General features: G+C 32.8%; 8 protein-coding genes across 8 annotated transcripts; 2 read left to right on the top strand and 6 right to left on the bottom strand.

Moving 5' to 3' along the window:
- Positions 1-17081: 17081 nt before the first annotated feature.
- Positions 17082-18791, bottom strand: LOC131615181 (protein RESTRICTED TEV MOVEMENT 3-like). The gene is made up of 3 exons (XM_058886668.1): positions 18673-18791; positions 18418-18578; positions 17082-17731 (listed from the first exon to the last, which is right to left on the bottom strand). Exons 1-3 carry the CDS (start codon positions 18789-18791, stop codon positions 17082-17084), a joined length of 930 nt encoding a protein of 309 aa, XP_058742651.1.
- Positions 18792-26588: 7797 nt separating this feature from the next.
- LOC131613016 (MATH domain and coiled-coil domain-containing protein At3g58250-like) lies at positions 26589-28012 on the bottom strand. The gene is made up of 3 exons (XM_058884747.1): positions 27812-28012; positions 27562-27722; positions 26589-27373 (listed from the first exon to the last, which is right to left on the bottom strand). The coding sequence occupies exons 1-3, from the start codon at positions 27931-27933 to the stop codon at positions 26667-26669; spliced, it is 990 nt and encodes a 329-aa protein (XP_058740730.1). The 5' UTR covers positions 27934-28012; the 3' UTR covers positions 26589-26666.
- Positions 28013-33856: 5844 nt separating this feature from the next.
- On the top strand, positions 33857-35308 carry LOC131615180 (glycerol-3-phosphate dehydrogenase [NAD(+)] 2, chloroplastic-like). The gene is made up of 4 exons (XM_058886667.1): positions 33857-34088; positions 34199-34286; positions 34432-34502; positions 35055-35308. Exons 1-4 carry the CDS (start codon positions 33857-33859, stop codon positions 35144-35146), a joined length of 483 nt encoding a protein of 160 aa, XP_058742650.1. The 3' UTR covers positions 35147-35308.
- Positions 35309-44927: 9619 nt separating this feature from the next.
- Positions 44928-46356, bottom strand: LOC131613015 (MATH domain and coiled-coil domain-containing protein At3g58360-like). The gene is made up of 3 exons (XM_058884746.1): positions 46235-46356; positions 45957-46120; positions 44928-45644 (listed from the first exon to the last, which is right to left on the bottom strand). Exons 1-3 carry the CDS (start codon positions 46354-46356, stop codon positions 44986-44988), a joined length of 945 nt encoding a protein of 314 aa, XP_058740729.1. The 3' UTR covers positions 44928-44985.
- An 8680-nt stretch (positions 46357-55036) lies between these two features.
- Positions 55037-56037, bottom strand: LOC131613014 (MATH domain and coiled-coil domain-containing protein At3g58250-like). Its single transcript, XM_058884745.1, has 2 exons — positions 55938-56037; positions 55037-55715 (listed from the first exon to the last, which is right to left on the bottom strand). Exons 1-2 carry the CDS (start codon positions 56032-56034, stop codon positions 55045-55047), a joined length of 768 nt encoding a protein of 255 aa, XP_058740728.1. The 5' UTR covers positions 56035-56037; the 3' UTR covers positions 55037-55044.
- Positions 56038-60941: 4904 nt separating this feature from the next.
- Positions 60942-62665, bottom strand: LOC131615178 (MATH domain and coiled-coil domain-containing protein At3g58360-like). The gene is made up of 4 exons (XM_058886666.1): positions 62603-62665; positions 62316-62401; positions 62031-62191; positions 60942-61648 (listed from the first exon to the last, which is right to left on the bottom strand). Exons 1-4 carry the CDS (start codon positions 62663-62665, stop codon positions 61026-61028), a joined length of 933 nt encoding a protein of 310 aa, XP_058742649.1. The 3' UTR covers positions 60942-61025.
- A 5378-nt stretch (positions 62666-68043) lies between these two features.
- On the bottom strand, positions 68044-69096 carry LOC131615177 (uncharacterized). Its single transcript, XM_058886665.1, has 2 exons — positions 69024-69096; positions 68044-68720 (listed from the first exon to the last, which is right to left on the bottom strand). Exons 1-2 carry the CDS (start codon positions 69094-69096, stop codon positions 68092-68094), a joined length of 702 nt encoding a protein of 233 aa, XP_058742648.1. The 3' UTR covers positions 68044-68091.
- A 572-nt stretch (positions 69097-69668) lies between these two features.
- Positions 69669-70994, top strand: LOC131615176 (MATH domain and coiled-coil domain-containing protein At3g58340-like). The gene is made up of 3 exons (XM_058886664.1): positions 69669-69790; positions 69912-70075; positions 70219-70994. The coding sequence occupies exons 1-3, from the start codon at positions 69669-69671 to the stop codon at positions 70992-70994; spliced, it is 1062 nt and encodes a 353-aa protein (XP_058742647.1).
- The last annotated feature ends 536 nt before the right edge of the window (positions 70995-71530 follow it).

Raw genomic sequence — 71530 nt, 5'->3', positions numbered from 1 at the left:
TGGAGGAAAATACATCTCCAATCGACACAATATTATTGCAGCCTCTTCTTATAATTCATCTAAATTTTTGAAATCAAGAATTTTATTACATATAGCATTGAAGAATAAGCACAATTTGGTTATAGTTAATCTTAAATTAATGTGTTCTTGTCGTTGATAAAATTCATCGCCAGTTAAAGCTTTAGGAGCACGTTCGTACTCTTCCTCTCCATTAAAATCCTTCCTCAATCTACGATAAGGATGATTTGGTTTTAGAAATTTATGACGCCCAAGGTAAATGGTATTTTTTTCAAACACAAGTTGGCAAAAATAAGTATTAGATTCACATATAGGACACACTTTATGTCGTTTAACACTATATCCAGCCAAATTTCCATATGTAGGAAAGTCGTTGATTGTGCAAAATAATAATGCACACATCTTAAAATTTTCATTGAAATATGCATCATTTACGTCAACATCTCTATCCCACAAAGGTTTTAAATCATCTTTTAATGGACTTAGATAAACATATATGCCATTTCCAGATTGTCATGGTCTAAAAATCATCATACTTAATATCATATAGTTGCGCTTCATGCTCAACCAAAGAGATGTAAATTGTGAGAAGAATAGGCCACGAAGAATGGTTAGTACTCATTACCAAAGGGATTAATTCCATTCGTGGCAAGCCCAAGCCTAAGGCTTCTTTGCTAAAGGACAAAATCCATAAACAATGAATCAATTTTCTTCCATTGCAAAGAATCAGCTACATGGCGAATGTTTCCATCATATTTTCTTTTGCATGCATGCCATCTTATATTCTTTGCGTTAGTTGCATTAGCAAAAAATCTCTTGCACCTTGAAATTATTGGCAAGTACCATAACACTTTAGCAGAAGGACGCTTCTTACTGACATTGTTAGTGTCATAACCATTGTTATTCATCATCTTGTAGCGCGACTCACCATATTCGGGATATTGATTAAAATTTTCATACTCTTTCGTATATAATATACAATCATTAGGGCATGCATGTATTTTGACATACTCCAAACCCATTGGACACAATATCTTCTTGGCGTCATAACAACGATCCAACAAATTATTATCTTCTAGTAGCATTTGTTTCAACAAATCAAGCAATTTTGTGAAACTTTTATCCGACCACCCAATTTTTGCCTTCAGATTAAACAATTTTAACAACGCAGATAATCGTGTAGAACTGGTGCACCCCTTATATAAAGGCGCATATTCTGTGATGCATAAATTATCATAAATATGGGCTTTCAGATAAGACGATTCTCCCATATCACATATCATATATTCTAGTAGATCATCCACTTCTCCATGCCACGTCCATGTCGTATAATTGATATATTCCATCACAACATAGATAGGCGATTGGATATTTCTTTTTTCGACTGTTTCTAAATATTCCTGCAAATAACACAAAGACAATAAAAGATACCATTATTGTCGGGAACATTTTTTCGTCGAATTCAAGGAATTCAAGAACTCATTTCTCATACACCGAACTTAATCTATTAGCTTTTATCCAACTATAATCCATAAAAAATTTTGAAATTTATATAAAAGGACTATTGTGAACGACACACTAATGATACACACACAAAACCTAAAGCATGTGCAGTAAATTTGAATAAAACATGGAACACACTAATCTAAAGCATATTCAGTAAATAGAAACCATTGATTCATGAAAGAAACAAATAACCATTAATCCACCAAAAACATTAAGAAGCGTCAGAGAATGGTAAAGTATACCAGATATTCGAAGAGGATGGTGAAGATTTCGCTTCCAGATATAATTCTTCGAAGATGATGGTGAATGCTTCGCTGCTAGAAATGATTCTTTGAAGATGATTGTGAATATTTTGCTATCGCTGTTGTCTCGTTCACTAGAGTATGTCGTGTGTTATGAAAGGTATAAAGTACCTGTTATGTTTTAATTTTGAGGGAAACAATTTCACATCGGTTGCAAGATTCAACCGTATAGTGATATATTGAACATATAACAACGATTTATTGTAACAAGAGTAGTTGTTATAATTTCAATTTTTAAAGAAAAATAAATTTTAAGGAACACATGTTTTTTTCTACTGAAAAATGGAAAATGTTAACCTTGGGATTTGAAGTTTGTCACCTAAATTATTTGACAACATTTATTTAAAGGAACCGTGATGAAATGTTTCTGGTTAATATAATAAAAAAGAAAAATACTTGTAGACATAACAAGTGGCTATACAAACAACCAATCACAATTTTTTATTAATTAAAAAATAAAAATATATTTGTTTCTCTCTCCTACTCAATCACAACCACCACATGAATCCAATTAAAAAAGAAATTAAATTTTAAATAAATTTAAAATTTTCTCTTTTCTTATTGGTTATTCCTAACACTCATGATTTATATTCGTATCCATGCAATTTTTTCTCAAAAAAACAAGGCACGTAAAAATAAGATATGCCTTCAGTGAATAAATGACCGTGATAATACTGTGTTACTAAAGGTGTTTTTCTTAGTAGTGAATAATGGTGGGCGGCGAGGGCAATAGTTCGGTGAGAATGATTTCTACTTTTTACTACTTTTTATGTTTGGATTATGGTACTACCTAATGTTTTGCTAAAAGGAAAGAATGTTAAAAAAGATGGAGAATGATTAGATTATCCAATTAAAAAAAATAGATTTTTGTAAAAATAATAAAAGTATAAATGGAAGAAAAGATATCCATTGAATAGCTAAAAACTAAAGTCAAAAGAGAATCTAAACTTTCTAACAAAAAGCTATAAGCTCATTACAAAATTCGTTAACAAACTTGACTAATAAGAACTATCAGCCATCCACTATAAATTGAAAGAGTATGCTAGTCAAAATAGAGAACACCAATACTGCAATAACAAAATCAATAAACTCTCGACTTCTCTTCATCGTGCGTCCAATGAGTGACGGACAATGAGATTGAGAACATATCTCCTTTACTTGTCCTGCACCTGCGCCATTTGGTGTAGTAACATGTATATGAGTTTCAAGATCTGGGCCTTGGTTTCCTTTCTTTGGTCTGACAACGTTGATATCTGTTTTCCCATTAAGGTATCCAACTGTCAAGCTACGATGTTGATTTACTCTTTTCTCATTTTCTGTCTTGCAGTATAGAAGTTCTACACCTACAATACAAGTATCTTTCACAATAAAACCCTTTTCTGGATCATTAAGCTCAACCAAAGGCATGAAATGAGTTGAACCCCATTCAGTGTCACGTTTACTGAACTTCCTCACGGATTCTGACAATTTCATGAATCAAAAGTCAATTTAGATTTGTCAGAAGAAGAACGACGTATATAAGTAGTAATTTACATGAAGGAGGGAAAATATACCTTTTGTGATTGTCATGTTGCTGTTGATTTGATTTAATACAAACAAGTTAAATTTCACATATCTACTCCATCTCTTGGACATTCTTCTAGTTTTAATAGCCTCCAAATAAATTGATAAGTGGTTGTCTTTTTTTGGATAAAGATAAATCCTCCTAAACCAAAACCAAATCACATCAAATATAAATATAAATAGTATCAGATAGTGTATAAGATTTCAGTAATTTTAAATACCATGGATAGCCTCCAAGAACAACAATTTCAGACTGATGTTCCCAGTAACCACCACGCAAGCGAGAGAAATTCTCAATCTTCCATGTGAATGTCTCAAATACCTCATGCTCACATTCGAAAAACTCTACGTTAAAGTCATTATGTAACAGAAGTTGATCATTACCTATGATGAAAAATGGCAAGGGTTTTAAAGTTAATAGAAAACAATTGAAATGATAACGAAAAATGAAAAATTAAAATTAACAATAAAAATCAACAAAAGTATTATACACATTCAAGTGCTGTGAATTGAGAACACAAGTAAAAACGTACCCATCTATAGCCAGATATACGTAGTGGAATCATTGCGCAACTACTTGGTGTATATATATAGTGTTGAGTATCGTAGACATCAGGAGATAAAGATGACGATTTATGTTACCGGTAGGAACGAGCGACCTAGCTCCCGAGGAAGGCACAACTTACAAAATAAAAGAGTGAAGAGTCTGAGGGGGGACTTTAATGATTTTTTAAGACATTGTAATTTTTTATTTTTTTTGACCGAATGGACATTGTAATTTAACTAACGCGCTTTGTTTTTATGTCTTTCTAACTTAAAGTTCTTTTTTACTTATATAAAAATTTGTATAAATTAAAATCTGATTTTTATTTAAAATAGAAAAAAGTATATTTATTCTATCAATCAATCAAGGATGGATATTTAACTAAGTCATACTTTAAATTTTAAAATATTAATATGATATGAATGAAATTAATTTATACTAACTGTGTATTACCTTTAATCTCGATTTAAAATACTTTTAATATATATATTTGGTCATATGTGATAAGAAAATATTATATTAATATTACATATTTTATGGGTTTGATAATACCATATTTTAAGTTGGTAGTTTCTAGGCATGACAACGGGACATGTCGGAGATGGTTATTACCTCTTTCAAACTTAAATTCGAATTCTCAAACATTTTTCGCTCCCTACGTCAAATATAGACGGGGATAAAGAATTAAAACTCAAATCTAATCCAAACGGATTCGGATTGAATTCGGATACCTATGTCATACCACCATCCATTTAGTGAATTAATTTTTTTTAAAAGAAATAGTTACTTTTTCCAAAATTAAATTACATTATAAATAATCAAATAAAACAATTTCAAAAAATTTCATATATACATTTTAAGTATTTTAAATAATAAATACAAATCAAAATATCAAAACATTGACACATATTTAATATTCTAAATTATTAAAAATAAATAATAATATACAATATTAAATAAATGTGACGGATTCAGGAGTGGATTCGATGTGGGTACTAGTGTTAATTACTAGACTCGTCCCTATATTTTGTAATTAAAAAAATATAAATTTAAACTCAAACTCGGTCAAATCGGATTTTACCCGTCAATTTTGGGATGGGTTCGAATGAGTATACTCAACCCATTTGTAATTTTTACGAATTTAACAAAGCCCCTTTGTTATTTATTTCGTAATGCTAATTGATTTGTAATTTCCCTTTTTGTTGGCAGTGTTACCCCGTGTTATGTGTAAACAGGTTTTGAGAACCCTTAGTTCTCTCCTTAATAGTATCTTGCTTACACAAAAAAAAAACAAAGGCTGACCTTCATTATGTAGCACTCACAATCAATCAAAGTAACTCAAAAACGGTTCGAGACTTGGTTTGATAATTAACTTGTTACCATTTATTAGTGAATTTAATGAAAAAACTTTGAGCTTAAAATTAAAATTTTAAAATAAATAAATTGAAACGAATTATATATTTTTAATTTAGAGGATAGGATTTTTCTACTGACAAATTTGCTACCTGTCTTATCCTCTTTAAAATCCTGATCAGTTGTGTTAAGACTAAAACAATAATCTTTAAAGGAGGATTTTTCATTGATTTCGCCAAAACAAACTCGATCTTCTCATCCCTTACTTCGAATGTGAGCGTTCATTGTTTTACATTTCTAATGACGTGAGTTGTGGCTAGGAAATGTATACTAATAAGATAGGGATTTGATAATTCTTCTACACTTCCATGATTACAAAATTAGTCGGTATAAACAACTGCTCAATCCTTATAAGCTCATCTTACAGTATCCCAACTAGGTACTTGACTGACTTATCTGCCAGTTGCATAGAATTATTGGTGGACTTAATCTCACCAAGGTTAAGATTTTTACACACAGATAGGAGAATCGGGCTAACGATGACTGTAACACCCCAAACCTACCCGAATATTTGTTTTGAAAATCAGAGTATAAATTTTCATACAATAAAATAGGATGTCACATTCGTCATTTTAATTCACATACGACAAACATGCTTTCACATAGATACATAGCACATAAACGAGAGTGAGCAATTTATAACATCTAATTTAATCCTCAAAAGCACTTCATCAATTAAAATAACTTTGCAGCAGAATTCATAAAACTTCACCAAACTTTAATATCATCATCATAGCATCTTTCTCAATTTAACATTAATGTATAAGCCAAACCAAAACATAATGAAAATTCAGCAATCAAACAATTAAAGAAAACATTCGCTTGTCCCCCCGAGTGTTACGTATCAGAGCTATAACCGACTCGACTCATGGCGGCTAACCTTCACTCACTGCCATCACCTGCACTTTACCAATATAAAGGTAACGGCGAAAACAAGTAAAGGGTGAGATATCAAACCATATAAATGAAGTCATGATAAAAGTTATATTACGGTTCAAGTTATAATATATCTCAATTCACAATTTCCAGCAAAAACGATTTAAAAATCAAATCACAATATCTCACACGATCTCACAACAAATCAAATGAATGAGACACGACATATACAATATGCATGTGGTACCCAGGGCTTCAGCCCCCATCGCTAATTGCCAATAAATAGAGGCATTCCAACAAGCATAAGCCTACGTCACAGTTGGCAAATCAAGGCTGTTGCTAAAACATGCAATTCATGAGACACTGATGAAATGCAACAAATCACAGACATCACCGAATAACGTCGCAAAGGCATTCGCCTACATCGCCAAAATATATCAATAATTATTGATAAATAATCATCACTTTAATTTCCTGCAAAATCATAAAACTCGCAATATTTCATAATATACGTTACGTCACACATCGCCAAAAACGTCACAAAATTACAGATACCGAATCATTTCCGGTCTCGCCTAAATTATACTACTCAGTTAAATTAATTCCGGTCTGTCATTATTTAACTCCCTGTTACTGATATGCTCAAATTGCTACTCTGCTACAAAAATTATTCTGTTAAATATTATGGTTTTAGCATTTCTGGAAATCTACTGCTACTATTTTATTTGCTACTAAATTTTCTTAATCAAACTGATGCTAATTATTCTAAGGATGCAATTAATCTAAGTTGTTAATTTAATCCTACATTGCCCCTAAGTATTAATAATGCTAACCCATAATTAAAATAAATGTGCTAAACTAGTACCGGTTTCCAAAAATGAAAATGTTCCCAAAAATTCATATGGGACATCCGTCCCAAGGACAACCGTCCCATAAGGGACTTCCCCTCCCCACTCACCAAAGGGCGCCCGCCCTAGCCCCAAGGGCCGCCCGCCCCACCTTCTTTATGTGGGGTCTTCCCCACTTTCTCTTAAGGGACGTCCTTCTCTTCACCTTGTGGCCCCGTCCCTAACAAATTTTCCTTCTTCTTCTCATATTTAATTCTTCTCATTCTGGTCTCAATTTTCCACGAAACAAATATCACCAACATCACATAAATTATTTCCAGCACAAAATCATCATCGATCATAATTTCGATTCAATAAAACAATCATAAAAAGACAAACCAACAATAGTGACAAAGCAACATATTTTATAAACCGAATTCCAACACAGTAACACACAATTATTCATACATAGCAAAAAATTTCAATCGAAACACAGTGATAATAAAATTCCCCAAACCCACATACAATCCATCATGTCCCTGTTTATAGAGCAAGAACCTCACCCTTACCTTTGGAATGAAGGTTGCTCTAATTCGTCCCGATCGAAATTCTCTCAATTGCTCTACGTGCCTTTCTCTTTCTCTATTATTTTCTCCAAAACCCTTTTCTTCAGCTACAACTATGCTTATTCCCAATTGATTCTCAGAATACGTTTTCAGAGTTTCTAACCTAAGTGGTTTAACTGCATAACTATTTTCAACTTGGGCCTAATCAGTTCTCACACGCACAGCTCACTCAGCCCAATTAATTTAATTAATGCATACCCCCTCTAGCTCTTAAATCTCAATTTCCGGTCTAATCTTTATTACTCGGAATATTCCCAAAACGGTAAATATTAACTTATTAATATTTCTAATACTAAAAATATTAAACTTATCAACTAACTATCGCTCCGCTATCCCGAACTAATACCGACTAAATCGTCCCAAAACGCGACAATTTTAATAAATATCACAAATGACTAAATTAAGCAAATAATCATTTTTCCGAGCGTTACAATGACTCTTAATCACACAGTGTTCTTTTGAAGCTCATCGTTCCGATAACACAAGATATTGGAAAACTCCCTGGATCCTTAAGCTAGGGTGGCACGTTGTTTTGAATTATGGGGCTATAATATATAGGCAACGGTAGAGTCTCATTATCTATTAGTTTCCGCTTGTTACATAGGATCTCTTTCAAAGTTTTTGCATAGATAGGCATTTGGGATAGAGCCTCAGTAACACGCACATTGATGTAGAACTTTTTCAACCAGTCCATATATTCTTAGTTGTTACAATATTTATATGTTCTTTGGAATTTTGTTCAAACTGTCACTAAAAGGATACGGGAGGGATAAGTGCAGCTTCTGAGATTTGAGTTTACAACAATTTGTTAAATATGGGTGATAATGGATTATACCATAGTGGTTAACTTCGTAAGAATTTATTAGTATGGAGATTTTGGTTCCAAAATTTTTCATTTTGGCGAGTTTAAGTCGCTACAAAATTATCCATCATTCGTTCTAGATTGGATTTCTTAACGACACTAGTGAGAAAAGTTAGGGTCATCTCTCCACCTTGAGTTGTAAGTGTTTGAGTACGAATTATCGTGCTGATTATTTTAAAGATAATTGATACTTTCTTACACAATTCCTCTGGTGACACTAAAACGTTTAGCGACCTATTTAGCGACCATTACTTTTTGGTTGATCCATAAAATTCAGGCCAAGTTTGTAGACTCGACAAATTACTTTATGGACTAAAATAGGCTAGCAGACAATGGTTTGACAAGCTAACTTGCTTCCACATGGAATATGGTTTCATCCAGGCACACACAAACCATACTCTCTTCATTAAGTACACAACCGATTCTTTCTTGGCCATACTGGTATATGTTGATGATATAATACTAACTGGACCAAACATGACGAAATTTGATTCAATTAAGAAGACATTGAATTCAAAGTTTTGCATTAAAAATCTGGGAGAGTTTAAATTCTTCCTGGGTTGTAAGTGGCACACTCTAAAATAGGTATTTTCATTTGTCAGAGGAAATACTGCCTTGAATAAGCAACTATAAACCCTCTAGCACCCCTCTTGATCCAACCATCAAGTTGAGCAGTGATGATAGCTCTCCATTTGAAGATGTTGGATCATATAGAAGACTTGTAGGTCAACTCATCTACTTGACTAATACCAGGCCTGATATTGCCCATGCTACACAGCAGTTAAATCAGTACATGTCTGCATCTAATGTCAATCATTACAAAGCAACCTTGAGAGTTTTGAGGTATCTGATAAAATGCACCTGGTTGTGGACTCCTCTTTCCTTGAAATTCAGCACTTCAAGTGCACGGATGCAATGATGCTGATTTGGGAGGCTGCTTGGATACTGCTTCTTCCTTGGACATTCACTCATTTCATGGAAGTCTAAAAAACAAAACATTGGCTCATGCTCTTTTGTTGAGGCTGAATACAAGGCCCTTGCTAAAGCAACCAGAGAATTAAAATGGATCATCTTCCTTCTACGTGATCTTTGTCAACAATGCACTAGACAAGTTGTGCTTCATTATGACAGTCAAAGCGCGATGCACATATCTGCCAATCATGTGTTCCATGAGAGAACGAAACATATGGGTATCAATTGCCACAATGTGAGGTTGAAAGTTCAAGAAGGACAAATGAGATTACTTCTTGTTGCTTCTGCTTGGAAAGTTACAAATGTTTTCACCAAAGCTTCTAATCCCAAGAATATAAGTGAATGTATAAAGGCATTTTGTGCATGTTGTGCTACTTCCTTTCAAAGTCTCTTAGTTCTTTCCATGCACACGTGTTAGGGTTCAGTTATTTTCGGTTTTTCTGTTATTACTACCTAATGGTATATGATGATGTAAATATATAGCTTGTAACTCACTTTTTCAATCTAATGAGAATCGATGCATTTCATTTACTCTTTCACTTCAATTTAATTTGCTAATAAATATCATAATAATTTTTTGATATTGGAAAACGACCTATAATTTAGTATATAAATTTTCCCCAAAATGACTTATAAGTGCAAAAATGTCGTTATTTTTGTTATTGTTTTGTAGCACTTATCGATTCATCTGTATGGTATTCTTTGAATAAATCCCCCGTTTTTGTATATGTTTTGTAATAGTTTACATATTGTATATAATCGAGTTACTTGTGTAAATGATGTAACATTTGATACTTTTTATGCCTTTTGTAGGTATTCATGCATGGTTGGAACATTGAGTAATAAAGGCTAAAGGCTAAGCTTCAAGAATGCAATGTTTAGCAGTTCATCAAAGAATAAGGCTCAAAATAAGGATGATATAAATCATCAATTTGGTTGTAATATAGTCATTGTTAGTTAGAGCATTGAATAAGCTTTCCAACGCTTCGAATCGGGCACAAATAGGAGTTACGGTTCTCGAGTTATGGTGAAAATAAAATCTGATTTTTTCATGAAAGTAGAGTGCGCTAAGCGAGCTCTACTATCGCTAAGCGAGCTCTGCTATCTCTATGCGAGATTCATGGGTTTCAAATTATATAGATAGAATTCCAAACACATTTTTAGGTCATGGGTTGGGTATTTTTGAGTCCCAACACCATCACAACCATTTTTTAGTATGGAGAGCTTGAAAACAACAATGGGGCTTTCATCTTGATGATCTGGAGTCAGATTGCTCATCAATCGGAGTTGACAAACTGGGAGATTTGTGATTCTTCTTCTTTTATCACTATGTATTCTCTATTTGTTGGGTTTTTTTGTAAGCTTACTCTGAACCTATGTATATTTGTTCCTCTGTTGTTGTATAAGGTTTGCTTTACAAATCTTTGTCAGTGTTTCCTTGATCTTTTTGCTTAAATGCTTTGGATTTGTGTTGAATAGACATATAGATGATGAATCTTGATTAGGAGGATATATGTTAGCTTTAGATTCTAGAGATAGGTTGGGGGTTAACATCCACATAATATCGAAGTTTAATGCCTCTGTGTTGTTCAACCGGTTGAGACATCGTCGAAAGAGTAATATGGTTGAACTCTCCTCGGTGTTTCAGAAATAAACATTGATGTGAGAGATATGTGGTTATTCTGACGAGTATTTGATCCGCTTTTGCGCACGGATCAAAACGAGTAACTTTAAAAAGCGTAGTATAGCGACAATGGCTCGAGTCGTATCGCAAGGATTCTTGTTTTGTTATTAACTAATATAAATAAAATTGGGGGTTTATGGTTTTAGAATCAATTTGTAAAACAGAGTAAATAAGTGATTATCAAAATTAAGCTAAACGGCTAATCCTATTGATTCGGGTTCCGACTTATCATCGGTTATAATAACACCAATCCCTAAACGACTTCGATCCTATTCGATTATGAGATTAATCAGACAAGCGCTTATCAAAATCATACGAGTTATGTTCCTGTTTACCGAATTAAGCAAACGGTTAAGAATATGACGAGTTAACGAATTAAGCAAACGATAACACACAATTAAATTTAGGAACATGCATACAATCGAATTTAATCAATTCTATCCTATGAATAACAATCGAATTAAGCAAACAATTGTAATCAAATTAAGAAAATGATTTCATAGAAAAGAATTGAAGAGAAATCGAATTTAAATTAGTATTAGAATAACCTCAAAGCAATGAAACCCATAAGCAGCAGGATTTGCCTTCGGGAATTAGTTCTTCATTCTAATCATGAAAGCAAAAGTAAAATTTGTGGCAAAAAAGGATAAAAAAAAAACTACTGTAGCATGGCTGAAACCTTTATAAACAAAATAAGGGTTTCCACACCTAACTCAAACTGGGTCAGAGACATAACCCAGGCCCATAACAAATGACGCAAAACTAAATAAAACTAATGCTGCAGCTTCAAACGAAATTCTGGAAAATATGTGCTCTGAATCTGACTTCGACTCCAACACAAAAGTTGTAGCTTTTTCTCTTAGCTTTCCGACGATTATTATAATGCATCAATCTGATTCTCGGAGCTCCAGTTATGATTGTTTTAGTGCAGACTGCTAATGCTGAAAATAAAGTGCGAAAATCAAATTAAACCAAAAATAAACTAAATTAGAAAAACATTATAAAACATAAAAGTAAACAAAGAAAATCAAGGAAATTCTTAAGAACAAACATAGGAGAATGTGCATTAAAATGCACTGATCAGTATTATATGTTGAGTGCAACGAAGTGATGAGTTTAAGTTTGTGACGAGTAGTTTACATTCGTGCCGGATCAGTTTCTCCTCTCGAAAGTGCATTTATTTTCTATTTATAATTTAATTTTTCGTACTTTAATTTAAAACTCGTTTGACCCTAACTCAAGAACTAAGAATCTGTCGAACGCAAATTATTTCCAATCAGTCTCTGTGGAGACGATAATTTCCTACAATAATATTTCCAAATCTTTTGTTGCTTGCCCTCTACCGTTTCAACAACTTGGCGTCGTTGTCGTGGATTGGTTTTGGTATTGAATAACATTGCGATAATTTCTAGATTTTTAAGTTTCTGTATATACTTGTATATTTGTACATGTTTTCATACTTGTGCATTTCTATATGTATGTTTATCACACTTATAAATTTAGTGTTGGCTAAACAAATTGAAGTAGGACCAGTTTTGAATTCTCTAATCTTCACTTTTCAATTTGTTTAGCCAATTAAAGTTTTTTGAATATTTGAGTTTTATGAATATTTGTGTTTTGACACATACTTATGTATACTTTTGTTTTTTATTCGTTTGTTAAGTGTTTGTGTTAGGATGCTTTCTTTAGGTTGCATTATGGTGAGAGTATGGGAGTGTCATGGAGAAGTTACTTTCCAAGTACGAAACAATAAATAAAAGGAGTCGAGCTAATGACGTAAAACAAGAGCTTGTGGGAGGCACCCCATCATTTATACATTCTTTTATGCTTTAGTATAGGTTAATAAATAGCAAGAGATGTTAGAAGTGGGTCTGTGTTAAGCTTGTGGGAGTTTCTGTCTGTAGGAGTCTGCTTAGTGCGGTCCCCTGCATATAGAAAAATTTCTCTTCTTAATCATTATTGCCCCATTTTTTTTTGTATCTATTCCTTTATATTTATCCTTTTGTTTATTTTTTATACTATTGGTTGTTGTTTGTGTTCATTTATTGGTCCATTTTTGTTGAGGTAGCATAGTGAATTTTCAAGTTAAATGTCTCAACATGCTCTTGTACGGAAATGATAAATTGTGAGTTTTGTGCATCACCAAGGTACTCGTTTACCGCTTTCTGGAACATAACATGATTACGAAGCTTTTACTTTGTACAATTTGGATGACACTTATTCTTTTGCTTTACTTTTTATGATTGAACCACCTTAGATCCAAACCTTTTTTGTGAGGTAGATTTCCATTTTTCATATATGCTTAGGAGACCAACAATTATTGTTTTAACTTGATTTTGTTATGTTTAATCTTTTATTTGTATTGATTTTGGGAATGCATGAAAAGGATCAAGACACTTGTTTGATTTTGAGCGCAACCACTTGGCCAAATAGTCCATTTACCTTGTGACTGAGTGAAAAATTGCTTACCCCTCCCCCTTTGAGCTTTTTGTCAACATCCATGTTATTCTTGAACTTCTATGCTTACATTTAGTTCACTTATTTTTATATGGATGTTGATTCGTTTTTTCTTGAACCCTCAACTTTGTGTTGTTGTATGAATGTTTGCCTTGCCTTAGAAAGTAGGGAGTATTCACATGATGATGTAGTTGAATTCAAGTTGGGGAGAGAATGATTGTTCACTTATTGGTTGAGGTTGAGAAAAAAATAAAAGAAATATATAGAAAAAGAATGTGAAAAATAAAAAAAAATTAAAAAGCCTTGAAAAAGGAAGAAAATAATATAATAGGTTGTGTTAATAAGTATTGTTTTTTGGTGAAATAATTGGGAAAACAGATAAAAGTGAATGGAATTGTGAGTGCTTGAGATCTGAGAAGTGATCTCTCTCACTTGTTAGGCAAACTTTTTGTTTCAAATACCTTTAGAAATTGGCCCTTGTTTTTTAACCAAGCCACATTATAACCTTGAAAGGCCCTTGTGATTCTTACTTTCATGTTTCAATATGAGTTTTTTGGATGTATACATAATTTAATCTTTTGTTTGCATAATTGTTGGGTGTGAGTTGTTGCCCTAATATCTATCTTTTTCTTTCATAATTTGAAGAAGTGTGTGATAGGTGTGGTTCATGATTGATTGTGTCATATTTTAGAAATTTTTACATGTATTTGGTACTCAGCATTCGTTTCATTTTCATGCTATTGTTGTAGGATAGTGGTAAGCATTCTTTGGCTTGTGCGTTTTTCAATTTTGACCCGTATATTTGTTTTTCATTGTTTTCAAAACTTATTGATTCATGCTTCTTTGATTATTGTTTTTGTTTCTTCAATTTTGAGTGACCATTGTTTGAGGACAAACAACGTTACAAGTTGTGGAGAGTTTGAAAAGTGCAAAAATGTCGTTATTTTCGTCATTATTTCGTAGCACTTATCGATTTATTTGTATTGTATTCTTTGAATGAGTCCCCCGTTTTTGTATATATTTTGTAATAGTTTACATATTATATATAATCGAGTTATTTGTGAAAATGATGTAACTTTTGATAGTTTTTATGTCTTTTTGTAGGTATTCATGCATGGTTGGAGCATTGAGTAATAAAGGCCAAAGGCTAAGCTTCAAGAATGCAATGTTTAGCAATTCATAAAAGAATAAGGCTAAAAATAAGGATGATAAAAGTCATCAATTTGGTTGTCGTTTAGACATTGTTATTTAGAGCATTTAATAAGCTTTCCAACGCTTCGAACCAGACACAAATTGGAGTTACGGTTCTCGAGTTATGGCGAAAACAAAATCTAGTTTTTTTCATGACAGTGGTGAGCGATAAGCGAGCTCTGCTATCGTTAAGCGAGATTGGCATGTTTCAATTTTAATAGCGTTCCAAACACATTTCTAGGTCATGGGTTGGGTATTTTTGAGTCTCGACACCATCACAATCATTTTTTAGTATGTAGAGCTTTAAAATAACAATGGAGCTTTCATCTTGATGATCCGGAGTCGGATTGCTCATCAAATGGAGTTGACAAATCGGAATATTTTTTATTCTTCTTCTTTTATCTCTATGTATTCTCTATTTGTTGATTTTTTTTGTAAGTTTACTCTGAATCTCTGTATATTTGTTACTCTATTGTTGTATAAAATTTGTTTTACAAATCTTTGTCAGTGTCTCCTCGATCTTTTTGCTTAAATGCTTTGAATTAGTGTTGTTATAGACATATAGCTCATGAAACTTGATTAGGGGGATATTTGTTAGCTTTAGATTCTAGAGATAGATTTGGGGTTAACATCCACATAATATCGGTGTTTAATGCCTCTGTGTTGTTCGACCGGTTGAGACATCGTCGAAAGAGCAATATGCTTGAACTCTCGTCGGTGTTTCAGAAATGGATATTGATGTGAGGGATATGTGGTGATTCTGGCGAATATTGTAAGTTGAGTGCAACGGGATGATAGGTTTAAGTTTGTGACGAGTAGTTTACATTCGTGTCGGATTAGTTTCTCCTCTCGAAAGTGCATTTATTTTCTGTTTATAATTTACTTTTTCTCATTTTACTTTAAAATCCGGTTAACCCGAACTCAAGAATTAAAAATTCGTTGAACGACAATTCTTTTCAACTAGTCCCTATAGAGACGATAAATTTCTGGAATAATATTTCCAAATCTTTTGTGGCTTGTCCTCTACCGCTTCAATAATGACTTATAAAAAACTAAGTGAGTATTATTAGCAAAAGAGTAATTTGTATATTACGTTTGAGGAAGTAATTTGTATTGCAAACAATTAAGTATTGTAATATTTGCTAATTAAATTTTAACACAAATATTATTCTCTTTTTTTATATAATGTTTTGTTCAGTCTAAAAGGCTCAATACTACGGTCTAGAGAGCCACATGGCTCACTAGACTACGAGCACATTAGGTGGAAGTAGGCAATAACGGGTCAGGTTGATGCGCATAAAGTATATCCTTATGCATGCATAAGTCTCGTATGAGTAATATTTAAATTGTTTCGAATAACATTTTAGTTAGAAACGAATAATAATATCATAATCCATGAATAATATATGCATTATTTGTACACATTTATTAATTATGAGTAATTATTAATTGTGAGTAATGAGTACACTATACAGAGTAACATTTACATCATTCTGAGTAATATCGAATTTTAACTATTTTGAGTAATAATATATTTATTGTTCTGAGTAATATTTATACTATTTTAAGTAATCTGTATATTATTTTGAGTAATAAATATAATACTTTGAGTAATATAAACAATATTTGAGTATTTATGCACCGTGCATAAGGATATATCTTATGCACATCAACACATCCCGGCAATAACGATCCAAGATCAATCAAATCAAATGATGCTTGCATCTCACGCCGAAAGGCTAGAAAGTTATTGTAACTGCCGTACTATATAAAAGGGAGAACGTGCAATTTCTTAGATAATTTGAGACTAAATCTCATTCGCTTCTTCTTACTCTCATACTGATTTGAATGTTGAAGTGTTAACCTTGCATGTCAACCTCTCTACTATATCAGAAGCTTCTTCAAAAAATTAAAACGACTCTGAGCATGTCATATTAATTTTTATTTTTGTTTTTATTTTTTGAAATCTTGGTATCCGGCCTTGCGGCCTTATCATATTAATATTTTATTTTTCTTAAAACATAATGTATTACAAAATATAATTAATTTTATGTACATTTTTTTAATTAAAAAAAAAAACAACTTTAAGTTTGTTTCCATGGAAGTATTTGTCAATTTTCATTACCAAAAGCTTCATTTTACATATAAACCCTAAAGACATTGAAATCAAAATGTTTGTAATACTCTTAATTTAAACATTAAAGCAATTGAAATTAATTGATCTACGTAGCAGAAGAGATCTATGCCCTCAAAGATCCAAGTCCCAAATCAGAATTCAAACCTATTTCTTTGAGGCCTTTTGCTTTCAACAAGTCTCTTTCTACCTCAAGATTTACCTTAGCAGCAACCAACTTTGCCTTCAGCCTATCTGCTTCCAGCTCTAGAACTACAACATTCTCCTTCAATTTTTCTACTTCCATAGCTTTCTCTACAAACCTTTTCATTCCCAAAACAGATTGAACATGGGGCTCTAGCCATGTGAGATCAAATTTATATTTCTCAAGTTCATCCCATAAAATTTGAAGCTCCTTACATGCCTCTTCATTCATGTCTTTTACTTTTCTAGTGTTAAGAAAATAAAAAATTCTCCCAATTGCAGCAAACATTGACTCAGCATCAGGATCTTTAGTAGGCTTAATGGAAACTAAAGGAGTTTGATCTTGACATGGTACTTCCATTTTGACATGACTTCCAACTGTATGGGATGATGTTAAACTAACTGCTTGATATACTTGTTTCTCATTAGTTGACTCACAAACACAAATTTCCACTCCAAAAATACAAGCATCCTTCACTAGAAACCCCCTTTTAGTATTATGAAGCTTAGTTAACTTCATAAAAGAGCGTTGACCCCAATCGTCTTCATATGCATTGAATACGTGACGTAATTCTGGAAATTTATGGTGTCAAATGTTAAAACAATTTCTTATTAACAAAATTATTCATATTGTTAAAATTAATTTTCAAAATTTAACTAACTATTATTTACTTCCATGTACTAAAGTGCACCAACAAAACTCATAATTCTTGGTAAGACTCTACTTCCCTCGCAGCTCAAGATTACTAGAGCTCATTTCCCTTAAGAACTATAGGGTTAACACTAAAAAAAAACTCCTAGTTAGCGTTGTTCAAAAAAATTATGAACCGAACAGTACCGTCGAACCGAACTATACTTAAAATAACTGAACTGTTATGTTTGGTTAGTAAACCAAACCATATTGTACAAACAGTTCTAAAACCGAACTAAAACTATAACCGATCTGAACCGAAACTATAATCGAACCGAACCAAAACTGAAAATGGAAAATACGAAAAACAAGTTTTAAAATTTAAAAAAAATAAAAATAAAAATAGTTTAATGGTTCGGTTCTTCAATAAACAGTTCGATTTAGGAAAAATTAACTTTTAACGGTTCGGTACAATTTGGAATTTCGAAACGGTATACCAAATCAATTATTATGATTCGATTGGTTCAGTTCAGTTTGAGTCCATTTTTATTATGGTTGGTTTCGATATAATTTTCACATGAACAGCCCTACTCCTAACAGTACCATACTTTCAAGCATGAAAAATCACCTTTTGTAATTGTTTTGTCGGTATTGAGTTGATTGAAAACTAGCAACTTAAATTTGACATCTCTGGTCCACCCCTTAGACATATTAGCAGTTTGCACAGCCTCCAAAAAAATTGATAAGTATTTGGCATTATCGTTCCCCTTTGGGAACAGACTAATCCTCCTAAACCAAGATAAAAGAAGATTATTAAAGCATACAATTGAAATAATAAATAAAAACAAATGCAAGATTTCTATTCGATGAAATACAAACAAACCATGGATAGCCTTCTAGGGTGAAATGCTCGTAGTAAACCTTCTTGTTTAAGCGAGAGAAATTCTCAACCTTCCATGTGAATTTCTCAAATTTCTCAATACCAGACTCTGGTTGCTCCATTCCTGCAGACTCTACAAGAACACACATAAAACGCCAAAATGATTTTGATCTAACTTAAATTGTTGATTACCGGTGACGCTGACAAATAATATTAACAAAATTAGGTTGCAGAGTTCAATAAAAAAAACTAAAAAATAATTGAAAAATACATAAACAACAGACAATAAAGAGCTAAACACCTAAACAACAAAACATATTGCAGAGCCCCCAACCCGTCACACGTAAGAAGAAAATCAATACATAAAGTAGTCAAAAGCATCCGCTTATATATAGAAAAAATAGAGATAATTTTGGTGTGGAGTAAGTGACTGTTGCTATTTCAGTTACCGGTAAGAGCGGCTTAGCTCCCGGGATGGCGCAACTTACAAAAATTGAGTGTTTCATTATACTCCCTCCGTTTTTTATTATAAGTCGTTTTAGACTTTTCACACAGATTAAGAAAAATAATAATTGTTGTATAAAAATGAGAAATTATGAAGGTTTTTACAAAATTATCCTTCATTAATGACATGTGGAACATAAATTTATATAATTGAAAAGAGAGAGAATAATAAATATTTAAGGATATAATAGGAAAAATAGCATTAATTATTCATTGGAATTGTAAAGCGACTTATATTTAAATACAAATTTTTTTCCCAAAATGACTTATAATAAAAAACGGAGGGAGTATTTGTAATTTTCATTTAATGCATTATATTTAATTTCACAATTACTTTTTACTTATTGGAATTTTTGTATCGTAAATACTTTTAGTATTGATTTTCAATCTTTTATATATATATATATATATATATATATATATATATATATATATATATATATATATGAGAGGAAAGATATTCTTACTCCAAGAGTAAGTTATCAAAACTTACTCCTCATCATGACAATTGATTATTTTCAATTTTATGGTTAAAATTAATTAGTAATTAAATGTGGAGAGAGAAAAATAATACTCATTAATTTTAACCATTAGATTGAAAAAATAATAGTCATGATAAGGATTAAGTCTTGATAACTTACTTTTAGAGTAATAATATCCTATATATATATATATATATATATATATATATATATATATATATATATATATATATATATATATATATATATATATATAAAGAATAATAATATATTGAAAGTGAGAAAATAGTTTATAAATAAATTTAATCTTAGTCGTCAAATTTTATAAGTTGTTGTCTTTTATTTTAATGACATATAAAATATTATTTATTGTGATGCATTTGTTGTGTAAAATTGCACTAATAGTGTATAACAATTATTCTCTTTATATATATATATATATATATATATATATATATATATATATATATATATATATATATATATATATATATATATATATATATATATATATATATATATATATATATATATATATATATATATATATATATATATTTTGGACTGGACCAAGACTTGGCCCAATCCACTTTCGGCCCATTTAGCCTTAGAGGCCCAATCCGCCCTAAGCTGCTGATCAGCGACGCTTCATGCTCGACCCCTTCATGCTCGGCCTCACGCTCTCCACGAGTTGACTGATGCTCGGCATAAGGGCTTCCTACGAGCGCCCTCCCCGCCGAGGACCTTGCTCCTTGCAAGGCTCCTTCACATCCGACCCTCCGAATAATACGGAGCCAACGTGGCCCCTAAAAGACCGCGTCTCCCTTAAACTTCGGAGCGGTTAACCAGGACAGAGGGCATTCACGCACCTCCGATATTTCCGCTCAGGAAACCTGGCAGTCTCCTAGTTGGGCTTGGAAATCCAACCCAGTAGCGGAATCATGGCCCAGCGCTGGGGGCTATAAATACCCTCTTTCACTAGAGGGTCAGGTATTCAATTCTCTTCTAACCTTAGCTAGTACTTGCTCTCCTTTGCTCCTCTACTCACTTTGGCATCGGAGTACCTTGCAGGTACACCCCCCTCTCACTTCACGAAGACCCAGCATCCGAGCAGGCCTTGACGACTCTCTGATCAGGTACGATCAATATATATATATATATATATATATATATATATATATATATAAAGAATAATAATATATTGAAAGTGAGAAAATAGTTTATAAATAAATTTAATCTTAGTCGTCAAATTTTATAAGTTGTTGTCTTTTATTTTAACAAAAATGCTATTCCTACACCAATTTGTTACACTACACCGTATGTCCGTACCGTACGGACATACTATTAATGTACGGACAGTACTATTCACAGTCCGTACATGAATAGTAAAATATTAAATTAATATTTTTTTTAAAAAAAAATTACATTTTTTTTAGTTTTTTTTTAAAAAATATTTGACAATACCTGCGGATTTACCTCCGGATTTGACAATACTTGCGAATTTAGTTGCGGATTTACCTACGGATTTGACAATACCTGCGGATTTACCTGCGGATTTATCTACGGATTTGACAGTACCTGCAGATTTACTTGCGGATTTACCTACGAATTTGACAATACATGCGGATTTATTTGCGAATTTACCTACGGATTTAGGTAAATCCGCAGGTAATGTCAAATGTAGGTAAATTCGGAAGTAAATCTGCAGGTATTATCAATTTTTTTTTTAAAAACCTAAAAAAAAATCATTAAAAAAAATTTTAAAAAAAAAAAAATTTTATAAAAAATTACTATTCATGTACGGGCGGTGAATAGTGCCGTCCGTACATACGGTGTAGGTGTAGTACGGCAGTGTACAAATAGCATAGATGTTATTTTAATGACATATAAAATATTATTTATTGTGATGCATTTGTTGTGTAATATATATGGACTTGGATCCTCTCCTTCATTTTTCTCTCCTTCCCTCTCCATCCTCTCTATCTCTCTCTTAATTTCACTCTCACTCATCATTAAAAAACAAAATATAATCAAGAGAGAATGAAATTAAGAGAGAGATAGAGAGGATGGAGAGGGAATGAGAGAAAATTGAAGGAGAGGATCCAAAGTGATATATATATATATATATATATATATATATATATATATAGTTATATATATATATATATATATATATATATATATATATATATATATTATATTAGAAGGAATATACAACTCAAAATACAAATTAAACCACACCTCAAATATGAAGGCATTAGCACTCTCTAGAAACACACAACCCTAAATTTTTGAGAACCAAATTGACCAATTGTAATCTATATCTATGTTATATTTGGTTATACATTAAAGGTGGTAAAATGGGTTGTGGCCCGTCGAACTGACCGCACACCCTCCATAAAAAGGTTAGTTGGATTGGAATTTTGTGTCCGCCATTCACCAAAGTGCGTTCCGTCAAAGTGTGTCGCCCATATAAGCCCGCCCTGCCAAAACTGTCACTAGTCAAAGTCTGTCACACATATTCGTTCAGTTTGTCCCACCTTAAATCCGTCTTTTTTAACTAACAACAACCTTTATTTCTCTATAAAAACGCTCGATCATCGAGCCATTTTCAAAATCAAAAACAATATGAACTTAGGTCTTTTCTAACTTGAAAATCTTAATCAACAACTAGGGCATTTTCTAAAATAATAAGTCGATCACTTTCGTATTGACTCACTTCACAATTAAATCTCTTTCGCGTCATCGTCCAAAAAAATTCCAATATTGTTTTACACTCAAATCTTTTTCATTTTCAAAATAATCAAACACTTTCACAAATAAAAGCAATCATCAATTTGAGGTCATTTTTCGTTCAAACTTAATCAAGATGTTGCAAATAAACATTGGTCAGTACCAAGTCGATCTTCCACACAAATTCAATAAACCCTTGGTCAAAATCAAGTTTCTTTTCAAACTCTTGATCATTATTAAGCTCATTTTAAAAAGCAAATCCAGAGTAAACCATTTTTTAAAAGTAAAAAACTTTATCAATATCAAGTCCCTTTTTAAAAATCAAAATCAACCAATTAACCTAGCGTAGTTCCTAGAACAACGTATGTATTGAGATCCTCATTGTACCTGAGGATACATAGGAGGGATATCCAACGTCTCGTCAGACAATCTTATTCAATAAACCGTTGGCTATCTTTTTTAAAACAAAAACAATTTTTCGCCTAAGTGCGAACCTTTTTTCACCTTTCGCCCAAGTGTGAGTTTTCTTCACCTTTCGCTCAAGTGCGAGTCTTTACCTTTTAGACCAAGCACAAACTCTTTCTCCAACACTCATCTGTGTTAGTCTAGAGATTCTTTCGTGTCGCCCAGAACCAAAACAAGTAAGATTGCCTGGAACAACGTAAGTTCCGATTTTTCTTTTGCACTCGTGAATATGTAGGCATAAAGTTCTAAAATCTTGTCAAGCCCACGAATAAAAAACCAAAAACATTTTCTTTCTTTCTCCTTTTCTCGCATATAATTAGATAGCAAGTAAACATCACACTAGCATCCAATCACGAGACTAACTAAATGAGTCTAGTTGAGTACAACGGATGTGAGTGGTGCTAATACATTTTCCTTGCATAACCGACGCGCCAATCCTAATTTGGTTGCGATGACCATCATATCCTTCTTTCTCTATGGGTTTTATCAATATTTTCTCTTTCGTTTTGGAATAAATAAAGTTTGTGGTAACTCTTTTGAATTCGAGCATGTGATGCGCTCGAGTATATTTTGCGCCGCGAAAGAGCGTAGGTATATTTGTGGGTGATTTTGGTGGCCTATGAGGATAAGTATGTGTATATGTGGCTCTGAGAGGAGAGACCAATCCTCACACCTGTTCCACTATTTCATGCCATATTCACTCAACTCACGTAGAAAAAAAGATAGCGTAATTTTATTAGGGCAAATTATTTCAGAACCAAATATTTCACCTGAAATACCTTCTGTTAACTAGTTATTTTCAACCTCAATAATCCTTTCACTTTATCTCGGTATCATTCCTGAGAGTGTTCTTTGGACTTTTCACTCGTGTAGTTAGATCGTATACTCTCTTTCAGGAAAAAAATTAAAATAACCATGTTTTAAAAAAACAAAAAAAAATTGGGAAAATTTACACAAATGACCAGGTTTGGTAGGGAACCCAATTGCATGAGCCATATGTGATGGCGCCTACACTTAAAAAAATAGTGAATGCGCCATCTGGGATGGCGCCAATGTTGTCCTTAAATTAGGGTTGCCATCTCATATGGCGCCTTAGTGTATTTATTTTTTTTTTGTTTTTTTTTGTTTTAACAAATATTGATTGAATGATTAAAAAAAAGGTCAGAAACAAACAATTTCATTAATTTAAATTGACAGCTACATTGTAAAACAACAACTGATAAAGGGAAAATTAAAATACGATTAGTGTCTCTCATCACCATAACGGTCGTCGGTTCCGCATCTAGGAGCTATCCAAACACGTGAAAAACGTGTAACGCCGCGAGCCCTACCTCTTCCCCTTTGTGGTTCTTATTGTGTTTGTGTGGATGGCCATGGAATTGTGTCGTCAATAAAGTCGGTGTCAAAGAAATCGTCAAGGCCACCGTAACATCTTGGAAGTCGACTGTCGTGAAGTCGGTTACCCATTCCCTCATAGCTTTGAAATGATGGTGGGGGAGGAGGTGGAGTTATGGGTTTTGGTTTGTAGCACTCGACGACACTTGCACTGCCTTGATAAAAGGAAAATGTTTCTGTTGGTGTTGCGTAGCCATATGGGGTACGGTGGTGAGAGGCTTGCGATATTAGTGGGTCGCGGCGATCACATTCATCTTGTGGACCCAAGTCGGGACTTAGTTGGGATCTTGATGAATCATCCTCGTTGTGTAGGCTAAATGATCTAGAGGAGCCTGCCTCTTGGTACTTGATGGGTCGTCTACGGTTATGGAGAGGTTGTTGACTGCATGGTTGAAATAGTGGTTGGGATTGGGTTTGATATGGGTTTTGTTCTTGGTATTTGTGTTGCTGTTGGTAAAGTGGTTGGGGATGAGTTTGGAATGGGCTGTACTCTTGGTAGTTGTGTTGTTGGGAGTTGTACTAGTAGTGAGTTTGTTCTAGGTATTGTTGTTGTTGTTGATGGTATTGTTGTTGTTGTTGTTGTTGTTGAGATTGTTGTTGTTGAGATTGTTGTTGTTGTGGGTATTGTTGTTGTTGTGGGATGATGTAGTTTTGTTGGCGGGGGTCTATTAAGTAATAAGGGTAGGCCACAAATAAATCAGGGGTGGTAACAGATCTGTACCAACTTATAATTTGTCTTGATGGTTTCATTTCGTATCACTAACAGGGAAGTCGAGGACAAGTTGCCTACAAATTTTCCACATTCGGCGCCATTTCGGAGCGAATTCCTTCCAGGTTCGGAGATTCCATTAATGATTGACTCGTTTCAGGTGTCATTCTCCTAAATCAGTTTAGGACTAGGGATTTCTTAATACATCCTGAACTGGAGTTTGACACGTCACTATGAAGCATCTCTACGATGTTGTACCAAATGATGGTCGTCTTTGTTGTCCAAATAGCGGCATCTTCAACGTTAGGTTCATGATTGAGTTCCAGATATGGTCTCCATATAAACTGCATGTATAAAACTTATAAATTAAATTGGTCATATATTAAAAAAAGTACGTAAAAGATGAAGAGATTAGAGATAATACATCCTCCGGTCGTAAGTGATCCAGAAGCTGGCGGTACATCACGATATTTCCCCTCGGATTCTTGGTGTGGTTCATTCCTCTTACGCAAAATCTTAAACGCAATATTGATAAGTGTTAGTTATTTTTTGTGTATAGTTTTGCGGCACTTATCTTCTCTTTTTCCTCAATTTAGAGGATTTTAGTGTATATTACATAAATACGTATACTTTGTGTTTAATCGAGTTTATGATTCATTTACGTATCAGCTAATAGTTTTTCATTTGTTTTGTCGGTATTTGAGCATGTATGGAGCATTGAGTAATAAATCTTCAAGGATGCAATTTTGGATCAATAATGGAGAAGCCATTTGAAGAGGATAAGAAGCTGCTTCTGGTGTGAGTCACCCGACAGAGCAATTGACTCGCCGGACAAGCGTGGAAAATAAGTGGTTTCACTTCTGCCTTGGCACGCCTCTTGTTCGCCGGGCGGAAGAATAAGTAGTCGTCAGGCGAAGCAATTCGTTCGTTGGCGCGCCTCTTGTTGACGTGTCACAGGCTGTGTGGCCATAATAAAACCCTTCGCCAGGCGGAGCAATTGGCTCGCCGGACGAACGCGTCTGGACAGAACTTTGTATATATTTCATTTTAGTTCATTTTAGGTAGGGATCGATTTTCTTTTAATTATTATTATTATTATTATTATTATTATTATTATTATTATTATTATTATTATTATTATTATTATTATTATTATTATTATTAGAATATAGTAGATGTCGTATTTATTGAGATTTCTCTTTTATGTTTCAACCACCACATAATAGAAAGTGAGTACAAGTTTTTTTTTTTAATAATCAAGAAATATATTAACAATTAAGGGTATACACTATTATTATTTTTTTAAACAACTCAATGTGGTATACACTATTTATAATTCTACACACCAGTATATCGCGCATGTCACGATTGATTTTTTATTTAGTTCGTCGCACTTTTTTAAACTACTGCCTGTTTTAATTTTGTAAAATTTATTTATATTTATAATGCATGTCTCATTTTCTAATACAAATTAATTTCTATTTATACATAATACATAATACATACACTCAATCATAACAGTGAGAAATAATCAACTCAACAATATAACCTGCATCATTATATTACTATAGTAGATAAGTTTAAAAGACATGATGTTGAAATCTCAAATTCACTGTTATCATTTTTTCCATACTAGGTGCAAATCTCAAATTCACTGTTACAGAAATTTCCTACTATAGCCAAAGGGATATTTTCATGCTATGTAGAAACTAGAAATCTACATCACCAAGTCGTGATTTAAGCGTTCTTGGCCTCCAGCTCCCAGAACCCAATTCAGAATCCAAATCTCTTTCTTTTAGACCTTTTGCTTTCAACAAGTCTCTTTCTATGTCAAGACTTACCTTAGCATCAGCCAAAGTTGCCTGTAACATCTCCGTTTTCAGCTCTTGAACTACAACATCCTCCGTCAACTTCTCAACCTCCAAAGCTTTCTCCACATAACTTTTAATTCCTAAAGCAGATTGAACTTGTGGTTCTAGCCAAGTAAGATCAATTTTAAATTTAGCAAGTTCATCCCATAAAAATTGAAGCTCCTTAGAAGCTTGTTCGTTCATATCTTTCACTTTTCTTGTCTTAAGGAAATAAATAAGTTTCCCCAATGCAGCATACACCAACTCTGCATTAGCTTGTTCAGAGGGTACAAATGAAAGTGGTGAACAGGTTTGAAGATTTGTGTTATCTGGCTCTGGACTTGGGATTTCCAGCTTCACATGGCTTGTTTGACATCCTAACATTAAGCATGGAGCTTGACTTATTGGTTTCTCATGTGTTAACTTACAAATAAAAACTTGGGTACCAATAATACAAGTATCATTCACAATAAAACCCTTGTCAGGATCATGGAGCTCACTTAATGTCATGAATGATTTAAATCCCAGGTCATTCTCCTGACTTGCATTGAATTCATTCTTACTTTCTGCAAATTCAGGTATCAAGAATCCGTTTAAATTATTAAATAATAGTCCCTATAAATATTTCAAATTTTATTTTTAGTTTCTATTAAAAAGACAATTGAAAAAATAGTTATCAAGTGAAAATAACATTCATTTTAAAACAAATTTTATTTTTCTAAAACAACAATTATTTTTAAAAAGAAGGGAATACCTTTTATGATGGTCATCTTTTCATCCACTTGGTTGAATACAACCAACTTGAGTTTGACTTCCCTTTGCCATCCCTCAGACATATTAGCAGTTTTTACGGCCTCCAAATATATTGATAAATGTTTAGCATCATTGTTCCCCTTTGGAAACAAAAGAATCCTCCTATAGAAAAAACCATAGCAGATGAAAACAGAAACGGTTAAGTTATCTGTATCAAATAAGTATATACTAGAATCGTTAGTACTCATTACCATGGATAGCCGCCTAATATAAAAGGCTTAGATCGAACCTCATTGGTTTTCAAGCGAGAGAAATTTTCAACCTTCCATGTGAATTTCTTAAACTTCTCAACCCTAGATTGTTCATGCTCCATATCTCCAAACTCTGCCAGAACAAAACAAAAGAGTCAATTTTGTTTTTGTTTTATTAAAGAGAAAGAAATTTGGGTTACGTACTGTCACACACAACAATATGATCAAATGTAAGAAATGACACCTTAGAAGAGATGCTTATATAGAGACAGAGATAGTTTTTGTGTTGAGTAGTGTAAACGTCCCGCAAGATTATCTCACGAAGATGGCACAACTTTCAAAGGCAACGCCTCTAATAATTTACCTAGGTGTACTATTATTGGGTATTGTGATAAATTACACACAACACACGCAACTGAAAAATTATTATCTCTCCTATCATTGGATATTGTGACAAAAATTACAAAATTAACTATTTGTATCAATGCTTTTTTAAACAGCAAAAAATTATATATAATTTTAATATTAATATGTCAAATTTATATGGCATCTCCAATAACTTTTTATTCGACATTCGTATAACAAAATTTATCGTTCAATTAAAAAGTATTATCATATAAATTATGTCTATAAAATTTAACATTAATCGAAAAATTATTATCATAAAAATTAAAATCTTAAAAAAAAATATAAAAATTATTAATTTTAATTTTTTTCAATAAATAATAAATAATTTTTAATTAATATTAAATTTTATAGACATTGTCAGTATGATAATAATGTTTAATTTAATGGTTTAATTTATATGCATCCACAGTGTCATTCAATAGAAAACAACTATAGTGCTTTGTCATTAAAAGAATTTTTAAATTAAAGTGTAATTTATTCTGATACAAGTTTGTGATTAGTTGACAGTGTAAAATTATTTTACACTGTCAGTATATGAACCTTTTTCTAAACAACTAATTTTATTATAAAAATATATAATAAAAAATTATAAAAAAGGCCATATATATATATATATATATATATATATATATATATATATATATATATATATATATATATATATATATATATATATATATATGGGGATGTATCAAGTAGGAGGAATTTTTAAATAAGAGATAAGAGCATTCAATCCTAACTATTGGATCAATCAAGAGAGAGAAATTAAATTATTAATTAAAATATTAAAATAATTATTATTTCTCTCTCTTGATTAATCTAATGGTTAACATTGAATGCTCTTATCTCTTATTTAAAAACCCTCCTACTTGATACATTCCCATATATATATATATATATATATATATATATATATATATATATATATATATAGGACGTATCAAATGAGAACTTTGACTATTATGAGAACTGACGGTTGAACTTCTCTACCCTTCTATGTCGAGGACGGTTCTCCACCCTTCTATGTCGAGGACGGCGCGACCTGCGACAATACCAACAACTAGCCTTATGGTTTCAATTCTAGAAACTAGTGCAAATATCTCTTCAAAGTCTATAACTTCTTTTTGCAAAAAAATCCATTTGCAACAAATCGAGCCTTATGTTTGATTATTTCACCCTTGGGATTTGCCTTCACCTTATAGACCCATCTTACACCAATCGAATTCTTTCCTTCCGATAGATTAACTAACTCTCAAGTATTGTTTTTCTTAATTGATTACAACTCATCCTTCATAGCATAAATCCACTTTGGATCACTAAAGGCATATTCTGTCTTAATTTGTTCAAATTTGGCCATAAGTGCAAAATGGACGAAATCACCATCATTATTGACTTTGTGGTCACGAAATATCTCACAATCTTTTAGTCTTGGAGGCAAACCTCTTTTCCTAGTTGATCTTCTTACATTCTCATCAATTCGAGATTCGACATGCGACATTCAAGCACTTCCGTTTTTGCAGAATCTGAAATTTCGAGGGTGTAATAGAATATAGGCTTCTAGCATCCGGTTACAAACTATTGGTTACAGATTACAGCCAGCTCGTAACCGGTTATAGTCTACTGAATTTGCTTGAATTCGTAAACCACCACATCTTGGCTGATCATAACCCTTTTGTTTGCGGCATCAAATAGCTTGTAACCTCCAGTAAGATGATACCCTACATGTATCATCATCTCTCCCTTATCATCCAACTTCTTTATAAGCTATTCCTGAACACATTGAAACGCTACAAAATCAAAAACTATCAAATAGTTTAGATTCGATTTGAACCGGGCCAATCCTCTTTCAATTCTAGAGCTACCATATTATCCTTTATCTTTTCTGCCTCCTTCAATTTCTCCAAATAACTTTTCATTCCTAAAGCTGATTGAACATGTGGCTTTAGCCATGTCAAATCAAAACTAAATAGTTCAAGTTCCTCCTAGAGCAGTGAATGCCCAAAGCAGCTTTTGTGATTGTCATGTTGGTGTTGATTTGACTGAATACAAACAGTTTAAAGTTGACATCTCACTACTAAAAATACTCGATTTACCTGCGGAATTTCCTGCGGATTTTCCTGGGAATTTCATCTTAAAATAAAATTTTCTACGGATTTAAAATTGGCAGAAAACTCCGCAGGAATACCTGCGGATTTTTCTGCGGAATTTATATTTCAAAAAAAATATCTCACTACACCATAAAATCCGCAGGTGATTTCGCAGGAAACTTTCCTGCGGAATTTACTGCGGATGTTTATCATAACAAAACCAAACTATCATACAAAATCCGCAGGTAATTCCGCAGGAAATTTTCCTGCGGATTTTGCTGCAAATATCTAATTGAATTATTATTTATTTGTTTTTCTAGTTTTTTATTAATTTATATTTAATTTTTAATCCTTATTTTTTCCATGTTAGTAATTATTTTTATAATGTATTTTAATTAATTTTTAATTTTAATTTCAATCTTAGTTTTTAATAATTGATATATTTCATAATTATTGAAATTTTTGATTTTTAATTTTATTAATAACTTAAATATTTCTCATATTGGAATTGAACCTATTATATAACTCATATTGGACCAAAGAATCTACCAAAAAGACAGCATCTTAAATTAATATTTCCCAAAAATTTAATACATCTAAATGATTTCTACAAATAATAATAATTTTTTTAAAGTTTAATAAAAGCTAGTTTTTAAAATTTAATGTTATTCTTCAATTTATATTTTAATAAATCGTATGGTAATTTTGAATAATAAAATTAAAAAATATATAAAAAAATTGAAAACAAAAATCTGATAAAATTTATAGAATAGGAATCGAACCTACTATGTGTCATATATTGGACCAACTAATCAACTGCTAAAAAAATAACTTACTGAAATGAATATTATATATATTCTATTAATTTCTCTTTTAATATATTTTAAAATTATTTCTAAATTTTAAATTTAATCTCATTATCAGTTATACATTTTGAGTTATGTGTTCAATTTTTAATTATTATTATTATTATAAAGTTTTAATCCTACTACTCTAATAATAATATTGTTAAAATATCAAATTAAATTATATATAGGATTTTAAATTTTTAAATTTTATATAGAAAGAAAAATAATCGTATTTCAATCTGAAGCTCTGTCTCTCTCTTCTCTTGTCGTGAATCGCCTCCATCCACATGAAGGTTGCACTGAATCTCTCTATCCACCCTCGCGAGTCCTCTCCGTCGAATGCTCCTGCATCTTCGTGTATCATTACCGTTTTGGTTCGAGTTTGGAGGTTTCAACTCAGTTTAGAGTTTGGATTCGAGCAGCTTTTTCACAGGTTTGTTTTGATTTCAAATCGAGTTTTGTTTCAGTTCAGAATTGGTTGCATTTTGGAATTCTGGCATTTTTACGGTTTCGACTCAATTACGTGTTCTATTACTGGGTTCTATTACAGTTTGATTGTGATTTGATTTTGGTGAAGAGTTTGAATTAAATTAACACGAGTATACAACTTCATAAACCTAAATTGGATGAGCACTTACCGGTTGAAATGAAGAAAAATGCGGATTTCGTTCTCGCTCGCAAGGTGTTCGATGAAATATCCCAACCAGATTATTTCTTTCTCGCTCGCTCATATTGCAGCACTAGAGGTTGATCCTCCAGGATGCTCTTTTAATCCCACGCATGAAAGTCATCAGGTAGGTTTTTTGGCTTTTAATGATATAATTTATAAGCAGTATAGAATAGATTTGAAATTAAAAGTAATTTTATCTGATAGTTTGAATGAAATGTGATTTATATTTAGAAATATTTTTAAAAAATTAGATTTACATTTAGGGGTGGAGGTAGTGTTTTTTTCTTCTTCTTTTGTTATCATACATTCAATCTTCTTTTGTGATTACGTTTAATTTATTCAGTTTTTTAAATTATTACTGGTGTCAACGTGTTAGTGTTGGTGTTGTATTTCCGGTGTCTGTGCTTCATAGCTTCCAGCTTATGAACTCTTTTCATTACATATGATACAGCCATGTAATGCAGTTTATGTGTGCTTCATTGTAATTTTGATTCTCAGCTTAACTTTCTGTTGAAAACTTGAGTATGTTATCTAGTGTTAGATTATGAGTCTATTTGCATTGAGTTACCTGAGCTTATTTATAAGCAAAAGCACTAGAAATAGTTTATGAAGTGTTCATAAGCTGTTTTCAGTTTATTTACATAAACTCTTCAGTTTATTTACACTTTCTGAAAGGATGATGAATTACTTACTAATGTCTGTAATTATGTAAGCTCGTCTTTTGTTTATAAATCTTAGTATTGCTCTTTAAATGTTGGGTAATACCTTTCAACAAACCATTAGACTTATATGTTAGAAAATTTCCCCTTTCTCAATCTCAAGTAACTAAAATCTCAATGCTTTGGGACTGTAAGGGGGTTATATAAGTTAAAATATTTGCTTGTGAAAATGTTTTAAACGAAATGTGACATGTATGTTTAGTATAAAGTTATATGCCGGGGCCTATTTTTTGTATTGGTCTCCTAGTGTGGGTTAGAGCTACACAATGGGAAAATATAAACGAGACAGGTGGTTCAACCTGTTCAATATGCTCAAGTTCTTTCTGATAGTCGTCTTCGGTGTACTCCAATATTTCAAACTGAGCTCGTCTGTCAGCTGTCAAAGACAGCAGTTTGGATTCAGTATGCAAAAGAATATAAAAAGACTACTGAATTGGCAAAGAAATGCATAGGGTATGTGAGATTGCATTGGTCAGATATCACTCTCAACATGTTCTTGTTTCCAAAGTAAGAGAGTTATATCATATATTTCACTTGAGAAGCTAGATACTAATGTCATGTTTTATATTACCACAAAAAGAAACAAGAATAGTTTTGCATGAAATGTACACCAAATCTGAAATCTATATGTTTTCTGCAAATTCTATATTAATATGCGTTTGGAGTGGTGAATGAGATGGAGATTTGGCTGAATGCAATTGAAAGGAGGTATGGAAATTGGAATTCTTAATGTTAGTTAATGACATGCGTTGGCAGAAAATATTTGTCCACAAACTGAATACTGGCTGGTGGAAGTTATTTGGAATAGATCAGGACATGGATTAGGAAAAAGCTCTGATGATGTAATTTAAGCTCTCAATTCACAGACTATGATTTTCTCTTTATTCTGCAGCTGCCATTGCTGTTGTTCTTTCCTCTTCTCTTCGTTCTGCATCCATCATTTCTTTTTCCTTCTGGTTGTTTTTATCTTCTCAGTTTCTTTCTTTTTTTCACATTCTCTTCAGGTTGGTTCTAACTTTTCTTCTCCGGTTCTTTCTGTGTCAACCGTTCCTCTGTTTTTACTTTTCTTCTCAGTTTTACTTCTATTCACATCGTTCCTATTTTTCTTCTTTGCAGCCTTGTGCTTTGATTTATGAATCTTTTGAGTTTTGAGTTTTTTGTTAAATTTTACATTAAATATGTGTTTATAGTTATTCACGTAATTTGTTTACAACATGATCAAATAGCGGTCATCCTGCTATACGCTATCCTCCCGCTATCCCATTATTGGGGTCAGACACTCCGCACCACTATCCAGGATTGACTACCATACCATGTCTGAATCTTTGTTTCTGTTATTGCAGTTCAGCACATCATTTCTTGAGAGTGTCGCTGATTATGTTGATCCGGGCTTGCCATTCATATCTCTCAGTAAAGGCCTGGAGCTTAATACACTAAGGATGATGGCTCAAATTATTCCTCAAGCACTAAGAAATCCTCGCCAGCCTTTTGTTGCACTATCAGGTCCTTCTTTTGCTCTGGAATTAATGAACAAGCTACCTACAGGTTATACTGACATTGCTTATTACCTGTGTTAATCTTTTCTTTTTTTGAGTAAGTGGTTGATAGCATGGAAGCCAAAAAAATTTGTCATTCGGTTCCATTTTATAATACAGCGATGGTCATGGCATCCAAAGACAAAAAATTGGCAGATGCAGTTCAGCAGTTACTAGCATCAAATCGTTTAAGAATCGGTACATCAAGGTACCTCCCTTGTCTTATCAAAAGTATATGGCTTTTGCTTGCTTTAATCTTTGTATTTCAGTTTTATGCATCATATGTCAAACATCTATATAGAAATTTTGATGTAAATGTTCAGCTTGTAATTTCTGATAAGTGATAACTACAGTGATGTTACAGGAGTAGAAATAGCAGGGGCCCTCAAGAATGTGCTAGCAATAGCAGCTGGGATTGTAGTAGGTATGAACCCTTGTTTATATGTAGAATTGATTTTGATTTGTTTGGTTGTTCTCGAGTAGAACTGATTATACGTGAAAATAGAATTTGTAGCATTTGAGTCTAAACGTGATTTTACATTGAAATCTACTGTTATACCAACGTGTTTTTAAAAGGTATTTCCATGTTTGTTTCTTCTTCAAGTGGATGTATATCTACTTTTTAAAAGGTTGAACCTGAATTATTAGAATATTAGTACACAAGTAAAAGTTCCATTGTGTCCAATGGAATCATTGTCTAATCTCTAAAGAATAGTTTGAAATTGATGTCCCTGTCCATCAATAAGACTGACAAAATTCATAGGAACAAAATAGTTTTTTTAAGGCTATTATTGTTTGTTGACTTCCTTAATTTGACATCATCATAGTTTCTAACAAAATACGAGGGTCATTTTAATATCATTTTAATAGAGACTGGAGAATATGAGTGTAATTTCACATGTTAAGTCTCACTGTACCAATATCATATACTTTGATAGATAAAATTATTGAGTTCTCTTTCTTTTGTAATTTGTAGAGAAAGGAAAAGGGTGCAGATCCATCATTGACCGAGTTCTATTTTCGCAGACATTGGAAAAAGGATCAAAGTTGGGTTGGAGTTCATGCTGAATCTGCATATGTAAGTATTTTGGGAAGTGTTAATTTGATTGAATTTCAAATCTTCACACAAGTCTTCTTCTCATCCACCACAACCCACTAATGAAAGTGATCACACAAATGAAGATGGCGTCGATGAAACAAATGAAGAAGACCTTAGTAATGAATTTTGATTTGTACTTTTTTTCATTTTGACTTAGTTTTTGGATTATATTATCTTTTTAACTTGTCAAACAAACGATTAGTAATAACTTGATTTTTTGAATCATATTTAGTAATGACTATGTAAGTACTTCTTACCAATTATGTTCTATGAATTCAAGTTTAATTTACATTGAAAATTATAATTTTATTTTTTATTATAGTTATTTAAATATATATAATGGTTCAAAAGTTCATAAAATAAAAAAATTATTTAATGAAATTTCCTGCGGATTTACTTGGGGATATATATTTCCTGCAGATTTACCTGTGGAATTAGCTGCGGATTTACCTGTGGATTTATCTGCGAATTGTTTCCTGCGGATTTAGCTGCGGAAATACCTGCGGAATTACCTGCGAAAAATATTACCCACGAAGGTTTTAGCTGGGGACATAAAACCGCAGAAAAATCCGCAGGAAACACGTTTCCTGCGGAAATTTAGCAAAAATCCGCAGGTAATTCCGCAGGAAATACGTGTATTTCTAGTAGTGTCTTTGTTCCATCCTTCGGACATATTGGCAGTTTCCAGTGCCTCCAAATAAATTGATAAGCCGTCAGATCCTACGTTTACATTTGGAAACAAATACATCATCCTAAAACAAAACCATTCATGTATTCAAAAGAGTGTTTTGTATTCAACTCAATAAATTACTCCTATAATATAAGGGAGTTCATTCATGTATTCAAATATATCATACCATGGATAGCCACCTAAGACGAAAGGCTTTAAGTAAATTCCTCTCTTCAAGTGAGAGAAGTTTTCAACTTTCCATGTAAATTTTTCAATCTTCTCAGCACTAGACTGTTCATGCTCCATTTCTCCAAACTCTCTGCTGCAACACAAACAAACAAACAAAACATGGGTGGGAGAATAACATTACTCATATGTAATGGAAGAAGCCGAAGCGGTACACTTAAATTACCACCAAATAGATAGAATATGAGCGTGATACCTATGCTATATTTATTGTCCACAATTTAATTTACTTATTGTATTTTATTTTGTTTAATTTTTCACGACTATAAGGAAGTTCATGAATCTCTTTAATCTCGTAAGAGTTTAATGGTAGTGGACTTTCAGTGTATTCCAATCAGATTATTTTAAAGTGTCAAATCATATTAGTAATTTAAAATTTAAAAGATGACTTGGTAAGATACATGGTTGTTATTGGTTGACATTGTAAAAATAATTTACACTGTAAGTGCATATCCCCTTTTCTCATCTCTTAAAATCTCTTTATTCAACTTTTAGTTCATTAAAACATAAAAAATTAAGATGAATTAGAAACTTTGTTTTGAAAAAACAATTAAAAAATTTATGGTAAATATGTTTTTTGTCCCTATGAAATTATCAAATTTTATTTTTGGTTCCTATTAAAAAAATACATGTTTTAGTCCTTACAAAATTATTATGCACATAGTTTAAGTCCTTACTGTTAAACCGATGTGTATTTTTGAATGATTATTTTACAGACATGTTTAGAACGTTATCAAAAATTCCTCGAAAAAAAATCTTAAAATTTGATTTCTAAGTCGAGATTTGCATTACTTTTATCATTATATTTTAAAATTAAAAAAATTTATATTTAATTCTTTTAATTTTAAAAAATTATATAATTTGATAAAGAAATATGTTATAGTGTTCTAAACACGTATACAAAATAATCAATTAAAAGTTTAAAGGTTATTAAACATTTTTTAAAATTTTAAAAAAAAATAGTAGGGACTAAAATTGCATGCATAAAGTTTTTGTAGGGACTAAAATATATCTTTTAGCACAAAAGTAAGCGGTGGTTCAAACATACATAGTATTTATTTGTCTCATTTCACACGTCACTTGGGTACTTTGAATGTTTAGCGTGTAGGCGTCTGTAAAGTTGCGAACCCCCTAAACTATATACACAGTTCTTTATTTATAGTGCATATAAATAACTACTTCGCGAAAGTTCTTTCCTCCCTTAAGAACTCCATGTTCTTCTACCTTAACTTCCATCACACTACCTCACGTTCTCCACTCATGTGTATCTTTTCCCTCCAAAACTATCTTCGTGTGTGACATGAGCTCTACTTTTAAACTATTGGGCTTTTACTCGGATGTTGGGCCTTTTGGCTCCTTATCTTTGAGTTGACGATGAATGGTTCGACCACACACACACACACGCGCGCACACACACACACACACACACACACACACATATATATATATATATATATATATATATATATATATATATATATATATATATATATATATATATATATATATATATATATATATATATATATACCCCTCCTCTCCTCCTCATTTGAACCAAACAAACTCTTAAAAATTGAATGCAGAACCAAATCTTGTTCTCACATATACGACCATGCAGATTGTTTTTGCGTTGTTTATAACCAACAATGTATTCCTCCTCAACAATAATAATTGCTATTTGATCTCTTTTGATCTCGGGTTTAGACAATTGTCTCATTGGAATGGCTAATACCAATTTGTATAGGGCTTGTGCAAAAGAAGACTCGTTGATCACATTATCATGAGGTTGAATACTAAACATGATATTAATATGGGTTGAGAAGAATGATTGGCGGATCTAGACAAGACTAAGGTAGGCCACATTGCTTACTATTCATCTTGCTGGATTTTTTTTTTTGTTGAGATGATTTAGCTTTTGTAATAATAATAAAGGTATGAGTGTTGCGTAAACAGCTGTTTGGAATTCGATTGGTAATTTGATTGAGCAAATTTTGTGGGCATTTGCTTTTATAATTTTCACAAAAGTTTTACTTGATCTGTATATGAAAACTACTTTCTCATGGATAATGGGGAGAATGTTGTTTTGTTTGTAAAAGAAACTCTAAAATGAGAGAAAGAAGCATTAGTGTTCTGGTGCATTCTATTAACATTTTTGTAGTATGTAATTTATGAGTGTTTAAAATCTATCAATTTAAAATAAATTGACATTAAGAGATGGATGTGAGAGATATTTGATATTTGATTGTATTGTTTGGTGGAAGTTCACACGAAAAAGAAAAACAATCCTGCACTTCTTTTTATTTAATACTTTTTTCTTAAAGAAAATAGCATGTTTTATTAACTTATATATTTCTATTGGTTAGCTTCAATATAAAGTATAAACTAGTAACTAACCCGTGCGTTTGCACGGGTTCTGGTTTGGGACGTGCATTTGTTTCAGATGTATATTTTTTAATATATATTAAAAATAATTAATATTTTGTAGAAAAAATAAGAATATTTATTATTAAATTGTGTCTAAAAAAAATCAGAAACAAAATTGAAAGCACCAAAATTAAATTGTGTCTAAATAGTCTTTTGTAACTTCTTGTTCCCGTTAATATTCAATATTGTGATCAGTAACTTTATGTTCTCGTTAATATTCAATATTTTAATCAGTAACTTCAGGTTCCTGTTAATATTCAATATTGTGATCAGTAAGTTCACGTTCCCGTTAATATTCACTATTTTGATCAGTAACTTCATGTTCTCGTAAATATTCAATATTTTAATCAGTAACTTCAGGTTCCCGTTAATATTCACCATTTTGATTAGTAACTTCATCTTCCCGTTAATATTTAATATTTTAATCAGTAACTCCAGGTTCTTGTTAATATTCAATATTATGATCAGTAACTTCATGTTCCCGTTAATATTCAATATTTTAATCAATAACTTTAGGTTCTCGTTAATATTCAATATTGTGATCAATAACTTCATGTTCCCGTTAATATGCACTATTTTGATCAGTAACTTCATGTTCCCGTTAATGTTCACTATTTTAATCAGTAACTTCATGTTCCCGTTAATATTCAATATTGTGATAAGTAACTTCATGTTCCTGTTAATATTTACTTTTTTGATCAGTAACTTCAAGTTTCCGTTAATATTCAGTATTTTAATCACTAACTTCAGGTTCCCGTTAATATTCAATATTGTGATAAGTAACTTCATGTTCCAGTTAATATTCACTATTTTGATCAGTAACTTCATGTTCCCGTTAATATTCAATATTTTAATCAGTAACTCCAGTTTCCCGTTAATATTCAATATTTTAATCAGTAACTCCAGGTTCCCGTTAATATTCAATATTTAAATCAGTAACTTCAGGTTCCCGTTAATATTCAATATTATGATCAGTAATTTCATGTTCCCGTTAGTATTCAATATTTTGAGATATTACAACTTAAAATATTACATTCCCGTAGCGGATTGGATATGGGAACTGACATGTGCGTTCGCACGAGTTGGTACGGGACGCGCATTTGTTTCAGATGTATAGTTTTTAATTGAAAAATGTTTGGTACCCGTGAAAAATAATAATTGAATGAATAATTAATAAGAAAATATTTTGATCAGTAACTTCATGTTCCCGTTAATAATCAATATTTTGATCAATAACTTCATGTTTCCGTGTATAAAGATTATTTTTGTTTAGGTATCGTTATAAAAAATATATTGGTTAAAAGTAAATTTTCGTGTATAAAAATATTTAGATCAATAATAGATTTTTTTCGTATATCATTTTTTGATAAAAACTATTGAGATCATAAATACCATTTTTTTAAAAATATTTAGATCAATAATATTTTTTTTTTCGTATACAAATATTATTCTTGTTTAGGTATATATCGTTTACAAAAATATTTGGATCAATAGTAATTTTTCGTATTGATCAGTGCATTTTGATGCACATTCCTCTACGGTTGTACTTATACATTTTCATGGTTTGCTTGTCTTATTTTAGTTTTTTATTTAGTTTTGGATCGTTAGTTTTGGGCCTGGGTTATGTCTGTTTGACCCAGTTGGGTTATGACCCGAATTCTTGTTTCTCTCTAGTACCTAGGTCTGGCCGTAGTGTTCATATCACTTTTTACTTTTCACCAAATAATTTTGAAAGCTTTGTACGAATGATGAGGAACTAATCCCCGAAGGCAATTTCTGCTGGTTACGGTTTCCAATACTTTGAGGTTTTTAATCTTTAATCCAATTTCTTTTCCCTTTCGATATTAATCTATATGTCTTGTTTGCTTAATTCGAGTTATATAGAATATTATTGATTTATACCGATTGATTTATGTTCCTTGACTTTTATCGTACTTTATCGTTGCTTAATCGTTAAAGTGTGTATGTTAGAATCACGTTTGCTTAATTCGTGATTGTGCTTAATCCGTTTGCTTTATTCGGAAAATAGGAATGAAATCTTATAATGTCAATTTCGCTTGTTAATTGATGTTGTGATCGGTAGGGGAATAGAATCTGCTTAGGGGATTGAAGTTTATTAAACCAGTGATAAGTCGATAACCGAATCAGTAGAATTGTCGTTTTAGCTTATTTACATAATCACTTATTTTAATCACTTTTTCACGTGTCTTATTATTAGATTGAAACTGAACCAAACCCCCTTAATTTGATTAGTTAATATAATACAAGAATCCTTGTGAGACGATAATCCGAGTTAATTTGTCGTTGTACTACGTTTTTGAAAAACAACTCGTTTTTGATCCGCGCGCGACAGCGGATCAAAATTGGCGCCGTTGCCGGGGATTCTTGTTATTATTAATTGATTTTAGAGTCTTAGGTTTAGTGTTCGTGCGTTTAGGCTGTAGTTTCCTCACGGTTTAGGTCAGTCCGCGTTTAGAGTCGAAAAAGTCAGTTTTTGCAAAAATTGTATTCGTTTGTAAAACGTTTTTGCCTACTGGAAGTAGAAAAATCGTGCGATCAATACTCTCTTACTCTAGAAGAGTAAGGGAATTCGACCCAAAATCGCCAAATTCATCGTTTTTCTATTTTTAATGAATTTTTTACTGTTTTCATAGAGTCAAAAAAATCCAAAAAAAATCCCAAAATTCTTATTTGTCTTAATTAGATTAAATTTCGTGTTTTTATATTTTTCTGAATTTAGTTTAATCGTTTTTATTCTTTCTATTCGTTTCTGCATGTGTGAGACTTTATCGGTATTTCGGTGTTTGTTGAACTCATGGCTGAACAAAGAACACTAACGCAGTTGGCTGTCCCTAATGTGAACTATAATGGTTTATGTATTGACTATCCTGCGGGTGATGCACCTTTTGAATTGGAATATGGTTTAACACATTTGTTGCCTAGGTTTAATGATTTTGTAGGTGAGGATCCGCATATGCATCTGAATGAATTTCAGGTTGTGTGCTCTGAACCTTTCGAACCTTCACTAGAGGATATTGTCAAACAAATGGCTGCAAATAATCTTCAGTATCAACAGCAAATAGATTCTACTCTCCAGACTTTGCAAACACAGATTGGACAGCTTGCCACTTTGATGAATGCCATGCAGCAAGCTCAAGGATCAAACCAACAACCATTGAAAGAGCATTCTGTTTTTCAAATAGAGTTGCTTTCTGAAACTGTTGATGATACTTGTATTGATTTGTTTGCAGATGATTTTCCATCATTGTCTGGTTTTGATGATGTTTACTCTTGTGATGTTTGTACTGGCACTAAAATTTGCTCTGTTTGTGCTGAAATTGAGGTTGCCTTGAAAGTTGATATTCTTACTACAGATGACGTAGCAAATGAAGTTGTTCATGCAGCTGATACTCTTGACATCCCGACTGCTCCAAGAACTCCTTCCATTGAGCAGCCACCTTCCCCTGAGCTGAAACCAATTCCTGAAAATCTTAAATATGCTTATTTAGAGATGAATGAAATGTTTCCAGTTATAATTTCTTCTAACCTTGATTTTGATCAAGAAAATAAGTTTTTGCAGGTTTTGAAGAAGCATAAAAAGGCGATTGGGTGGACTTTGACCGAAATTTCTGATATTAGCCCATCTATGAATTTGCATAGGGTCTCAACTGAAGGGGGAGATGAAACAAAAGTAGTGAGGCAGCCCCTCGATCTTTTGATCTCTGATGTTGTGGAAAAGAAGATCACGTGCCCATTCGACACTTTTATTTATCGAAGATTCTTCTTTGATCCTGGAATAAAAGGCGAAGGCACTAATACAAATTTCAAGTTCAATGGACATTACCCAAAGCTACTCCATGAAAGCCCCACTTTGAAAGAAGAAAATGTAGAAAATATCTCTTTGGGAAAGGCTTCTTATGTGATCACCTATCCTCCATGACTCCTCGGGTGTGTTCTTTCCTTTCTCTCACTCTTATTTTATATTAATGTTCTTTCATTGAGGACAATGTATGACTTAAGTGTGGGGGAGAGAATCATTTATTTGTTTTGTTTTCTTTCAATTTTTTTTGTTTTTGTTTTAATTTCAACCAATAAAAAAATGCATCTTCTTGAAAGCTTTAGGCTATAGACTGATTTGAGTCGAGTTTGCGGAGACGTGGGAAAAATTCACAAGATCGGTATCGTTCTAACACCGTAAGTCTCCTGCATACGGAAATCGATTTGAATTTGTTATTATGTTTTAGCCTTAATTTCTCATTCTTTGACAGCTCTTGAGTAGTTTATTTCAGCAGTCGGCACCATCTCTCACACACTTTACGCAGGAAGCCGATGAATATAAGTGAATGTTCCGAAAAGAAAAGAAAAAAAAAGAGAAAAGAAAAAGGTAATACACCTTCTAAGTTTGGTGATCCTCACCCGGTCACTTAACCCAACGGTTGTGTAATCTTAAAAAAAAAAAAAATTTTCAAAACTCTTTGTTAGTTGGTTTAGCGGTTTCTGGTGCTGAACTTGGTAGGGAGGATTACGGTCCGATCCCCCGCAACTATATCTGAGTAAGCAAAGGGTTATGCCACGCAAGTACCGGAACCCCGTGCAAAAGGATCAGAGTCACTAACCGGTTGTCCTGCTATAAGTGTGTGGAGATAACGGGCTTAATGTGATTGCGCCTGAATGAAAAAGAGCAAAAAGGATGAGTAAGTTAGGCTATGGTATAATAATATGATTTGAATTGGTTTGTGTATTTAGGAGGCTTATGTCTGCATATCTGTGGTTAGTATTCTTACGATGTCCTTAGTGTGCAAGATTAGTACCTGTCGATGCAAACTTACTCGAAGAAGATTGGTAGCCTAGGATGAGTAACTGTTGATGTATTTCTGCTTTCTTTGTTTTGTTTTTCATTTTGCTCGGAGTGCAAAAGTTCAAGTGTGGGGGAATTTGATCAGTGCATTTTGATGCACATTCCTCTACGGTTGTACTTATACATTTTCATGGTTTGCTTGTCTTATTTTTGTATTTTATAATGTTTTTATATTTTAAATTATTTTTATTGTTATTTGATTTTCGTATTTATTTTTCAGCTTTAGCAGTCTGCACGGAAACGATTATAACTGGAGTTCCAGGAGTCCGATTGAGGCGTTCTAATAATCGCCGGAAATCTAAGAGAAAGATCTACAATTCTCGTGTTGGAGTCGAAGTCAGATTCTGAACTCATATTTTCCAGAAATGCGTTGAAGTTGCAGCACTAGTTTTTTATTTAGTTTTGGATCGTTAGTTTTGGGCCTGGGTTATGTCTGTTTGACCCAGTTGGGTTATGACCCGAATTCTTGTTTCTCTCTAGTACCTAGGTCTGGCCGTAGTGTTCATATCACTTTTTACTTTTCACCAAATAATTTTGAAAGCTTTGTACGAATGATGAGGAACTAATCCCCGAAGGCAATTTCTGCTGGTTACGGTTTCCAATACTTTGAGGTTTTTAATCTTTAATCCAATTTCTTTTCCCTTTCGATATTAATCTATATGTCTTGTTTGCTTAATTCGAGTTATATAGAATATTATTGATTTATACCGATTGATTTATGTTCCTTGACTTTTATCGTACTTTATCGTTGCTTAATCGTTAAAGTGTGTATGTTAGAATCACGTTTGCTTAATTCGTGATTGTGCTTAATCCGTTTGCTTTATTCGGAAAATAGGAATGAAATCTTATAATGTCAATTTCGCTTGTTAATTGATGTTGTGATCGGTAGGGGAATAGAATCTGCTTAGGGGATTGAAGTTTATTAAACCAGTGATAAGTCGATAACCGAATCAGTAGAATTGTCGTTTTAGCTTATTTACATAATCACTTATTTTAATCACTTTTTCACGTGTCTTATTATTAGATTGAAACTGAACCAAACCCCCTTAATTTGATTAGTTAATATAATACAAGAATCCTTGTGAGACGATAATCCGAGTTAATTTGTCGTTGTACTACGTTTTTGAAAAACAACTCGTTTTTGATCCGCGCGCGACAGCGGATCACGTATATAAAAATATTTATATCAATAATAGATTTTTCCTGTATACCATTTTTGAATAAAAAATAATTGGATCATAAATATCATTATTCGTATATAAAATTATATAGACAAATAATAGATTTTTTTTCGTATACAAATATAGACAAATAATATATAAGTACTAGTGTGTGTGTGTGTGTATATATATATATATATATATATATATATATATATATATATATATATATATATATATATATATATATATATATATATATATATATATATATATATATATATATATATATATATATATATATTCTAATAAGGATCAAAGACACAACACAGTATCAAAATAATGCATGATATGTTAATCAAAACACACTTTCACTTAATACTACTTTTCAACATAAATAAAAGATAGATTGTTGAAGACATTGAAATCATACAAATTTTAACTAGAGATCTATGGTCCCAATTCAGAATCAAAATCTATTTCTTTGATGCCTTTCGCTTTCCACAAGTCTCTTTCTACCTCAAGATTTACCTCAGCAGCACTCAACTTTGTCTTTAGCTTCTCTGTTTCCAGCTCTAGAACTACAACATTCTCCTTCATCTTTTCTACTTCCATAGCTTTCTCCAAAACTCTATGTATTCCCAAGGCAGATTGGACTTGTGGCTCTAGCCATGTAAGATCAAATTTAAATTTCTTAAGTTCATCCCATAAAACTTGAAGTTCTTTACAAGTTTTCTCATTCATATCTTTCACTTTTCTAGTCTTAAGAAAATAAAGAACTCTCCCCAGTGCAGTAAATAACTCTGTATCAGGATCTATAGTAGGTTCATGGCAATCTGGTGAAAGAGTTTTTAAATTTGGGCATGGATCTTCAATCTTTGGCACAAGGGTTTCAACTTCAATAGGCCCAGCTAGACTTTCAAATGTTAAAGTTACAGATCGGTTTACTTGTTTCTCTTGTGTTGACTTACGAACAAAAATTTCTACACCGACCATACATACATCATTCACAATAAACCCCTTTTTAAGGTCAAGAAGCTTATCAACTAATGGCATGAAAGAAGAGCAACCCCATTGATCATCATATGCCTTGAACTCGATCATAGATTCTGAGAAATTCATGGACAAAAAAGGTCAGGACTTTTCTCATGTCATGTGTTGACTTACAAATAAAAAACATCAAATAAATTCAAGGATCATAAATACCAACATTAAGAAAATATAATAATCTCAAAACAAAAGTTGTCAAAGGCCTAATATAGATTATGACTATGCAGACTAATAATATAGATAAATATTTCACCAAATTATTGAAAGGTAAACAAATTGCAATGGATTACGGCTCTGGTCAACTTAAAATAGCTTAAATTATTCAAAATATTTTTGTATTAGCCATTTTCAACGCGGGAGAAAAATAACACCTTTTGTGGTTGTCATGTTGGCATCGAACTGGTTGAAAATATGAAACTTATATTTGACATCTCTACTCCATCCCTCAGACATATTATCAGTTTTCACAGCCTCCAAATATATTGATAAGGATTCCTCTGCTTCTACCTCCCCCTTTGGATACAGAATAATCCTCCTAAACCAAAACCAAATTAGATCAAAGCACATTTAAATCATGTCAAAGAGTACATACTCAACATATCCAATTAACTATAACAAGTGAGAATTCATTCATTCAAATATATCATACCATGGATAGCCACCTAACACAAAAGGCTCCGAGTAAATCACATAGCTTTTCAAATGAGAGAAGTTTTCAACCTTCCATATAAATTTCTCAAACTTTTCAACACTAGATTGATGATGCTCCATATCTCCTAAGATTAGTAGTATCACTATATCAGTATAAATAAAATAGAGGCATTTTCATGTTGAGTAAGGTAAAGAACTAAGAAACTGAAGAAGCGATTGATGAGGTTACCTATATAGTAGCTGTCGAGGAAGGCACAACTTACAAAATGATTAGGGGCTATGAGAGAGAGGGATACATACACTTACTTTATTTTATTGGTCATTTTAATTTAACTACTTGCTTTTCATTTTTTTTAACGACCACAAAGAAGTTCACGAGTCTCTTCAATTATTTGAGTTTTAAAACCCATGTCATTCAATATCTTCTCAATTCACAAATCAACTAGTATTGTTAGGTTAAGTACTTCTTTAATATGAAATATTCTTAACAAAAGTTAAATGCATATTCCACATATTTTTTTAAAACTTAATTTTAAAATCAATGAGGCATTGCTTATGCCTTCCTCATTTAGCAATAAATTGTTGCTATTGGCTTTAAAAAAAAACAAACAAGTTCTTAATAAAAAATAAATTGTGATTGGTTGACAGTGAAAAACGAATTTATAATGTCAGTGCATCATCCATTTTCTCTTAAAAAATTTAGGGTTAAATATGTTTTTGGTCCCTATAAAATTATCAAATTTTGTTTTTGCTTACTATTACAAAAATTACATGTTTTAGTCCCTACAAAATTATTATGCACGTAGTTTAAGTCTCTATTGTCAAACCGATGTGTATTTTTGAATAATTATTTTACAAACATGTTTAGAAAGTTATCAAAAATTCCTCGAAAAAAAAATCTCAAAATTTAATTTCTAAGTCGAGATTTGCATTACTTTTATCATTATATTTTGAATTTTAAAAAATTCATATTTAATTCTTCTAATTTTAAAAAATTCTATAATTTGATAAAGAAATATGTTATAGTGTTCTAAACACGTATACAAAATAATCATTCAAAAATTTAAAAGTTTAAAGGTTATTAAACATTTTTTTTAAATATAGTAGGGACTAAAACTGTATGCATAAAGTTTTTTAGGGAGAAGACTATGGAGTTCTTAAGGGAGGAAAGAACCTCCGCGAAGTAGTTATTTATATGCACTATAAATAAAAAACTTTGTATATAGTTTTGGGGGTTCACAACTTTACAGACGCCTACACAGGCTATGTATATAGTTTTGAGTCAAACAAAGGCTATGTATGTTTGAACCATCACTTACTTTTGTGCCAAAAGACATATTTTAGTCCTTCAAAAACTTTGAGTTGACATGGATGGTTCGGCCTAAACTCTTTCACTTTCAAAAACCCTTTTCAGATTCCATACCATTTTGGCTGGATTTTGTTCCTAGTCGAAAAATCCTTGCCAACACTTATTTATAATTAAAAAAATTCCTCCCTTCGCCTTCCCTTCCCTCTCCTCCTCCTCCTCATTTGAACCAAACAAACCCTTAAAAATTCAATGCAGGACCAAATCTTATTCTCAAATATATTGAAGAGTAATTCAATATTCAGAAGATGGACTGATCTTCTGATGGTTACTCAGAAGATAGTATTGACCAGAAGATGTTATATGGGTCCCATTAGCTTAGATGTTTAGTAGTAAGGGTACTTTAGTATTTTTGTAGTACTGTACTGTTTGTACCTTAGACTTGTTCACTAAGTTTACTGTTTTAGGGCTTATGTGGCAAGATTTTCTTTTCTTATAAATAGCCTTGTAATAGCTATCATTAACAGAAGAATACAACATTTATTCTCTCATCTCTTTTGCGCCGTTATTCTATTATTCTCTTTGTCACCATCTTTATTCATTGTGCACCAACAGTTGGTATCAGAGCTCCGATTCCAAACACAGGGAAACACGAGTGAACGTGAGTTTGTGTGACTGTGTGATTGATTTTGTTTCTGGGAAACAAAGTTGTGTTGAATCACATTTTTTCTTGATTGTTTGTGGGTTGGGAAACACTGTGTGAGTGTGAGTGAAATCTGTTTTTGTCTGCACAAGTTTAAAGATGAGTGGAAGCAACTTGAATACCAAACTTCCAGTTCTTGATGGTAAAAACTGAAATAGATGGATGATTCAAATGCGTGTATTATTTGGTGCTCAAGATGTTCTAGATCTTGTCACTGGAGGATATATTCCGGCTGCAGCGGATGCAACGGAAGAACAAAGAGAAGCGCAGAGAGAGACGAAGAAGAGAGACCAAAAGGCGTTGTTCTTCATCCATCAGTGTGTGGATGTGAATGTGTTTGAGAAGATTGCTGATTCTATTACGTCAAAGGAGGCGTGAGATATACTGGTCAGGTGTTACGGTGGTGACATATCAGTGAAGAAGGTGAAGCTTCAATCCCTGAGAAAGCAATATGAGAATCTCAACATGAAGAACAATGAGAAAGTCTCTGAGTATATCTCTAGAGTGATTGTGATCACTAATGAGATGAAGGCTTGTGGAGAAACTCTTTCTGAACAAGTAATCATAGAGAAGATATTGAGGTCACTTACTCCTCAATTTGATTATATTGTTGTATCCATTGAACATTCTAAAGATCTGGAAACCATGAGAATAGAAGAGTTGCAAAGCAGTTTAGAAGCACAAGAGTTGCGTCTGACTGAGAGAACTTCTGAGAGAGAAGTTGAACAAGCTCTGAAGGCTTCTTTTGTCAAGAAGGACCAGAAGCATAGACGTGGTGATAGATTCCAGAAGGAAGCCTCAACTTCTGATGAGAAGAGATATCAGAAGGAAAAGGATAAGAAGAAAGTTCAATGTTACTGTTGCAAACAGTTTGGCCATTTTGCTAGAGACTGTTTGGCAAACAAAGGAAGGAGATCAGAAGAAGCAAATATAGCCAGAGGAGGATCAGATGATGAACCTGTGCTATTGATGGCTTCTGAGTCGGACAAAAGATGTTCGTCAGAATGGTGGTATATGGACACTGGGTGTTCAAATCACTTGACTGGAAATAAACAATGGCTGATAGACTTTGACTCTGAAAGGAGGACAAAGATCAGATGTGCTGATGATAAGTACCTATATGCAGGAGGTATAGGAAATGTCAAAGCCAAAGTGAAGAATGGAAATACTGTTCTGATCAAGGATGTTTGGTATGTTCCTGGAATCAGAAGCAATCTAATGAGTGTGGGTCAGCTCGTTGAGAAAGGTTTCTCAGTTGTTATGAAGAACAACATCTTGAAGTTGTATGATCCCAATCAGAAGTTGATTATGCAATCTGAACAGGGAATCAACAGAACATTCAAGGTGAATGTAGAAACAGCTGAAACAGAGTGTCTGAGTGCTGAAGGCTCAGAAGGTGATAGTAAGCTGTGGCACAAGAGGTTGGGGCACTTGAACTATAGAAGTCTGGGGCATCTAAGTTCTAAGAAGCTCGTACGTGGCATTCCTAAGATTGTAAAGCCTGAGAAGTCATGTGAGGTATGCATGAAAGGTAAACAACCCAGATTGCCATTTGTATCAGAAGTTGCTCCAAGAGCAAAGCATGCTATGGGAGTAGTGCACTCTGATGTGTGTGGACCATTTCCTGAACCTTCACTTGGAGGAAATAGGTATTTTGTGTCTTTTGTGGATGAGTTCACAAGAATGACGTGGGTAACTCTCATTAAGTTTAAGAATGAGGTGTTTACAGAATTCTAGAAGTTCAAGGTGAAGGCTGAGAAGCAGAGTGGTCAGAAGATAAAGATTCTCAGAACGAATGGTGGAGGCGAGTATAACTCTACAGAATTCCAGAAGTTCTGTGATGATAATGGAATTGAGCATGAAGTTACTGCTCCTTATACTCCTCAACACAATGGTCTTGCTGAACGTAGAAACCGTACTTTGCTTGATATGACGAGAAGTATGCTTAAAGAGAAGAAGCTTCCTCATAATCTATCGGGAGAAGCTGTTGCTACTGCAGCATATGTGCTCAACAGGTGTCCAACGAAGAGGCTGAAGGAAATTGTTCCTTTAGAGAAGTGGACTAAAGAGAAACAGAGTGTTAGTCATCTGAAGGTTTTTGGTTCTGTGTGTTACAAACACGTTCCAGAAGCTAGAAGGAAGAAGCTGGATGATAGAAGCAAAGTGATGTTATTGGTGGGGTACCACAGTACAGGTGCATACAAGCTCTATTGTCCAGAGACTAACAAAGTTGAAGTCAGCAGAGACGTCATTGTGAAGGAATCAGAAGTTTAGGATTGGAGAAAGTCTCAACCAACTTCTGATGTAGAGATAACTTTTGAAGAAAAGTTAGAGTCAGAAGATGAAGAATCTTCTGAAGACGAGTCAGAAGATGAAGCATCTTCTGAAGATGAGTCAGATGGAGAATCTGATTCTGATCCAGATTCCGATGATGATCCAGAGTCTGGTGGTAGTCATGATTCTGGAAGGGAAAGCTCTGAAGACATAGGGTCTGGAGGATAAGCTTCTGGAGATGATCATGGAGGTAGTGACTCTGGAGTAGCTGACTCTGAAGTAGCTCAGCGACCACAAAGAGTCAGAACTATACCAAGAAGGTTTGCAGATTTTGACATGTTGCAAGACACAGAAGTTGACTCAGAAGGAGAGGTCATTCAGTGCGCCATGTTAGTAGATTCTGAACCAGTGAGTATAGAAGAAGCGCTCAAGAAGAAGGTCTGGCTGAATGCCATGAAAGAAGAACTTGAGGCTATAGAAAGAAACAAAACTTGGAAGCTGACAGAACTTTCAAAGAAGAAGAAAGCCATCAGCGTCAGATGGGTTTTCAAAGTAAAGCTGAAGCCAGATGGATCAGTTGGTAAACACAAAGCAAGGCTAGTGGCTAGAGGTTTTCTTCAGAAACCTGGACTAGATTACTTTGAGGTGTTTGCTCCTGTAGCTAGACATGAAACAATCAGACTGGTGATTGCGTTAGCTGCAAACAGAGGTTGGTTCTTGATGCATCTGGATGTAAAGTCTGCATTTCTGAACGGTCCATTACAAGAGGAGGTATACGTGTCACAACCCCCTGGCTTTGTAAAAAAGAATAAGGAAGGGATGGTGTACAAATTACACAAAGCTCTGTATGGATTGAAGCAAGCGCCCAGACGTTCGCCCAGAGCTTGGAATTTGAAAATTGATTCATTTTTCAAGAAGCAAGGGTTTCAGAAGTGTGAGATGGAATATGGAGTTTATGTGCAACATCTGGATGCAATATGATTCTGTTGTGTCTTTATGTTGATGACATATTGCTTACGCGGAGTTGTCCAGAAGATCTGATGAAGTTCAAGAAGGTGCTGATGAATGAGTTTGAGATTACAGACCTTGGGAAAATGTCATATTTTCTAGGGATGGAGATTCTGTACTCAGAAGATGGTATCATTCTGCATCAGTTGAAGTATGAGTTAGAACTTCTGAAGAAATTCAAGTTGGAGAATTGCAAAGCTGCTGTTACACCGTCAAAAGTGAATCAGAAGTTGGACTCTGATTCTGAAGGTGAAGATGTTGATGCTACGGTATTCAAACAACTGGTTGGTTCTCTAAGGTATTTGTGTAATACCAGGCCTGATATATGCTATGCAGTTGGACTGGTTAGTAGGTTCATGAGTAAACCTAAGTGGTCCCATTACCAAGCTGCTGTCAGAGTCTTGAGATATGTCAAGGGAACTCTGAAGTTTGGCATATTGTTTCCTTCTGGGAGAAAGGAAGAATCAGAGTTATTGAGTTATTCTGATTCTGATTGGTGTGGAGACAGAGTTGATAGAAGGAGTACTTCTGGATATTTGTTCATGTTTCTGGGAGGCCCTATCTCTTGGAGTTCCAAGAAGCAACCTGTTGTTGCTCTATCAACCTATGAAGCTGAGTACATCGCAGGCGCTGTAGCTGCATGTCAAGCTGTGTGGCTTCTGAATCTATTAGAAGACCTGAAGATTAGGGTGAAGAAGCCTCTGAAGCTGATGATTGATAACAAGTCTGCAATCAATCTTGCCAAGAATCTGGTGTTACACGGAAGAAGCAAGCATATTGAGACTAAGTATCATTTCTTGAGAAGACAAGTCCAGAATGGAACATTAGAAGTTGTGCACTGTAGCACTCAGAAGCAAGTGGCAGATGTTCTGACGAAGGCGATCAAGACGGATCAATTTCTGCTCTTGAGGGATGGAATTGGCGTTGTCAGTTTTGATTGAAGAATATGAATTAATGGATGGTATTGAAGAGTAATTCAATATTCAGAAGATGGACTGATCTTCTGATGGTTACTCAGAAGATAGTATTGACCAGAAGATGTTATCTGGGTCCCATTAGCTAAGCTGTTTAGTAGTAAGGGTACTTTAGTATTTTTGTAGTACTGTACTGTTTGTACCTTAGACTTGTTCACTAAGTTTACTGTTTTAGGGCTTATGTGGCAAGATTTTCTTTTCTTATAAATAGCCTTGTAATAGCTATCATTAACAGAAGAATACAACATTTATTCTCTCATCTCTTTTGCGCCGTTATTCTATTATTCTCTTTGTCACCATATTTATTCATTGTGCACCAACAAAATATACGACCTTTCAGATTGTTTTTGCGTTGTTTAAAACGAACAATGTATTCCTCCTCAACAATAATAATTGTTATTTAATCTCTTTTGATCTCGGGTTTAGGCAATTGTCTCATTAGAATGACACATACCAATTTGTATAGGACTTGTGCAAAAGAAGACTTGTTGATCACATTATCATTAGGTTGAATACTAAACATCATATTAAGATGGGTTGAGAAGAATGATTGGCGGATCTAGACAAGACTAAGGTAGGCCACATTTCCCATTATGGCCATGAGTGGCAGCTAGAGGAGTCGTCCCCCAAAACTTTGTTAAGTTCTTGTTTCGCCAATTCAAATCAGGAAAATAATTAAATTGATTATAAGCATCACAAAGAAAGTATGTAACTATTTAATTTACAAAAATAGTTACTTACTTTTTTAAAAGGGAATAAACACGTCTCTTGAAACAAGAACGCGTAAATTGATTTGTTATGGAGTAACACACCTTTTTTTTGTGTAACAGTTTTGACAAAGTGTAAAGCGAGATATAACAATGCTTTTAGTACACGATAACAACAGTCAATGCAAATATGTTTATGATAAGTGCTAATATGTAGTTATTTTGTGTATGTAAATAGTGACACTTATTGATACTTTTTGTTAATACTGTTGAATAATTCTCTGTTTTTGTGTAATTTCGTATGCTTTGAGTTTTGGTACGTTTTTATGTAAATATGTGCTGTTTGATAATTTTGTTATATTTTTGTAGGTTTTGTTGCGCTTTCGGAGTCTCGAAGAATAAAGTGTCGAAGACACAGTTGCGAATGCATAGTGAAAATAAAAGTTGTCGTTCTGGTGTAGGGCGTGTTGCGCGCTGTAGGAGAATAAGAATTAATTCTGGAAGAAGCTTCGGTGCGTCGCGCGGACTTAGAACGCGTCGCGCGCTGTAGGCTGGTTTGGTGCATTTAGTGATAGGGCGCGTCGCACCCTCTATGAAATTCTGTTTTTGTATTAATAGACAACTTTGTTTTAGGTAGGGTTTATCACCTCTTCTTGGACAAAGTTGAGTTCTGATCCATTCTTTGTAGTGTAGAGGTTCAAGCAAAACTATTGGGTGTCTCATCATATCGATTTAGCTCGGGTGGTCTCCGATTGTGCCGACAAACACGAGAAGTTTCTGCTTGTTCTTCTTCTTTCCTGAGACTCATTCCAATAGTGGGTTTGTATGTATATTTTTCCTCTCTTATATGTATATTTGTTGATCTTGGGATCTTTTATATATTCACTTTAGAAATCATCATTGTTGTTGTTTTTTATCTTTTTGCTTAAATGCTTCGGATTTGTGTTGTTGCAGAAATGGACATCATAGATCTTGATTAGGAATTGTATCTGTTAGTTTCTAGGTTTCAGACATGGATTTAGAGCTAATAACCATAATGGATGTCGATTTTAATGCCTTCGTGTTGTTTGTATCAGTGGAGAAATCGCTAATGTGAATAGTACGATTGAGCTTTCGTCGGGGTTGAAGAAATGGACACTGATGTGGCGTCTCAAATGATACCTGGTGATTTTGATGCGTATTGTGAGTGATAGATCTTTAGATACTTTAGACGGTTTGAGTAGAAATATGATTCCAGACTGAGTTCTCTTAAGCTACAATAGATTGTTTATTTGCTTTTATTTACTTGTTCCGCATTTACCTTTCCGCACCCAATCATGAAACTTAGAACGCGAGATAGTCGAACGACAGTTCTTCTCAACCAATCTCTGTGAACGACGATACGATATAACCTATATCACCCGGTAATAAATAATACCTATTACTTTTTGCTTACCGCTCTACCGCTTCAACAGTCTACAACTAGGGTTTTCTTTTTCATAATCTTAGTTTTCTTCTACACCAACAAAAGGTTCAAACATATTGATCAATGGCATCCTAATTAATGGATTTGAGGTGAAAGTCTAAATTGCCATATTTCTTTTAGTAAGCAACCTGTAACACATAATATGTTTCCAAACCAATGATTTTCTGCTTGTTAACAATTCCAGTTTATGTTAGATTTGCTTTTAAGTTGTCATGTATATATATACTAATAAGGATGAAAGACACAACACAGAACGAAAATAATGCATGCTATGTTAATCAAAACACATTTTCATTCAATACTACTTCCAAACATAAATAAACGATAGATTGTTTGAAGACATTGAAATCATCCAAATTTTAACTATAGATCTATGGTACCAAACTCCCACATCCCAATTCAGAATCAAAATCTATTTCTTTGACGCCTTTGGCTTTCAACAAGTCTCTTTCTACCTCAAGATTTACCTCAGCAGCACTCAACTTTGTCTTTAGCTTCTCTGTTTCCAGCTCTAGAACTACAACATTCTCCTTCAACTTTTCTACTTCAGTAGCTTTCTCCAAAAATCTATGGATTCCCAAGGCAGATCGGACTTGTGGCTCTAGCCATGTAAGATCAAATTTAAATTTCTTAAGTTCATCCCATAAAATTTGAAGTTCTTTACAAGCTTTCTCATTCATATCTTTCACTTTTCTAGTCTTAAGAAAATAAAGAACTCTCCCCAGTGCAGTAAATAACTCTGTATCAGGATCTATAGTAGGTTCATGGCAATCTGGTGAAAGAGTTTCTAAATCTTGGCATTGATCTTCAATCTGTGGCACAGGGACCTCAACTTCAGTAGGCCCAGCTAGACTTTCAAATGTTAAATTTACAGTTTGGTTTACCTGTTTCTCATGTGTTGACTTACAGACAAAAATTTCTACACCAACAATACATACATCATTCACAATAAACCCCTTTTTACAATCAAGAAGATCAACTAATGGCATAAAAGAAGAGTAACCCCATTGATCATCATATGCCTTGAACTCGATCATAGATTCTGAGAAATTCATGGACAAAAAAGGTTAAGACTTTTCTCATGTGTTGACTTACAAATAAAAAAATTCAAATAAATTCATGCATTATCAAAGGCCTAAGATAGATTATAACTATGCAAACAAATAATATAGATAAATATTTCACCAAATTATTGAAAGGTAAACAAATTGACAAAAAATATATTTTTCTATAAGCCATTTTCAACACGGGAGAAAAATAAAACCTTCTGTGATTGTCATGTTGGCATCGAACTGGTTGAAAATAAAAAACTTATATTTGACATCTCTTTGCCATCCCTCAGACATATTATCAGTTTTCATAGCCTCCAAATGAAATGATAAGGATTCCTCTGCTTCTACCTCCCCCTTTGGATACAGAATAATCCTCCTAAACCAAAACCAAATCAGATCAAAACACATTTAAATCGTGTCAAAGAGTACATACTCAACATATCCAAGAAATTATAACACCTATTTGATTTGATTCGACTTTTGCGCACAATAAAAAATGTCCAATCCAAAAACCATTATTTGATTTGATTCCGATTTGGTTCGTATTTTCTCGAATCAATGAACAACACTACCTAATAATCCCACCTATTTAACTCTAATTTAAGAGAAATGCTATTTTGATACTTATTTATACACTTACACCATAATCTACAATATAAGAAAGTTCAATGCTCTGAAAAGGACCGAAATGCCCTTTGCTTTGTTGCTAAGCCACGTGGCTACCTTCTTTGCATTCCTTTCCTTCTTACTTTTTTTATCTGTCTTCAACATCTCAATCTCTACTTTTTGAAAATTTGCTTTTTGGAAGAAACCAAAATCTTTTCTCATTGCTATCTTTCTTGAAAACACAACTATGCTTATACCTTTACTCAACATGTCTAATCATTTTAAAACCTAAAATCTCAAACAACTCTCTTTCTCTGTTATCTTCATCTTCCACCTTGCTCCCTCCTCCTTCCTTTAATATATTTGCCTTCCACCTTCTACCAGGGCCGGCCCAATCAAAGCAGAGGCCCCGTTCTAATTATAAAAATGGGCCTAAATTTAAAATAGAAATATAATTATAATAATTAAAAAAAGACACATAAAAATACAATTATGGATTAATCAATAATATATTTAAGGCTTAATTGCAGTTTTGGTCCCTCTATTTTCAATTTTTTTGAGTTTTAGTCCCCTCATTTTAAAATCCGATTTTTTGATCCCTCTATTTCATTTTTTTCGGAATTTTAGTCCCCCTTCCAATATTAGATTCAATTTCAATGACATGTCAATCAATTTAATGATGTGTCATTGCCACGTGTACATAAATTGATTATATGTCATTTTTTAAATTATTTTTATTAATAGCTTATAAATAATTTTTATTTTATTAATAATAAATTATTATATTATTTTAAATAAATATAAAAATAAAAAAATAAAATATATTATTATAAATTTATAATGATTTATTTAATTTTTTTAGAATAACTATTTTTTATAGTTATATCTATATTTTTTATTTTATTAATAATAAATTATTATATTATTTTAAATAAATATAAAAATAAAAACTAAAATATATTATTATAAATTTATAATGATTTATTTAATTTTTTTAGAATAAATATTTTTTATAATTATATTTATATTGTTTTTTTTATTTATAATGTTAGAAATATGTTGAATTGGAACACATACCATACAAACCAAACTGTTTCACTGCTGGTTCTGGTCACCGAGAAGTTATACAGCAATAATTATTTGATTTTGGTTTGTATTTCTTTACAAATCAATTATTGAATACTAGTTTTGAGAAAAGAAAAAATTAATGAAATAAATAATTAATGTTTATCAAAATTTTAAAATCAATTTTATTGTGATAAATAATTAATGTTTAACATCAATTTTTAAGATTTTAAACTATGAAAATCATTTTATCATTTTTATTGTGATAAATAATTAATGTTTATCAAATAAGTATATTTAATTTCTCACGGCTAAAAAAAATTTTAGGATAAATTTATCAAACAAGTAGTTTTAATTTCTCACTTCAATGCCGTTTTTGTAAAAAATTATATTGAACAGGTCTTCTCTTTTTCTATTTTAAGAATTGATTTGTAAAAAAATCATTAAAATCAAAATAAAAAATTAATAGTAGTTATATCAGTATATCACCTTGTTGACTGTATAAAACAACAATACAATTTGGCTCACATGGTTGAGCTGTACTTCTGAAAAACCAATATAATTATAAAAATTATTATTCCAAAAAAACAAAATAAATCAATACAAATTAATAATATAATTTTTTCAATTTTTAAAGTATTATAATTATTTATATTATTAATAAAATAAAATTACTTTTAAGTTACTAATAATAATAATAAAAAATAGGCAAAATGCCCTTTTTGGTCCCTTATGTTAACCTCGGGGTTCATTTTGGTCCCTTAACTTCAAAAAGTGTCACATTAGTCCCTTAACTCTTCAAAAGGTGTCATTTTATTCCTTTTTGTTACATTAGCGATGGAAAAACTCAAAAATTGGTCGCTATTTTCGTCGCTAATATGACAAAAAGGACTAAAATGACACCTTTTGAAGAGTTAAGGGACCAATATAACACTTTTTGAAGTTAAGGGACCAAAATACATAAGGGACCAAAAAGGGTATTTTGCCTAAAAAATAACATGTAATTCATTTATGAACATGTGGCAATGACACATCATTAAATTCATTGACATGTCATTGAAATTGGACCTAAAATTGAAAGGGGGACTAAAATTTCAAAAAAAATGAAATAGAGGGATCAAAAAACAGGATTTTAAAATAAGGGGATCAAAACTAAAAAAAATGAAAATAGAGGGACCAAAACTGCAATTAAGCCTATATTTAATTATAATTATTTTGAGATTTGATCTATCTCAATTTTAGTATGCATTGAATTTTTATCATAACATTTTTTTAATTTATTTGATTTTTATTATAAAATTTCATTTATTTGGATCAATATTTATGGAAAAAAAATTAGACATTTCAAAATTTTGAGGCCTCCCTAAATTTGGGGCCCTGTGCTGTAGCACTTCTTGCACATGCCCAGGGCCGGCCCTGCCTTCTACCATATTCCCAACCTATTATTTCTCTTTCTTTTCCATGTTCTTTGTCTCTCTATTTTCACTTTTCCCTAATTCTTTTACTTTCTCATTTATCTTAAACCTAAATCCATATCTTTATTTACTTTTTTTTAATATCTTTATCATTTTTCTCCTTTTCACCTTCTTTTTAACATATTTTCCGCTTTTATTTTTCAGGTTGTGGTTAGATATGACAATATGAAGAAGGAAAAGATTATCAAACAACTTCAACAATATAGGTAAAAATTCACTATCTTTGACTCTCTACTCAGACCTACGAAATTATGGCGGTGGCTATGGTGTTTTCGGCGATTTCATAGTGGTAGACAATACTAGCGGCAACACGCGGGTGTGGTGGTAGTTGGATTCGAAATGGTTTTTGTGTGACTTTTTTATTTTAGGTTTTGTTATTAACTTATTCTCCCTTAAACCTTAAGTTTAGTTTTCTTATAAGAGAAAAAAATGCTATAATAACATATTTTCTTTATTTGATATGTTTAGGTCTTTATGAAATTTTTATTATAGATCTAAAATTATTATCAGTCCTTTTGAAATTATTATCAGTGAAAATTTTAACATAATAGTTTTCATTATGTTTATGTTGCAGGAGAAAATCCTCTCCAAAGAATGATTTATGTGTTGTACTGTTCTAGTGTTGAAGATGAAAATACTCTTGATTGTATTATGTGAGATAAGTGAAAATTTCCCTAATTACTATTAATTTTCATTTTAATTTTGCTGAATATTATTAAGATTTTTCAAACACGCGCATTTTAATTTTATTGTCATCAGATACGTGCTAATTGGACTGCTAATTGAACAGGGATGGAACTGCTTCTTCTCACAAATCCATTAATATATTACAGAAAATTTTATTGATCGAAATGTTTTTATGGGTACCAGACATTTTTCTATACATTCAATTATTATTATTTTACGGGTACCAGACATTTTTCTATACATTCAATTTTTTTTATGGGTACCAGACATTTTTCTATACATTCAATTATTATATTTTCATGGGTACCAAACATTTTTATACATTCAATTATTATTTTGTCATGGGTACCAAACATTTTTCTATACATTCAATTATTATTTTTTTACGGGTACCAGACATTTTTCTATACATTCATTTATTATTATTTTCACGGGTACCTTACATTTTTCTATACATTCAATTATTATTTTTCCATGGGTACTAGAAATTTTTCTATACATTCAATTATTATTTTTTCACGGGTACAAGATATTTTTCTATACATTCAATTATTATTTTTTCATGGGTACCAGTTTTTTTTTCTATACATTCCATTATTATTTTTTACGGGTACCAAGCATTTTTCTATTCAAAAATATAAATCTGAAACAAATGCGCGTCCCGTACCAGAACCCGTACAAACGCACGGATTAGTTACTAGTTTATACACAAAGTATGTACTCATCATTTTTTTAATTATTTTTTTCTACTTTGTTATGTGTGCATCACTTAAAAAAAGGGTATAAATATACGGTGTACCAGGCAAGGTGTAATAAGTTGGTGTACACATAGCACATCTCATAATTTAAGCAACCAAGTATAAACACATAAAAATTAGTACCATTTAACAAATAATACAAAATTAAAAAAGTCAAGAAAAAATACTTTCCACATTTCTTCAACAGTTCAAAAGAAGTCTCGAGGAATTACACATTAATTCTTTCAATACAACCCAAATAATAAAATATAATTATAGTTTATATCAATTAATTAGGAGACCAGAGAAATAAAAGTATTTTATAATTAGTGATAAAGATTATGGGTTGAGTGGGTTGATTAAGTTTTATTAATTGAGTTTAAATTTAACCGGAACCCAATTATTTTAAAAAGCTTTTTATTATCGAAAACTATAGTGAATCACTTAACTGTTCCACCTTTTTTTTTAAGGTTTGGGTCGGTTTGACGGAATTGATGGTTTATCCCTACATGAACATCCCTAATTAGTTTAATGTCAAAATTAACTAAGTGTGTAATTTATATGTATTGAAAATTCAAAAGGAAATGTAATCCATTTGACGTTTGAGTGAGCAAGCAAAAGAGACTGTTGGTGCAGTACAAAATAAGAAATACTATAATCATTGAGAAAACAGGTGGAATAGAAAGTATTGATTCCAAAAACACAACTCTCACATTATTTAACTAGATATCTATGCTCTCCAACTCCCACATTCCAACTTAGAATCAAAATCAATATCTTTGAAACCTTTTGCTTTCAACAAGCCTCTTTCTACATCAAGATTTATCTCAGCAGCAGCCAACTTTGCCTTTATCTTCCCTGTTTCCAGCTCCAGAGCCACCACAATATCCTTGAGTTTCTTTACTTGCGTAGCTTTTTCCACTAAACTTTTCATTCCCATGGCAGATTGAAAAGAAGGCTCTAACCAACTAACATCAAACTTAAATTTCTCAAGTACATCCCATAAATCTTGAAGCTTCTTACAAGCATGTTCATTCATATCTTTCACTTTTTTAGTCTTAAGAAAATATAAAATTTTTCCCAACGCATCAGAGACCAACTCTCCAGCATCTTGTTTAGTAGGCTCTATTGTATGTGGTGAAAGAGCTTTCAAATTTGGGCATTCAAATATAATGGATGCAGTTTGAGTTACTCGTTCCACTTGGCTTGACTTGGAGACAAAAACTTCAACTCCAATAATACAAACATCATTCACAATAAAACCCTTCTCAGGATCATGAAGCTCAACTAAAGGCATGAAAGATTCCCAACCCCAGTCCGGATGACTCGCACTAAATTCATCAATGTCGGAATCTAGAAAATAAATGTAATAGGAATTACATGAAAGAAAAATATTTGGGTTAATAGTAGTTTATCCCCGTAATATGAACGTGTTTTAGTTTACCCCCACCGTTGCCAAAGGCAGGTTTTGACAACAGTATTTTTGAAAAAACCGTTGTCAAAGGGTAGGAAGGGAGAAAAAGCAAAATTCGCTAACATTACAGGAAGATGAATTACTATTAACCCAAAATATTTTAAAGTATTGTTAAAATATCATTGAAAACTATCAATTGGTCAATAACAAAATCCAAAGAAATATATATATATATATATATATATATATATATATATATATATATATATATATATATATATATATATATATATTAGAGAAATTAAAATATAAAAAAGATACCTCGTATGATTGTCATGTCGGGATCGAGCTGATTGAATACAAATGACTTACATTTTGCATATATATTCCATCCCTCAGACATATTGGCAGTTTCCATAACCTCCGAATAAATTGATAAGTAGTCATCAATTTTATTACCCTTTGGAAACATACTAATCTTCCTAAATCAAAACCAAATTAGATTCAAACATATCATTGTAAATAATAGTATCAAAGAGCAAACACTTTTTATATCGAATAAATTCTACATTAACATGTGGGAATTCTTTCATACAAACATCATACCATGGAAAGCCACCTAAAACAAAAGGCTCAGAGTAAACCTCTGTTGTGTTCAAGCAAGAGAAGTTTTCAACCTTCCATGTAAATTTCTCATATTACTCAACACTAGACTGTTCATGCTCCATAACACCAAACTCTCTGTCAGACACAAAAAAAAAAAAAAAAACCATTGAATTTTTTATTTATAAAAAAGTATTTGAGCTGTAGAGTTCATAAAAAGCATTTGAAAAACAATTGATGAAAAATACAATGTTAAAATAAAATAAACACAATTAAACAGAGTTAAGTACTACTCCAATGAGGGACTTAATACACAAATACAGTTCAACATTTACAAGAGAATAAGGACACATACAGTAGAGTCCTCTACTCGTCACACATAAGAGTAAGATCAATGTAAGTACTACTCATCACATATATTGAGTGAGCAGCCTAAAAAGAAACCGAAGAGACAATGGTAAGTGATTACAATTATTACTACCTACATAAGGCGGCTCTTGGGGAAGGCACAACTTACAAAATTATTTGGGAATATGGGAGGGGTAATACGGATAGATACTGTATTTTTATTGATTATTTAACTAATACGTTTCACAAAAATTTATTGTTTTTCTGCGACTAAAAGAAGTTCATGAGTCTCGTCAATCTTTTTCTTTAAAGGGGAAATGAATATCCTTAACGCCATGGGGCTCATAATTTCGTAAACATTTTTACAAAAATTAGAGATAATTTCTCAATGCATTCCATAAATCTCTTACACACCGCGCAAAATTCATTTTTTGCCATCAGCTTTCGTAGATGCACTGTCGAAAGCATCCTATTAATCCAAAAAAAATTGATTGGTTCCGTAGATACATATACAGAAGTATTATAAAATACTTATATGTGGGGGAAAATACAAATAAATTCAATTGAGAGATAGTTCCGTAGGTTCATCTACGGAATGATTTAGCTCCAGAATATTCCGTAGGTTCATCTACGGAAGTGTCTGATATATTTTGAACCAGCATGATCATTCCCCCATTGTTTCATTTCTTCAAACTCTCCATATTCCACACCTTAAAAAACCTACATCATCAATACCTTATTTCACTCCAAATCTTAAACTTTTTGGTGCAACAAATTAAATGGAGCAAGAGGAGTCTGAATTTCAGGTAAATATCCATCTTCAACCACTACATTTTTCACAGTATGCAACTAATTTCTCTGAAAAAAGTTACGTTGCTCCTGTAGGTGCATCTACGGAACAATGTCTGTGTTGTTTTTTCCAACAGTGTTGTAATTCTGTGTTATTTTGGCAATTGTTTACAAATAGGTATGGTGCACCCCGATAATATTTCAAGAGAATTAGCTCCTTTAGTCGATGTTTGTACGAGTGTTGATGGAGTAGTCGCAAAGATGGTAGATGTCAGAGGTGACTTTGGTAGCAAGCAAGACTTTGATGATCGTGAAAGCATGTTAACATGGATTCGTTGGAATGCTAATAACCTTGGTTTTGGTGTGGTAATAGGTAGATCGGATAATGGTACGACAAGAAGAAACCCGTTTGTAACAATGATGTGCGAAAGAAGCAAGAAATACCATTCTCCTCTAAAGAATTTTAAAAGAGACGATGCGGGTACTAGAAAATGCGAGTGGTCATTTAAGACTCGTTGTTACATGTTGGCTGCAAGAAGTGGAGATGCTCTATTATTTGTGGTTTGCATAACCATGACTTGTGCGCAAAATTACAAGTACATCCTAGTGTTTGTCGGCTCAATCCGGAAGAGAAGACATCTATTAAAGACACGTCCTTGAATATTGTCCAACCGAAAAATATACTTGCCACATTGAAAAGGAAGGAACCCGACAACGTATCGAATATAAGGCAAGTGTATAATAAACGGTACCACAATAATAAGGCGGTTAGAGGAGATAGGAGTGAGATGCAACAATTGTTGAAAATGTTGGGTGCTACCAAATACGTGTCACGGTACAGAACTTGCGATGACAAGGTTATGGTCTGAGATATTTTTTGAACTCATCCGGATTCGATAAAGTTGTTCAACACTTTCCCGACAGTGCTCATCCTCGATTCTACCTACAAGATCAACAAGTATCGACTCTCATTATTTGAGATGGTCGGTGTTACATCAACCGAGAAGACATTTGCCGTTGTTTTTGCTTTTTTCGAATGGGTATTGGAGGCGTGTCGCTCACTTTTGAAGAAACAAGTCGATATGCCTAAGGAGATTGTTACGGACCGCGACCCCGCTTTGATGAATGCGGTTGCAGAGGTATTTCCTTCTTTCGATGCTTTACTTTGTCGATATCACATATCATGTAATGTGAGAAGTACGGTTAAACCCGCTGTGGGGACGAAACAAGCAGAGACCGAAGGGGCTAGCATATACTTAGGTGAGTCTCCAATCAATTCCATCAGCATTGTGAATGTTTAAATGGACCCACTGCTCCTCCTGGGCACACCAAGTCACTTTTAATCTCTCATCTCTACAAGCTACCATGATGCCACCAGCAAACCCTTCATTCTCCACCGAGAAGAATTGAGTAAAACCTAACTTCTTCATTGGTTTATGAAGCTTCATAGGATCACATCTTGTTTCCATAATCACAAAGATTTCAGGTTTATAAATATCAGCATAATATTTACTATATCTGAAAAAGTCCTTTCCAACAGCTCCTCTACAATTCCACAAAATGATTAAGATTTTAATGTTTGTGTTCATCATTAAAATATCACAGATACAGTACCGCCAACTAGATTAACTCAGTTCAGGAGTTTCCTGAAGTTTTTCCTCTCCCATTCCACAAGCTATGTCCTGAGATCGCTCACTTTCTTGACTCATCGATTCTATCTCATTCGTTTTATCAAGGTATGATGTCCCAACATTATGGTTCCCTTTTTCATTGCCATTAATATCTTGAGGTCTAGCAACATATTTTAGTGTTATGGTAGTTGCATCATTTCCACACACCCCATTCAAAACATTTTGAGACTGACTTAATGGGTCATTGCTAACCATGCAGTTGTTTTCACCCACAGGCTCCAATACCGTAACCCTTGCGCCCTCTTTTAGTTGTGCCCTCCTTTTTTCCATTTGCATGTTTACGTGTGTATTGTTCAGAAAATCTACATGCTAATTTTTTTCAAACAAGCTTTCAACAGTGCGCTTCCTAGGGCCCTTAACCTTTTCTTTAAATACTTTGATTCCACGTGTCACCAACTTATTTACCTTTTTATGTCTACCCTTCTGATCCACATGTTTTCCTTTTCTCTCACCATTGGTAGTTGTACCTTTATGTCTCACCAATACATTCTCCCCTTCTGTATCATTAATACTCCCTTGTCTGTCAACATCTAATGTTTCCTTAAAAGATACATTAGAATCCGACACTATTATAACCTCATTATGGCTATTATCTGCATTCATACTATCATTGTTATTTTTGCCTACCCCCATAATATCCTCCTCATTTCTTTTGTCAACTTTTTATTGCCATAAAAAATCTCCTTATTCAGTTCAAAATCATTAATGCTTTCCTTAACAACTCCACTTGTCTCTCCCCCTTCCTCGCTTAACGCCTGAAACCTAGATCCCGCCTTGGGCATCCCTGATCCCGTCGTCGGTGCTTTCTTTTTGTTCTCCGGTAGCTTTTTATTTCGCCGTTGTTTCTGCACCACCTGCCACGGACCATCCTCAGCTAAGTTCCCCTCTTTTGCATTATTCCTCATTATCATAGTCGTGTATGCAGCTTAACCATGATCCCGTGGGATCATAATCAAATCCTCCTCACTATTCTTCATAGAGCACCCCTCCTTATAATGTCCAAATTTGCCACATGTGATACACAGCAAGTGCAACCCCTCAAATTCAACCCTATAACTCTTATCTTTCAACTCAAACATAGCAAGGAGCGGCTTTGAAATATCAACTTCTAAGCAAATCCTTGCATAATTTCCTCTTTCACTTTGCGGAGTGTTCTTTTCCACCTTAATTGTTCGACCAACCAAATTTCCAATAACTTGCAGGACTTTCGAATCATAATACTCAACGGGAAGGCCTGAGATTCTGATCCACACCGCAACATTCACTATGGAGACATTTTTAGGATGGAAATCAGGTGTCCACTCCATAACTGTCAAGTAATGATCATAAATAAACCAAGGTCCATCTGACATGGCCGCATTCTTGTCCTCTTCATGAGTAAAGCACACCAGGTAGTAGTCATGCCCTAGATCAATTATGCGTATGATCCCTTTCCTCACCCACATTTGTTTTAAACGATTTTCCAGCGCCTTGTAGCCATTTTTCTCCCCAAAAGCTTAACAATCACTCCCCTCTTCCATGGCCTTTGTATCCTTTATTCCTCATGTTTGGATAATATGATTTGAGGGCAATCATATCCTCCTCTCTTGCCTCTTTTCACCGTTATCCCTTCTAGTTCATCATTGATATCCTCAAGCTCCTCCTGATCCAGCATCTCAGTTTCCTCTCCCTCTCCATTACTTTCATCTCCTCTGTGTTCACCTGTGACAATGTTCCTATAAGAAACACCACCTTCACGTGTTTTCCAAATAGTAATGCTTGCCCTAGGACTTTTACCGCCTCCACCATTCTCTGGTGGTCTACTGCTATTATCCCCCCCCCCCTTGTGGAGGTTTTGGTGGTTGTGCCGGTCTTGGCACCGGAGCCAACGTTGTCATTTTCCCAAACCCTAACAGAGGTTTTGTGCGCTTGTTTTTTTATATGTTACAGTATTTAAACTTTTTATCATACAAACTAGGTGAAGATTCTAGCATGAACCATCAAGTAAGTCCCTCACTAGTGGAGCATACAAAATATACCATTAGATTAATTCAACGATTCATATTTAATATAAATTAAAATGAGAACACCGGACACATTTTTACATTGAATCTTGTTCTCATCTTTCTTCTTAATTATGCAATTGTATCCTCTTATTCAGTAAAAAAAATTATAACCTCCAATAATGCTTCAAAGGTTGAAATTTCTCCAAAATCTATGATCTTTTTATCTTTATTAATAACTTTTTCCAAAATGAAAAAAACAGAAAAATCTGATAAAGAAAAAAATTGTTTTACAATATTGAATGTTAGTGTTATCTTTTTGTTATTGGAACGGTAATAATTTCTTTTTGCAACCATGTTTCTCTCAGTTTGATTCATATAGGTTTTATTATTGAAATAAGAATGGTGTGTGATATATTTTTCTTATGTGCTGGATTTTTTAGGACATTACAATGGATAAAATTTGTCATTAAAGTAACAACAATATTAATATAAATTAATTTAATGATGAATAATAGTAAATTAAATGAGTTTTAATTTCCAGAGTTAGTATCATTCATGTGTTAGCTGTAAAAAAAAAAAAAAAAAGCTAGAAGTGGGATTGTGGAAAAAAACTCTTCAAAGAAAGTTAGAGGTGGGGTTGTGTTTAGTGATACACATATTATTTCATTTTAATTTTTGATAAATCTTGACCATTAAATAGATCAATTGGTGAATTTAATGTGCTACACCGGTGGCGAGGGATTTAGTTGAACCCTCACCCTAGAAATCACCTAAAAACTAATAAGAAAAAAAAATTATAATAAAAACAGAGTAATAATTAGCTCCAACACAACATAGAAGAAAGTATAGTGCCACCAATGCAAAAGCCAAACCGTTTCATTTACTAATATTTTTCAACATAAAAGATAAACCGTTGAAACATTGAAATCAAACAAAATTAAGCTATAGGAAGATCTATGTCGAGATTTAACTTCCACATCCCAATTCAGAATCTAATTCTATTTCTTTGACACCTTTTGCTTTCAACAAATCTCTTTCTACGTCAAGATTTAACTCAGCAGAAACCAATTTTTCCTTTAGCCTAGCAGTTTCCAGCTCTAGAATTATTATATTCTCCTTCAACTTTTCAACTGGTTCAGCTTTCTCCACAAAACTCTTCATTCCTAAGGCAGATTGAACATGAGGCTCTAGCCAAGTAAAATCAAATTTAAACTTTGCAAGTTTATCCCATAAATCTTGAAGTTCCTCACAAGCTTGTTCATTCATGTCTTTTACTTTTTTAGTCTTAAGGAAATAAAGAATTCGCCCAATTGTAGCAAACATTAACTCAGCATCAGGATGTTTAGTTGGTTCAAGAGTTTCTATATTTGAAACCGAGTCTTCCACTTCCACGTAGCCAGTCTGACTTTGAAATATGAAGTTACTTGCTTGACTTAGTTGTTTCTCATGTGTTGAATTACAAACAAAAACTTCAACACCAACAATACAAGTATCCTTCACGATATACCCTTTTTTAAGATCATGAAGCTCAACCAATGGCATGAAAGAAGTGTAACCCCACTCATTATTAATTGCATTGAACTTGTTCTTAGATTCTGACAAATTCAAGAATGAAAAAGGGTCAAGACTCAAGACGTTTCTACTGGGTAAACTTACAAACAAAAAACTTCTTCAGTAACGATACACACATCCTTCACAAATGTTAATCTTTTTAAACACCACTCAACATCATTCTTACGAATCAATTTTTAAAGAGTTAATGGAAAGACTTTAGCAATTTCAGTCGACACAATTTATTGTTTAACTTAAAAACCATGAATAAAGATATTGGCACTTTTCTATAACAGACCGTTTGTCGTACCCCGTATCATGGACCCAGTTTATAGCTTTCAGAAGACCTAAAGCCTCTCCAATAACAACATCGGTGCAAGGCAAAAACCATTCTGTCCGAGCTACAATGAAATTACCCATTTCATCTCTTATGCAAGCACCAAAACCAACCTTATTATGAGAAAAGGAGACATCAATATTGCATTTAAATCTGGTTATATAACCAATTTTAATTAAAATGTAGTTATAGTTATAAATTCAAATCATTTAAATGATTTTAAAATGGTTATAGTTTAGTTTTTAAAAATAACCAACCATACACACCCCTAAAATTAACCAATTACTATTTGGTAAGACATGAAAAGTTAGACTAGCAAAGAATGAGCCCCGGGCAGAGTTGTTAAGGAGAGTAACGGGCAATAACAAATTACTACGCACAGTACTAAGTTGAACAAATTAATTGCCGCTAAAAAAAATTTGAATAGACTAATGAGTTTCCTAATGAGGGCGAAAAACAAAATAAATAAATATAAATAAAAATACATTAATTAAATTAGAATGGCCAATAAAAATACAGTATATGTATCGTTCTTATACCTCCCTAATAATTTTGTAAGTTGTGCCTTCCTCGAGAGTTATGCCTTCCTCAACACAATAATTGTCGATATTATATAAATACTGATACTGTGATGCAACTGATCATCTTAGGAGATATGGAGCGTCATCAATCTAATGTTGAGAAGTTTGAAAAATTGTCATGGAAGGTTGAAAACTTCTCACGATTGATAAAGGATGAGATTTACTCACAGCCTTTTGTCTTAGGTGGCTATCCATGGTATGATATATTTTGATGAATGAATAAATTCTCACTTGTTAATATTAATTGGATTTTTTGAGTATGTCCATCTTTAACGTGATTTTAATGCCGGCTTCAATCTGATTTGGTTTTGGATTAGGAGGATTATTCTGCTTCCAAATGGGAAGGAAGGAGCAGAGAAGTCCTTATCAATTTATTTGGAGGCTTTTGAAACAGCCAATATGTCTAAAGGATGGAGCAGAGATGTCAAATATAAGCTACTGGTATTTAATCAGTTCGATGCCAACATGACAATCACAGAAGGTCTCATTTTGTTATTTATATATTTACCTGAATTGAGGAACAATTTGTGTATTTTCAGTTACGAGATTTATATATATAAAGTTGCTTTCATTAATTCTTCTATTCATACAATTTAACATACTATTGTTTCATGTATTTTCCAGAGTTTGAGGATAAGTTTGATTCATGTTCGGATACCATAGGTTCTGAAGATTTCATGGAATTTGAAGTGCTTTGTGACCTTGGCAAGGGTTTTATTTTTGATGATGCTTGTATTGTTGGTGTTGAAATTTTTGTTTCAAAGTCAATATATGAGAAACCATTACATGGAACAGCTAGGTTAAGAACTTCAATATCAATTGGAACCCGAACAACTAATTTGAAAGGGAAAGTCCTAAGGCTAAATCCAGAAATTTCAGGCCCAAGTCGGGAGTCACCCCAAAATTTTGTTACGGAATTGTTCTCCTCACCCTCAATTGAAGAACTTTTGGATTTGAGTAATGCAAGACAAATAAAGAAAATATGTTCTGATCATTCTTTAGTTATTGATCGCCCGTTAAAGAAAGAACTTGCATTTGCTGCATTGGGTAGAATTTTTTATTTTCTAAAGACTAGAAAAGTAAAAGATATGAATGGACAAACTTGTGAGGGTCTTCAGGTTTTATGGAAAGAACTTGAGCAATTTGAATTTGATCTTTCTTGGCTGGAGCCTCATGTTCAATCTGCTTTAGAAGTGAAAAGTTATGTGGAGAATGTTCTACAAATTGAAAAGGTGAAGGAGGATATGGTAATTCTCGAGTTGGAAAGGGAGAGGCTAAAAGCAAAGTTGGCTGCTGTTGAGCTAAATCATAACATAGAAAGAGAATCTTTGAAAGCAAAAGGGTTCGAAGATATGGATATGGATTCTGAACTAGGATGTTGGAGTTGTAGACTTTTTTAGATCTATATAGGTAAACCTGAATTGTTTTTTATGAATCTCATATTTTGTCATTACAAGAATGGTATGAATTTTTGTTTTTCTATCCGATTTTGATAGACATACATAAACTTTTAAGAGTTTAATGGATATGTCATTAAATATTTTAAAAAATAAAAGAACGGTGTCGAATTATTTTACACTGTTAATACAACACCTATTTTCTTAACTTTTTATATATATATTCCATTTTGCTTACTAACTTTATGTCAAGTTTTGATCACTTTAAAAATTAGAAAACATATATCAACTTTTTAAATAGCTTTTTTGTTATATTACTTTTAGTAGCCTTATTTACAAATTATCTATTAAAAAATTTTTTAATTAATTTTTCTCTTATCAAGGTTTCATGTCCAAATCTTGCTAAGGGACAAATTGTCTATTAAAAAAAAAACAAGTAATTTTTTATTTACAAATTTCATATTAATATATTTTGTATAATATTATTGCATAATGTTAGTATAACATTGCAACTTCTTTTGAAATTGATATTACTCCGA

This window comes from Vicia villosa, linkage group LG6, assembly GCF_029867415.1.
Source record: "Vicia villosa cultivar HV-30 ecotype Madison, WI linkage group LG6, Vvil1.0, whole genome shotgun sequence".
NCBI classification, from domain to species: domain Eukaryota; kingdom Viridiplantae; phylum Streptophyta; class Magnoliopsida; order Fabales; family Fabaceae; genus Vicia; species Vicia villosa.
Note: the sequence above shows the minus strand (reverse complement) of the source record. Positions and strands in the feature narration are given on the sequence as shown.

Excerpts from the sequence above, each read along its gene's own strand:
- LOC131615181 (XM_058886668.1), bottom strand. The coding sequence starts at position 18,791 with ATGGAGCAACCAGAGTCTGGTATTGAGAAATTTGAGAAATTCACATGG. Across the intron at positions 18,579-18,672 it reads ACCCTAGAAGGCTATCCATG|GAGGATTAGTCTGTTCCCAA; the intron begins GTTTGTTTGTAT and ends ATCTTGGTTTAG. Across the intron at positions 17,732-18,417 it reads CGACAAAACAATTACAAAAG|AATTACGTCACGTATTCAAT; the intron begins GTGATTTTTCAT and ends ATAAATTTCCAG.
- LOC131613016 (XM_058884747.1), bottom strand. The coding sequence starts at position 27,933 with ATGGAGCATGAACAATCTAGGGTTGAGAAGTTTAAGAAATTCACATGG. Across the intron at positions 27,723-27,811 it reads ATATTAGGCGGCTATCCATG|GAGGATTCTTTTGTTTCCAA; the intron begins GTAATGAGTACT and ends TTTTTTCTATAG. Across the intron at positions 27,374-27,561 it reads AAAGATGACCATCATAAAAG|AAAGTAAGAATGAATTCAAT; the intron begins GTATTCCCTTCT and ends CTGAATTTGCAG.
- LOC131615180 (XM_058886667.1), top strand. The coding sequence starts at position 33,857 with ATGTCTGAATCTTTGTTTCTGTTATTGCAGTTCAGCACATCATTTCTT. Across the intron at positions 34,089-34,198 it reads AATGAACAAGCTACCTACAG|CGATGGTCATGGCATCCAAA; the intron begins GTTATACTGACA and ends TTTATAATACAG. Across the intron at positions 34,287-34,431 it reads TTAAGAATCGGTACATCAAG|TGATGTTACAGGAGTAGAAA; the intron begins GTACCTCCCTTG and ends TGATAACTACAG.
- LOC131613015 (XM_058884746.1), bottom strand. The coding sequence starts at position 46,356 with ATGGAGCATCATCAATCTAGTGTTGAAAAGTTTGAGAAATTTATATGG. Across the intron at positions 46,121-46,234 it reads GTGTTAGGTGGCTATCCATG|GAGGATTATTCTGTATCCAA; the intron begins GTATGATATATT and ends GTTTTGGTTTAG. Across the intron at positions 45,645-45,956 it reads CAACATGACAACCACAAAAG|AATCTATGATCGAGTTCAAG; the intron begins GTGTTATTTTTC and ends TGAATTTCTCAG.
- LOC131613014 (XM_058884745.1), bottom strand. The coding sequence starts at position 56,034 with ATGAAAACTGATAATATGTCTGAGGGATGGCAAAGAGATGTCAAATAT. Across the intron at positions 55,716-55,937 it reads CAACATGACAATCACAGAAG|AATCTATGATCGAGTTCAAG; the intron begins GTTTTATTTTTC and ends TGAATTTCTCAG.
- LOC131615178 (XM_058886666.1), bottom strand. The coding sequence starts at position 62,665 with ATGTGTCCTTATTCTCTTGTAAATGTTGAACTGTATTTGTGTATTAAG. Across the intron at positions 62,402-62,602 it reads TTAAGTCCCTCATTGGAGTA|AAATTTACATGGAAGGTTGA; the intron begins GTACTTAACTCT and ends GAGTAATATGAG. Across the intron at positions 62,192-62,315 it reads GTTTTAGGTGGCTTTCCATG|GAAGATTAGTATGTTTCCAA; the intron begins GTATGATGTTTG and ends GTTTTGATTTAG.
- LOC131615177 (XM_058886665.1), bottom strand. The coding sequence starts at position 69,096 with ATGGGTAATTTCATTGTAGCTCGGACAGAATGGTTTTTGCCTTGCACC. Across the intron at positions 68,721-69,023 it reads TGTTATTGGAGAGGCTTTAG|AATCTAAGAACAAGTTCAAT; the intron begins GTCTTCTGAAAG and ends TGAATTTGTCAG.
- LOC131615176 (XM_058886664.1), top strand. The coding sequence starts at position 69,669 with ATGGAGCGTCATCAATCTAATGTTGAGAAGTTTGAAAAATTGTCATGG. Across the intron at positions 69,791-69,911 it reads GTCTTAGGTGGCTATCCATG|GAGGATTATTCTGCTTCCAA; the intron begins GTATGATATATT and ends GTTTTGGATTAG. Across the intron at positions 70,076-70,218 it reads CAACATGACAATCACAGAAG|AGTTTGAGGATAAGTTTGAT; the intron begins GTCTCATTTTGT and ends TGTATTTTCCAG.